We start from the raw sequence: 72,089 nt of genomic DNA on the forward strand, positions 1-72,089 counted from the left end.
AAGCAAATGAATTTCAAGTTAATATAAGAGCTTCTCACATACTCAACGAGTTATGGGTCGCCTCTCCCAGCTCTCTCGACCAAGAGATGACTCTGCAACAAAGGAGGTGGTGGGTGCCATAAATGATTGCATCGCATTTTTTCTTAGTGGACATGTGGAGGTGCTTGGTTGGCTCATAAGCCCTTTGCCTCTCTTGTCAATGGGGCTAGCAAGAGGTGTAGTAGTGGCCCCAATGGTAGCTTGAGTAGCTTGCACATTATCATGAGTACCTTGGGTGGCTAGTGTAGTATCCTTGCGAGCTTCGATGGCCTAAGTACTTCCTTCTGCACCCTCACTACATGTAGTTGCTTGCTCTTCTACAGCAATGGGCATGGCAAGTGAATCACGAGTAGGAACCTCCTCCATGAACCCTACAAGCATGATTTGACCTTTAAACCCTCATGCATGAGCATAAAAAGTAATTCTACAAAAGCAACAAGGCGATTTACATGGGTTGAAGTACTTACTCTTATACAAATCTTTCTCTTTCTTAGGGATAACTCCCACAGGGTAATCGAGCCACCAAGGACAAACATTTTCCTCCCATGCTATCAAGTTCCTCTCACATAATGTTGGAGAATACATGGTATTCTCATCATGGATATCATTTCACTCTCTTTGTAAATTTCAAAGCTGCATCCAATGTCTTCTCTTCTACACACTGTAGTATCCATCTGCAACATTCTCGATCCAAATGACTCCATAATAATCAAAGCACTCACCATAAGAGAAGAAATGATTACTCCTCATGCACAACAATCAAAATAAACCTATAAATCATGTGTTTGGATGAATGCACAAGCTCTGGCATCTTCTCTATAGTGTCTAAAGACTTCACTCCATCCATGAGACATACAAAAGCCTACAAACATTTTACAAAAACTTAATATTGACACGTACATTAAGAAAAATTTCAAAAAAGCAATATGGATGTATTGTGTTGTGTCAACCTACATGACATGATTCTTCAAGTTAAGTTTGAAGACCTCCTCAAATGAGTCCGACAATTGTGGACCTTCTACTTGTATCCTTTGGATCTGTAGCACGGCCTCCAAATGCAAATGAGCCCAATATATCTCTTTCTTCAGGTACACCCGAAAGAGCTTGTAATCACCAAAGTGAAGGTATTGGCTAATGGGCTATTAAGACCTTTATAGGTAGTCAGATGGTGTAGCCCATTCAAAAGGCCTAATAAGTCCCATGTAGCCTATTTGGAATTGCCAACCTTCTTGTGATTGGCCAAGGAGGCCATGTGTGGCTTGTGTCAACATCTAGATGAGGGGGCAGAGTGTGAATGTCATGTCATCATTTAGACAATTACACAACTTGCTTTGTTTCGAAGATCAAGCCTTAAATACTAAGGTGATTGAATGACATCCAAAAGGCTTAAAGCAACCCCCACTTTCACTCGATCTTCTCTCTCTCTCTCTCTCTCTCTCTCTCTCTCTCTCTCTCTCTCTCTCTCTCTCTCTCTCTCTCTCTCTCTCTCTCTCTCTCTCTCTCTCTCTCTCTCTCTCTCTCTCTCTCTCTCTCTCTCTCTCTCTCTCTCTCTCAGCTATCACACTCCTGCTCAAGCCCCTCCAAAGATGCATGAGCTCACATCTGAGCCAATTCGAGGGAAGATTAAACCCTTCAATGAGGGGCCATCCAAGCCAATCGATGGGTAGTTTGATCCATAAGGCTTAAAGGGAAAGAAATTGAGCCATAAGGCATAATAAGGCTTGAAGGCATTGAAATATTACCTGATGAGAGGAAGGAGCTGAGCTCACTTCTGGTCTGTGTCTGCGCTAACGATTTGGCAGCTCTTGTGATCAATTAAAGATGAACCTAGACCTACTTCTCCATGTTTTCTCACAAGAATGAAATAATCAAAAGCCCTTGCCTTTCAAAAGTTGACCAACCAAATAATAAGGCCTTAGGGCCTACCCACACTTATGAGGACATTTGTGTCACAAGGCCCATTAAGGTTTCATTACCTATAATCAACCGTGTGCCTTTCTCTTCCAATTTCATTTGATTGTCCATCATGCTAGAAAATTTCTTAATTGTCCATCGCAAAGGACACCAATGCCATTAAATTGGGCAACTCTCTAAATGCAATTTTTCAATTAGAATTCATCCAAATTTGTCTAATGGAAAATTCATCTAGTTAAAGATCTCTAGATTCACCTAAGTGTGATTCATATTGACTGATTCTAGTTAAAGATCTCTAGATTCACCTAAGTGTGATTCATATTGATTGATTCTAGTTAAAGATCTCTAGATTCAAATTTGACTGATTAATATTGTGGTCAATTCATCTAGGTCAAAATTCATTCAATCAATGACATGTCTTGAAATTCATCCAATTTGCAACCTCCAAATTCATTCGGTCATCCGATTTGACAATTCCTAAAACCAATGATTTGGTTTTTCTTACCCTTGACCATTAAATGACCAAGTAGGGATTGAAGGATTAGGAAATACACATTTGTCCCAAACTACTCAAGTTCGTGCATAGCAACAAAATGAAGGGCCTTCCAACAAAATATATTATAATCCAAACCTTCATATAACCTTTTTTATAGAAAGGTAAAACTCATAACTACCTTCAACAATTATTTTTTATAGAAATCTAATGCAACAATTATTTTCTTATATAAAGCTAATGCTACCTTGAACTTCCTTTAAACAAGAGTCTATCCTCATTGTTTTACAATGGAGTCTATCCTCCGCAGCAAAACATGTCTACTCACATGTGCACACACACACACACACACACACACACACTCTCTCTCTCTCTCTCTCTCTCTCTCTCTCTCTCTCTCTCTCTCTCTCTCTCTCTCTCTCTCTCTCTCTCTCTCTCTCTCTCTCTCTCTCTCTCTCTCTCTCTCTCTCTCTCTCTCTCTCTCTCTCTCTCTCTCTCTCTCTCTCTCTCTCTCTCTCTCTCGTATCCTGGCCTATGTGCCTGTCTCACCTAAAATGGTTATATGATCATAATGTGCAAAAAAGGGAGGTTGGCAGCCCCCCCCATCCTCCGCGTGTATGCAAATGATGGTAGGAAGCATATACAAAGGACAAGATCCTTAGTGAGTTCACCTGTACACCTCCCTTGTGATCTGCATGTGCGTGGTCGACCTGATTGCTTTGCAATCTTGAGGATGATGACTTGTGGCTCGATGACCCAATGCTTCACGATCTTGAATGAGAGAGAAATACATACACAAAGGTTGTGTGTGTGTATGTGTGAGAGAGAGAGAGAGAGGCGGGGAGAGTGTCTCTTGGCTTGAATCAGTCAAGGTTTGAGAGAGAGAGGGGGGGAGACACAAAGCTTTGTGAGAGTGAGAGTGAGAGTAAGACATTGAAAAATAGGTTTCATGTTGAAAGACGCCTTCTTTGGCAAGGCAACATTTTTAAGTAGGATTATACCGGGCCTTTGCTACCAAGGTAGCTGGCGGTGACTATGGAGATTATATTACTAGGCCTAGAGGGTCATACTAATGCATGTGTAAAATGTCCTAGCAAACAACCCAAATGTCCTTTTGTGTCATTTTGATTACATCTCTCATGCAAGTCTCTTGCTCACTCTAATGATGTTTTAGAGTTATTGAGCCATCACTACTAAACGTTCTCTATGATGTATCATAAATGGATAGTTCTTGTGTGGCTCTTAAATTTTGATGATTCTACGAATTCACTAATTAGTCTTCTCAAGTTACAATGATGGCCACCCACTACAACTTTTACGTTATTCAAACCCTCTCGAGACTTCCTCTATGACGCCCTTTTTCCTTTGCGCTTTCCTTAATTTGAGAGTTGTTGCCTTCTCTTTAACAAATTCACATTGTAAGATCAATGTAGAGTTGTCTTATTTTTCATCAATTTCCAACCCAATAGAGAGCACAACATGTCAAGTTTTGCCACTTTGTCATGGATGACTGCTGGTGATTACATAGAGCACAAGGTTTCATTAAGATATGGAGAGCTTATTTTGAGTGAGAACTACCTACAGAATCTATTGCCTCCAACACAAAAATTTCAGGGGTTGCAAGCCATTGTAGAGCATGAATGTGGAGCAAACAAGGTAAATGTGTCTCTAAGATGGGATCATGAAGGGCATGCGCACTACATGATTACTAGCACACTATCAACCACCTACTCCATCATGCACTCAAACGATTGTGTGTATGTATCTGATAATATTGAGTCAATAAAAGGTGGTACTAGTAGTAAGTCAAGTCCAGTGTATCTTGATATACCCTCAAATGATAGCAAGGATGTTGACCAAGTGATAATGTCAAAAGCTAAATACAATGAGAGAGGTGTGCACACTAAGGGACCCAACTTCAGGGGTGGACTTAGTGAATCGTATGAGGTGAACAGGAACTGGAGATATCTATGAAGTGCATGGGTGCACTTCGATCACACCCATAGGGTTGATGGATGGGCAACAATGTCTTGTTCTGTTTATGATCCTGGGTATGTGATAACATTATTATAGCTTACATTAAAGTTGAATTGCTTCTAGAAAATACTATGCTAATGTATCAATCATCAACTATCATGAGAGCATTGCAGGTGATTGCAATATGTGAATTTAAAGAGGAGGATGAAGAGTCTCAAATCTTGTTTTGGGAAAATCTAAATTTCATCATGGTTCGATGTGGTCATGATCCTCCTGACTTTTTTGGATTCATGTCCGATGAGGCAAGTGCAAATTGGTTGGCAACAAGGGATGTATACAATGGAGGATCACATAACATAATGGAAGGGAGAGAGTGCTCTTGTCTTTTTCGTTGGAAGTAAATTTTACAAAGACATACCAATAAATTAGTCACTATAGATAAACAAATGCATCACATTGAAATGTGTGAAGCATGGAGGCTAGCAATGACAAGTCAACACGCATCGCTTCATGCCTTTGCTATCTGAGATTGGTGGGCATAAAATGTAAAGAAGGATAACATTAAGGCTTTGGAAAGGAGGTTAAAATGGTGGCAGCAAAGAATTTCCCATTGGGGAGGAATTGAATCTCATGTAGGTCTCCTGTTTTCTTAGCTCATTAAAAGAATTGCTACACAATGTACTGGTAGAGACAGCTACTAACTTTGTTCTTGGATTTGACTCTATAGGATAACAAAAGTCCCTGAGAACATGCTCGAATTCCAAGCATAAACTTGTCAAAAAGCATCCATGCTAGCTAGTTAGCAGGTGAAGGTGGAAAATGAAAGATATCACTCTATGATGCATGTGTTACTGATGTTTGAAGAAGCTTGAAGCCTCGTGGCTATGGCTGTAAGGAGACCCACATCTAGGGTTTTGATCACAGCAAGCTATAGGAGATGAATTAGGACAAACCCTCTTAGGTGAGGATGGTCCACTGTAGGGGCTACAATAGCCCTAAGATAGCTGCCACGATTGTGCCCAGTTCAGGCTGTGCCACACGCAGAGATGCCACACTGCCTAGATTGTGCCTTTTCCTATGTTTTCTTCAATGCTGCGCTCCATGATGTATAATGTCATCCTCTGATGTGCCATGCCAAGTTGCCTTGTGTTGGGGAAGAAGTCCTCAGTTGAGTTCAAGAGCTGGAATGCTCTCCTTTGGCTTTCCCAGGTCCTCAAAGGTCAGGGGGTCAAGGTTTGGCTATGGAGATAAGAGGTAAAAGATGAAGATAATGGAAAATCATGTGCACTTAGTGAAGCTGAGGGTATAGGAAGCTGAAAGGATCAGAAAAGACTCTGATACCATGTTGTAAATTAGAGTTGAAGGCATGAGATTGTGTGCACAAGAGGGAGAGAGAGAGGTCACGTACAAGACAATATCTTGTTTAGTCAGTTGCTCAAAGTACAACTAGTACACTCTCCTCTACTTGAGTACATACTTTAGGCTGTTTATATAGCCACTTGAGAAGTTAGGGTTAGGGTTTTCCCTGTCCTATAGTCCATTTACACCTAGCTACCCTTATCCTCTCTAGTGTAAGGAGAGTTCATATGCTTATCTTTCAACATTCATTTGTATCAAGATTTCTCCAAAACTCCTCTTTGTATTTATTTCATTATGTATGGGCTTATGAGAAATTATTGTTTATGGGTATCCGAGCCTTTCCTTGTCTTTGTCTAGTTTGTCATCACATAGTATGTCTCATTGCTGTATTAGAATTATCCCATGATTTCTTTCTTCTTTGTCTCTCCAAATGTTTCCTTGCTTTGTTAATTTCAAATATTCTTAGTGCTTGTTTTGAAAGATGAGAAGGATCGAAGCTTGCTTGGAAGTGAGCTATGGCAGAAAGCAAGAGCAAGAAGAGAGAGAGAGAGACAATTGGGAACTCCAACAGTCACAATGTGTGACCAGGCCTTCCTTTATTCAAATTGTCACTAAAAGAAAAAGAATAAAGTGATGGTGGCGGGCGCCCGCTACCTGCATTGTGCAGTTGCGGGTACTGTCAGTGTAGTAATACATGGGCAGCTAGGCAGAGACACCTTTACCCCCAACAACCTCCCACTTAAAGGCACATCTGCCCCAGTGAAGAGTAAAAAGAAAAAGGAAAGACAGTACAATGTACACATGTACAACAAGATGAGGAAAAATGTAATCTCATCCAACGCCCATCAATCTCCTGAGGAAGGCAAAGCGCTCAGTAGTGAGGTTTTTCATGAGCAGATCTACACGATTTTCATCAGTGGAGATCTTGACAAGGGACTTGTCCTCCACGACCCCACTTATGAAGTGATACCTCACCTCAATGTGTTTTGCCTTTGCATGGAAGATCGGATTCTTGGCTAGCTGAATACACTCATAGAATCCAAGTGCAGTGTAGGTATAGTATCAATCCCAAGGTCATGAACCAAACATCCCAACCATATGGCCTCCTTGCAAGCCTGAGTGGCTGCAACATACTCAGCCTCAGTGTGGTAGAGAGAGCTGTATACTTCTGAACCCTAGACATCCAAGCAACAGCACCTCCAACATAGGTAAAGACATAATCGGAAGTGGACTTCCTACTATTTGCATGTCCTACATAATTGAAGTCTCTGTAGCCCACAACTCTTGTATCATGGCTGCCATAGAAAATACGCATATCTATTGTGCCCTTCAAGCATCTATGATACCCTTTACAGCATCCCAATGCTTTTTGCCAAGTGTGGCCATATAGCATGCCACAACACCAACTACAAAGGTAATATCCGGATGAGTGGCTATCATGGCATACATCAAACTACCCACAGCTAATGCATAAGGTATCTTGGCCATCTCGGCCCTCTGCTCATCCATCTGCGGACAATCGACCTGTGAAACCTTCACATAAGAAGGTAATGGACAGCCAATAGACTTTACGTTCTACATCCGGAAATGCTCAAGGACTTTATGAATGTACTCCCTCTATGGAGGTAGAGTAGTCCTTAATGCCTGTTACACTTAATGTGCATACCAAGAATGTGAGAGGCCTGTCCCAAATCCTTCATCTCAAAGCTCTTCTTCAGCTGAGATTTAAGAGCATCCAGCTCATCATGAGCTTTCTCTGTTATCAACATATCATCCACATAAAGTACCAAAATAAGCAAGGAGCCATCATGCGCTTTCTTTGTGTAAAGACACGGATCCATAGCACTCCTGTTGTAGCCCAGTGACTGCATAAAGGCATCAAACTTATGATACCACTCCCTAGGTGCCTGCTTCAAGCCATAAAGACTTTTCTTCAGCTTGCACACTAGGTGCTCCCTGCCATGTTCTGCAAAGCCCTTAGACTGCTCCATGTATATCTCATCATGCAAATCCCCATGCAAGAATGTAGTCTTGACATCCTTAACATCCATCTGATACATGTCCAAGTCAAGCTAAGAACTAAGGCCAAAACCAAGCGTAGGGTGGTCATCTTGACCACAGGAGAAAAGACTTCATCAAAGTCACCTCCATGCTCCTGTTTAAAACCCTTAGCGATAAGTCTTGCCTTATAAGTCTGTTTGGGGTTTCCAAGGGTACTTTTCAGCTTGTACACCCATTTACATGGCAAAGCTTTCTTGCCCTGAGACAATGTAACCAAATCCCAAGTCATATTCTTATGCAAGGAGTCTATCTCAGACTGCATAGCCCTCTCCTAAGAGTGAATGTCACCCCTACACAACCTCATCATAGGTGAGAGGCTCTCCTGCATTTGTAACCAAGACATAATGCATCGAGGGCTCAAATCTATTAGGTGGACGTCTATCTCTAGTAGACCTGTCTCACGATAGGCTCTGCATCCGGTCCAACACCCTAGCCATGTGTACCAACTGCTACTACAGGCTATCCAACTGGTTGTGCAGGAGCACATGGCTCCTCCTAGAATATAACCATGTGTATCTCTACCACCTTCTCATGCTACCTATGCATCTTGTCTTCATGAAATACTACATCATGGTTGCGGATGACTTTCCGCATTTGTGGATCCCAGAGGCGGTAACCCATCTCGCATGCATCCCCATAGCCAAGGAAAATGCATTTGACACTCTTAGGATTCAACTTAGTACGCTTGTCTTTGGGCACATGGCAAAATTCCTCACATCCAAAGACACGTAGATGCACATAAGATGGAGGTTTCCCAGTCCATAACTCCTCTACAACCTGAAAATCCAAACTACTAGAAGATGATCTATTTATGACATGCACAGTTATACTGACCGCCTCAGCCCAAAAGCTGGCTAAGCATATTGTGTACATGCTCTTGGATGGTTCTATTCATCCGCTCAGCCAAACCATTCTGGGGTGGGTATAGGGAGCGGTCAACTGACGCTTAATACCCCTCTCATCACATAATTGCTCAAAATCATGTGACACATATTCTCCCCCATTGTCAGTCCTAAGGCATTTCAGCCTATGCCCAGTCTGGTTTTCAACAAATGCAAGCCATCTCTGAAATACAGCCAAGACATCTAACTTAAGCTTAATGGGGTAAGCCTAGACTTAACGCAAAAATCGTTAATGAACGTCACAAAATACTCGGCACCACCCATAGACTGACAATGCATGGGCCCATAGACATCCGAATGTACCAGTGCTAGGGGCTCACTCATGCGTGTCCTACCAAACTTATTATGAGTATTCCTAGTTTGTCTGCCATAAAGACAATGTTCACATGAATCAAAACATGTGTAGTCAAGGGGCCGTAAGTACTGCAAACCAGAAAGCATTTTCATTTCCTTCAAGGACATATGGCCCAAATAGGTATGCCAAAGAGTTACATATGGGATGGAACCCACTGACAAAACATGGTCAATAGAGGACCCATCAAGTACAATAGGATATAGGCTACCACCTTTGGCACCTCTAGCAAGCACAAGTCTGCCACGTGTGATCTTCTAGGCAGAATCCCCAAATGAAACACGAAACCCAGCATCATCAAGCTGCCCTGCAGATGTGTAAGCGCAAGTACATGACGTACATCCTGTAACAGAAAAGTACTGCTAGTAGAGAACTGCAGTCGTACATCCTTAATGCCAACAATAGCAAGTGACCTGTCATCACCCAAGAAAATTGAACCAGAGACAGTGCGGTAGGAGTGGAACCACTCATGGCATGGTATAACATGAAATGAAGCACCAGAATCCAAAAGCCAGCACTATGCATACATAGAGTAAACATCGATCAACAACATAGCATCACAAGAACTAGCTGCAAGTATGTACTTCCTATCGGAGTCATCAGACTACATGGCATTTATCTCCTCGATTTTCACATTAGATTTTGCAGGCATAATGCTACGATTAGAGGACTTTTCCTGTACTTTTTCGTTCCCCTTTTCTTTGCCCTTCTCATTGTGCAACTCATAACACTATGGGCATATATGACCCTTCTTGCCGCAATGATGACATGTCACATTAGCATTTCTCCCATGAGACTCGTTTCACGACTTACCATGCGACTTAGACCTAGACTTCTGTGAGTCTCTACCACGGACATTCTTGCCATTACCATCTCTGCCTCTAACAGTCAAAGCATGTGACACACAAGAGGCATTCAAGTTCTTACAATTGATCTCTTCCTGTAGAAGAGCACTCTCTACATCACGCAAGTTCAAAATAGTAGCAAGAGCACATAAGGCAGTGCAGAATACATCCCATGACTCACTTAGAGTCCCAAGCAAAAGCAATGGAGTAACCTCATCATTAAAGGTAATACCCTGCAAAGTCAAGTTCTTGAGAATAGCATGGAACTGGCTCAAATGAGCAGACATTTTCATTTTCTCCTTCATGCGCAGATCCATAAGTTGCTTCAGCCCCAATACATCTGACTTAGAAGATCCCAATCTCAGAAGCCTCGAAGCTCAATAGTATAAACCACCTACTCAATGTCTATCAAACATCCAACGATGCTCCCACTGGCACAAAAGCCGTATGGATCAAGCCAAGAAGCTCAAGAAAGGCATATGAGAGTACCAGTGACAAAAGATCCAAGACCAGACATCAATAAGACATCATGAGCATATAGGCTCTCTCTAGCCTCCAAATAGAGCATCCATAGACATCAATTGTATCCCAAATACAACTCTGGCAAGCCAAGAAATATCCCAAGTAAGTTTTGGGAAGCTAGATGCAAGCCAAGACAAGGCACTAGTAGCAATCGGCTCCAAACAATGTAACTAGCATGTAGTAGTGGCATAGGCCAAGCATGTCAAGACCGGTCAGACATAGGTAACACACATGCCATATGTACATCCAAGACGGAGCATCAAATGCATTCCAAAGCTAAACTCAAGCCCAAATGAATATCTAGAATCAAAGACAAGCTCGATGTCGTACCCCAAAGGTCAATACTTCATTGCATATCCCAAAGACATAGCCCGAAACCAATAGGCATAACCAAACATGAAGTAATAGGCTTCAGCCCAATGTTGTATAGTAGTGATTTACTATTGAAAACTGAGTATTTTCAACAAGAAAATCGGTCCAAAATGATGGCATAACATGTGCTTTACATCCCCCAAACTATAGGGCATTAATAGGTACCAAACCAGTTAAATAGAAGTGTCCAAGCAAGCATAGCATTAGATGCCAATGTTACTTCTACATAATACAATTGTGGGACTGCTCTAAACAGTCCTGGGAATGTATAGATCAAACCCAAATCTGATGCCAATGATCAAGGATGCTTCAACACATGTTAGAGATCATTGCCAAGTGCATTGCCAAGCCCGAAGAAGCATGACATAGCCATCACTGAGGAGTAGGTGAGCTATTGTAGTATGCTGTCCAGATCAGCCAAAAAATGACACAATTTTTTTTATCTCTGCTTCTGCTACTGTGCATCCACGTGGCCTCAATGCTAGTGGTTAGAGGCTCCAGGGGATGCCCTGGGAGGCACACAAAAGCCTCAAGTGCCCAAATGCAAGAGGGAGCAAGATACAAGCTCCAAGGCTTTGAGCTATAGCTGCCCTGATTGACTACAACCTGAGAACTGAATAAAAGCACTGAAAGAACACTTCAATACCTCTGTAGCAATGCCTTGAGGGTGCCTCAATAGGCCAGTAAGGTGCTCAAGAAGCCGGGGAGTGATGGGAGCTCGGGAAGGTCGGCTATGGCTGTCGGGAAGGAGACCTAATGCTGTAGATATTTGAATGGAAGCTAAGAATGCCACAAACCAAGCTTGGAAAGTCAAGAAGCGTCACTCTGATACCAATTGAAAGGTGAGAAGGATCGAAACTTACTTGGAACTGAGCTATGGTGGAGAGCAAGAGCAAGAAGAGAAAGAGACACAAATGGGAACTCCAACAGTCACAATGTGTGACCGGGCCTTCCTTTATTCAAACTGTCACTAAAAGAATAAAGAATAAAGTGACGATGGTGGGCACCTGCCACTTGCAATGTGTAGTGGCAGGTACTATTAGTGTAGTAATACATGGGCGGCTAGGCAGAGGCACCTTTACGCCCAACATCTTTTCTATTAACTCTATGAATAAGTTTTCTATAGGTCCGTTGGTGTAATTCTTCTAGACTATTAGCTTTTTCTACTCTCCATTGTGTCTTATATGGTAAATATAGTAAGTATGAGCTTGATAATGTATTTTCTCCATAACTTGAGTTGACTGTACAGATAGACTACCATATTCCTTAACAGTGTACCATGTAGTGGGTAATGTAACCATTGACTTTTTAAACTTGTCCAATAATGTTTCAAAGTCTTGATAGTCATATGAATTCCATACCCGCATGTCACAAAACTTAAAGATCATATCTAAAGATTTCCAAACGTTGGCCTTGCGCGATCATCCTTCACCACTATCAACGTGGTCCATAATTGCATTATGGTTGCACTTCCACCTATTGAATTGAAATCTTTGAGTGGACTGTATTACTTGACAAGGACTATCTGAGGGTGATATAGATAAAAATATTTGTGCTTTCACATCTCCAATGGAAAGTTTCATTGGCATGTCTCTACCACCCCTTAACATTTTCTCATCCTTTTCAAACTTCACATTTTCACCATGCAAACCAATATTTAATAATGCCTTCTCAAATGTTGCAATTGCCTTGACCTGTGAAAACCTAGGTCACATTGTTTAGGCAAAACATATATACAAGAAAAGTAAATTCTTAATGATTTTGCACTAAACATGCATTGTGTAGATATGGACTCGAGACAAGGAAACATCTAAATTTGCTCTAAATTTTGGATCTTTGATATGCATGTCAAGTGTCTTTTTCTAAATTTTTCAATCTAGTTTCTTTGTAGCATGCATGCAGTAATATTCGAATTGGCTCCACTTGAGACATTGTACATGCACTTTAAGTCTTCAAATCACTTGCTAGATGCCACTCTACTTTGAATCTTCCAAACCCTTTCACATCCAAAATTCTCCCATTCCTTTGCCCACTAAGTGTTTGGGGTATATTTGTCATATGGAAAATCCAATGCAAGGTTTTGAAATTCTCAAACATAACCTAGAATACAATATATTATAAGTGTGTCACACACCCACACTATTAGTACAAGTAAACTTTCAATATAAATATATTGCTCACCTCAAAGGACCCTAGAGAGAATATATTGTTCTCTCATTGGACACTAAATCATTTTGGATTGTGCTTTGAAATTCTTGGATTAAGTTCCCTATTCATCAAGGTGATAGTGACACATTCTAGCTTTGTATCCTTCACAATATGCCACTCATCAAGCTTGAGTAAAAATTTCAAGACATCATCACATTCATCTAGAGTCACCTTAAATAATTGAATAGAGTATGACTGTAAGGCCTCCAAGTTGTAAAATATATTGTTGTATTTGTTATAAACCATTGCCTCCCTTGTTGCTCCATAGTGCATATCTTTGATATGAAATAGAGCTCTTAGGAGCTGTAGAACTTGATCATTCACTTGTTTTTGCATTCTTTTGAGTGATGTTGGGTTTGGTGATATTAGTCCATGCAGTTTAAATTCCTTCATCTTCGATTGAAGAGTTTTGTAAATAGCTATGTATCCCTTGCTAGATATACATGTCTCATCCAACAAAGCATGCATATTGCTTGAGCTAAGTTGGTTCCCTCTCAAGAAGGCCTCAATCTTATGTCGTGTAAGCATTTGATACTTTGGATCCTTCAAGTTCACTTTGATAGCTTCCTTATTAAGAAGCAATTTCATGTGTTTAATTTATGTCTCCATGCTTAAAGCCTTTTCTTCATTAGGTTGTAGAATATCTCTGTATTCAGAATCGAAATGTTCATTTATCATATGATACATTATAAATACTTTATGAGATGGAGAAAGAAGTAACAAAGAGCTTACTTACTTCAATGCATCCATCATTTTCTTGGTGTTGCCGCTTCGTAGCTTCATATCTTGAATATTTTGAAGTTTCCTATACTATTTGTGAACCCCCAATATTGTTTTTTAAAGACTCAATTGATCTCTCTGTTTTTCCAATTCCAAAAAATCATGTACGTTTTGCAGTATTTTGTGCTTACATTTCCCTAATGCTAGCCTCAAAGAGGCATTCTCCATCTCTAACAAATCTCTTGCTAACTTATGTACAATGCTAATGGCATCCAAATGTTGTGTGTATCCTGAGAGGCCATTATAACCATTTCCAACAAAGGTTCCTAAGGATGTAATATCCTTGAATAGAAGCATGGAGTTATGCAAAGGATCTTTTGGATACAATTTCCCATCAATCCATAGATCTACATTCCTCTTTCCTTGTAACCTGCACTGTTCTTTGGATGTAGAAGACATCCAGAGATAGGTTTTGTTTTTGTTACTCAATGGCTCATACTCACAATCAAGCTCGACATGGAGGTGATATGTATCTCTCTTGTATCTCTTTGATGATGATTTGAGCACTACCATCTCTATTTGCGATATTGATTCCACCTCATCAATCTCCATTTATAATGTTGATTTAGTCCTAGTCATTCTTGTTGATTTCACCCCAACTATCTTTATTTGTGATGTTGATTTGTGTCCCTATCTGTGATATTTGTGAAGTTGCTTCCAAAAAATGAGAGAGAATATATGGAATGTTTCAAAACATAATGTGGCAAGCACAACTCAATGCTTCACATTTTCTTTGGCTTATCTTTTGATAAAAAAGATTGCACCATTAATCCCAATCAATCTAGATACGAGCTCTCAAGTTCTAAGCATTGGACACTTAATTCCAAGAATTAACCTCTACACTCTTAATTAGGGTTAATTGAAAACTTAAAGGCTATGGGCTAATCTGTGTATTTTGGGAAAAATTTTTAAAATTTCTAACTTTTTTATCATTTTTAATGCTTTTTGGATTACCTCTCTCTATGTTAAGGTGGAATTTGTTACAAGGCCCAAACTTGAGTTCAAATCTCTCTAATCATTCTATGATGTATCAACACAACGAATATGCATAAGCTTTTAAATCCATGGATATGAAATTGCAAAACAATCCCTTGTATAATTTAAGAATGACTATTTTTGGAATTCAACAAACTAATAGACAGTACTCAGCTCTAGTGGGCAACTAAGGTTGCAGCTATCATGCCAGGGTAAGATAATGAGAATACTCTTAATCATTGAGACATACATGTTTATAGTCGAGATGGATGATGTGTATTGCATTTCAAACTTACATAGAGCATATAGGCCTATGCTATATGTCCTTTTTCCTATGGGTGATGATGGTTGGCATGTAAAGATGTCTTATAGTAATGGTAATATTCACTTAATATAGAAGAATTTCCTAATAATGACTATGTTACCTAGATGCAATTTTATGCCATGGCTATAGTACAGAGTAAGTGGAAACCTAATCTCTTCATAACAATGACATGTAATCGAAAGTGATCAAAGATAAGTGATGCTTTGTTACCTGGTGTAGAGGCGAGCTCAAGCTCAACCGCCAAGACCCATGGACCACTTATTGTTCAAGTGTTTCAAGCGAGCACTAATAACTACCTCTCACATAGCCAATGCGATATCCCTCTCTATGAGCGTAGTGAGCTTACCTTGATGCCCGATTGAGTTGCTTCCTCTCTCAAGCACTCTGATAGCTCCACGATTCGTGATGCAAGCTCAAGCATTCTCAAGCCTCTTTCTCCAAACTCAATCCTCCATAGCCATGCGCAAGATGAGAGAAGAGAAGAGAAGAAGAAAAGAGGAGATGGTGGAGGGCTTCACCTCCAAGATCCCTCACCCTCACAAACTCACTCACACTCCCTCCCTCAAGCACTCACAAGCAAATAAGCAAGAGAAGAGAAGAAGAGAAGAAGAAGAGTCCACTTTGCCACACACCAAAGAATGAGCTCTCATTCACTTTTTGAACTTTATATACAAAACCCTCTTTCCCTTAGGCGATCATCCCCTTTTTACATGGCCATCCATAGTCTATGCTCTTTTTTCCATTGTTCTCCTATCTTCCTAGCTTCCTTCCTACTGCCCATCTACCTTTACAATTTGCATGGGTAAGAGCCCGATGCTCTTAAAATAAATCATGATGCACCTTGCACTCGTTTACAAAAGTATTGACTTGCACTTTTTTTTGTGTGTCTTTCTCCTTGATTTAGGATTCTTCTACGCTTCTTGTGTTTCCATATTTTTCTTAGCGCGCCTTCGTCTTTTGCTTTAGATTTTCCAAATTTTCCATCTTGTTCGTTTGAGGGTTAACATTACCCCTTGCTAGATGAGTGTCAATCCCATGGCACTAATGCTGAGTGGTTGGAAGGGTGATGGATGTAGCCACATGGCTTTTTTTGAGTTTGTATATATTGAAATTAAATATTGTGTTGGATGGATCCCTGCGCGGAGAGAGATGGATGTGTGGATCCACCTTTGAAATTAAAGATAAAGTGGGACCAATCCATCGTTTGGCCCTCCGTGGGGCTGCCGTCTCTTGTGTTGTTCCAAATGAGCTTCTTCATTCACTTTTTGATTAGGGTTACCTCAATCTACCTTTGCCTTGGTTTGCCTTCATGAGAGCATTGTTGCATAAAATGGCCCCTTGTGTAGGTGGTTGATAGTCCCAAGGCATTGTGATTTTGAGCTAATGTGGATTCAATGAGAAAGGGCAGACGTGTGAGTTGATGATGATGGTGTTGCATAGGAATTGAGCTTAGAAAGAAACAAATCACCTGGTTAAGGTGGTGGGGGTCGCGGGCGTATTGCATGGATGATGGGGCCACCGAAGTCGGTGATTGATCCCTTTGTTTATATCTAGAAAGAAAAGAATGTGCACTACCTGGGGCTGTCTCTATCTTACCATGGAGTGCCAGGTGCACATGCTTGTGGAACTAGGAGGTGGGTCTAAGCCCTCGATGGTGTCCCACACTTGAGGACCCATTTTGTACGTAATGGAGGTGCATTGCAGGGAGCTTAGGGTGAAAGGTCTAACCATAGGCAAAAATTACCTTCCTAGGTATGTCCTTCCCTTAATGTGCCCTAAGCATGTGTCGTAGGGAATCAAAAAGGGCTAGGGGGTTAAACAAGGAGCTGCTCAACCAAGGCCACCAGATGCACCTAGCTTGAGAACCCCTAGGTGTAATGAATGTGACCCTTGTGCATCTTGATGTGTCTAATGTGATATCTCTTTTCATTTCCATGTTCTATGATTGCCCTTTTTTGCTTTGTACCTCCTTGTCTTTTCTTTTCTTTTTCTTCTTTTCTCTCTTTTTATTTTTCTCTTTTTTTTTTTGTCCAAGTTACATGATCATGACAAAAGTTAGTCTTCGTTATCGAAGTGGGGTGGAGAAGGGGGCCTAATAGATTTGTTAAGGAATTGGTGGCTTTGGAGGTACCCCTTGAGGTTTAGGTGAACCTGAAGGGTGGTGGTGGAGAGGAATGGATGATTGCAATGGGTGAAGTAGCTATCATTCATATCCTCTAGAAGAGCTAAGCAAAATGAAGGTAATGGAGTAGCTTACATCATTAGTCGAGCCATCACGCAACTATCTATAGCGTTAGGATCAAAATGGAGTACTGGGAGAGTAGGCTCCTGCGGGGTGGGGTCTTGCCTAAGGAGTATCATAAGCAGTCTAAGGTAATTACAAGTAGTAATAAAGGCGAGGTCAGGGCATGAAGAGAATTTGTTAGTGAATTGGATTAGGGTATCATACAAGTTCTCTTATGTGAAGACGAGGCATCTTCATATGTAGTACAATGAGGATTATAGATTATAGGGAAGTCGTAGCGGCTGTGGACACTAGAGTCAAAATCCACTCCCACCCTTCGAGGGTAGGACATAAAGGTTGGGTCATTCTACCTGAAGGGTTGAGTGTTGCAAAAGGCCATACAAGTGTCCAGGTTGGCGTTACAGACCCTTCTTCTCCATTTAGGTTGACATTTGTAGCCAGGCACAGACCTTGGCACTTCAAAAACCGTATTTTGCCAAAATTCAGCATCTTCAATGGCCCATAAGGGAGAGAGGGCACCCCAGGCACCTATCCCACCATGCGAGGATGATGCAAGACCCTACGTAAGGTGGTGGGAAACTGGAAGTTAAAGTCAAAGAGGCTCCTTAACGTTTCTTGCCTCTCCTAGATTACAAGGTCGACGTGGAAGCTCAGTGGGGCATCATCCTCGCATGGCGGAATAGGTGCCTAGGGTGCCCTCACTTCCTTGGCATTCCATTTTCTCCTTGTCTCCTTCACCATTTTTTCTCCTTTCCTTTAGTGTTGCCTTTCTTTCTGCAGAGGTGTCTACGTGTTGTTGCTCTTCAAGTCGTGGGAAGGAGGCAATGGAACAAGCTTTTCTTTTTGTGATCCCATTTCAAAGTTCATATCCACCTCCCTCTCCTGGATTGGCTCCTAGTGCTCTTCATTGATGAACCCAAGTACATCCACTTCCTCCGAGGTTAGGCCTACCAATAGGAGATAATGTTAATTGAAACCAGTCCTCAACTTACCCTCACTCTGTGCACATGTGTGCGCATGTATTCTTTTCAGTGCACACGATGCACAATTAGGCTCTTCACTCTCTTTAAGTGTGTTTCGTATACTGGAAATCAGAGTGAGTGAGAGAACAAAGGGTCTGCGCAACTCTAGCACTTGTCTATGGGTTGGCTTGATGGGATATGTGTTCGGTTTCTAGCTGCCCTCGCCAGCTTATAAGGTTTTCCAGCGTGTTATTCTATTCAGCTCATTCAAGGGGTCAAGTTGGGTTCTTACAACCAGCCCACAACACCAAACACGTCAAGCTTAAGGAAACGCGCTGCTGCACAATTCTTGACTATTTGGTCATGATTTCTAGGTCTATAACTACCTGTGAGGTGTTCAGTGGAATCTCCCGGTGCGGATTACGCTTTTCGTTGGTTCGGGTTTGTCGAATTTCTAGATTTTCTCTCTAAGATTGTGTTCGATTTAGAGTCCGATTTTAAAAATTGAATGTCCAATTTACCAATGTTTGATTCTAATAATGGAGATTCGAACAAGGTCAGGTCCGATTGTCACAATCGGACAAGGTATGTCTGATCGGACGGCTTGAGTTGGTTCGAGTGGGATATGTCCAATCCTTGAAATTGGACAGGGGTGCCTGGTTCAATTTGAATGTATGTCCAATCGGACCAATTCACTGGGTCCAATTCTGTGGTCCAATTGTTGCAATCGGACGGGGTGGTGTGTCCAATTTCTTCTCATCCAATTCTCAGAATTGGACGGAGGTGGTATGTTTGATTATGAGTTGGTCCAATTTTTCAAAATCGGATGGGTATGTCCAATCGGACTAGATGGGCTTGTCTGAATCCAATTCTGGGAATCGGATTGTCCGAGTTAGATTCTGGGAATCAAACACTATGAAAAGCATCCGATTCTGCCAGCCAAAAACGTACGCCAGTTGTGTTTTGCCCCAAATCTCCACTCTATTGTCGCCACCACCTACAAAAACTTCATGCAATCAAGAAGGGGTGTAGACCAAGGATATCCTATACCTGAATCTTGCCAAAAGCTCCGACATGCTCCAATCGATCCAAAGTAGATTCCTGATCTACAAGCTCACTCTCTCTCTCTCTCTCTCTCTCTCTCAAAGCCAGGGTTGCAAATAAGGCTTTCCCTGGTCATCTAGGATCTTAAACCCTTGTTGGGCAACACCTTAGTCTTTCCGATCACCCTGCTTGCGACTCCAACACATTCAAGCACTCTTTTTTTCAATTTTTTCCATGTTTGTGTCCTATTCATGCCTGTTTTACAGAAGCAAACCCCAAGCTTTCCACTCTGATTTCTCCCACCTATCCTACTCTAAATGCGACAAAAATCAAAAGAAAAGTAGTAAAATGATTTCTCCTCCTCAACTAATCATCAAAAACCAAAAATACTTACTTGTAGCATGGATTAAAAACCCAAAACCTCCTACCTATCTCAAGCTCCAGTTTGAGGATGAAACCCTTACTTCGATACTCGATTTGAAGCGTGCAAGCACTTAACCTTGAATTCATTGGTCCCAAAAATGGAACCAAAATGTAGAGGCGAGCAAACGCCAAGACCCACGAACCCCTTATTATTCAAGCATTTCAAGCAAGCACTAATGGCTACCTCTCACATAGTCGACGCGCTATCCCTCTCTACGAGTGTATTGAGCTTACCTTGATGCCCAATTGAGTTGCTTCCTCTCTCAAGAACTCCGATAGCTCCACGATTCATGATGCAAGATCAATCATCCTCAAGCCTCTTCCTCCAAACTCCATCCTCCATAGCCATGCGCGAGACAAGAGAAGAGAAGAGAAAAAGAAGAGAGGAGATGGTGGAGGGCTTCACCTCCAAGATCCCTCACCCTCACACTCGAACTCCCGCCCTTAAGTACTCACAAGCAAGAAAGCAAGAGAAAAGAAGAAGAAAATAAGAAGAGTCCACTTTGCCACACACCAAAGAATGAGCTCTCATTCACTTTTTGAACTTTATACAAAACCCTCTTTCCCTTTGGTGGTCATCCCCTTTTTACATGGCTAGGCTCTTTTTTCCATTGTTATTCTATCTTCCTAGCTTCCTTCCTACCGCCCTTCTATCTTTATAATTTGCACAGGTGAGAGACCCGCGCTCTTAAAATAAATCATGATGCACCTTACGCTCTTTTACAAAAGTATTGACTTGTGCTTTTTCTTGCACGCCGTTTTCCTTGATTTAGGACTCTTCTACACTTATTGTGTTTCCATATTTTTCTTGGCGCACCTTCATCTTCTACTTTAGATTTTCCAAATTTTTCACCTTCTTCATTTGAGGATTAACACCTGGATAGACTACTTATGATTTTCTTGATCTGACTAATCAAGTCATAAAAAATATGTTGATATAATGCATACATTGTTTGTTTGGAAATGTTGCAAGTTATGTTAGTATAATTGAGTTTCAAAAGTGACGGTTGCTTCATTCTCATACTTTGATAATTTTGGAGTACCCTTTTAACTCTCTAAAGCGTGCCATTATGATAGATTTGTTAGTATTGAGTTTCCTTATAAGGCAAAATTTTTAGCTTTGTTTGAAACTATCTCAAAATGTTATGTTCATGGTCCTTACAATACATTGAATCCAAAGAGTCCTAGCATGCATGATGGTCAATATACTAAAAATTTCCCTTGAAAGTTTATGAATATGACAACTGCTGATAGCTCTTGTGATCATATTTACAAAAGACGGGATGATTGAAACATGATCACAATAAAGGGTAATACTATTGATAATCGATGGGTTGTTCCATATAATCCTTACTTAAGTAAAAAATACAATGCATATATAAATGTTAAGGTATGTTCAACAATGGCAAGGTTGTTAAGTACTTGTACAAGTATATATACAAGGGACTTGACTATGCAACCATCAAATTTTCTACCGGAAACTCAAGGTTGAATGGTATGAGCATTTGTGAAGTGGACAAGATTGAGAGTTACGTAGATGCACAATATGTTTCTACTTCAAAGCATGTTAGTAAATATACGACTATGTTTTGAACAATGAGAAGCCCGGTATACAGCTATTGTTGGTGCACTTGCCTAATGAGAATTATGTGGTGTTTCAAGATATAGACAATATATCAAATGTTATGCAAAATGAAAATCTCAAAAAAACTACTCTTACAAAATGGTTGTTATGCAATTCTATCCATCCAGTGGCTCAACCTATTCACTATCAAGACTTCCCAATGTATTAGATGTGGAATGCACAATAAAAAATGTGGACCAAGAGAAAGCATGAAAATTTATGTGGTTGAATATACTTTGTGCCGCCTACATGTGGTCAGCGTTATTGTTTGCGAATGCTCTTAATAGAGTCTTGAGAATATACATATTTTAAGGATTTGCATACTATTAGCAATGTGAGGTACATTACTTTTAAGGAGGCTTGCATTGCAAAAGGCATGTTAGAGATTGATGATGAGTGTGTTATGTGCTTGAAAAAAGCTGCCTCTATACAAATGGATGCCCAATTTCATGCTTTGTTTGCTGCAATTTTGTAGCATGGACAAAGATTTTCTATCTTTGATGGATTGCCAGAACCTCATCAAACAAATTATCAATTGTGTGCTAATTCTCTTTAGAAGATGAATATACATATGATATATTAGAGCAACATAGAGTTTGTGTTTCTATGGAGGCAATGTTGAATGACGAACAAAGAGTTGCATATATTGTAGTTATAGATATTGTTGGTGCAAACTCTGGGGATTTTTCTTTAAAAGATGGTCTCAATGGGTTTGGAAAAATATTTCTTTATAAATGTTTGCTTGCTAAGCTACATAATGATCATCATATAGATTAGCAACAACGTCATTTGGCATTGCTACTTTGCTTCTACCAAGTGGTCATACAACTCACTTAAGGTTTAAAACTCCACTGGAACTAGGTAATCAATCCACTTGTAATATTCGTATTCAGAGTAATCTAACTTAATTGTTGAGATGCTCGAGCCTTATTTTGTAGAATGAGGCCCCCATGATGCAAATAATCAATCCACCTATAATATTTGTATTCAAAGTAATCTTGCTCAATTGTTCAGATGTTGAAGCTTTACTTTGTAGGATAAGGTTCCCATGATGCATAAGTATACATTTGAAGCAGTTAACAGAACGTTAAGGGATATTATGGATTGTGATAAACCATTTTGTGGAAAGGTCATTTACTTTGGAGATGATTTTAGACAGATCTTACATGTCATGATGATAAAGGGCTCCCGTGTAGGTATTGTTAATGTGGAATAATATGTTACTCTCATTTGTGAGAGTATATTAGGGTGCTAAGGTTGTTTGAGAATATGTAGATATCAATATTTGGTCATGTGATGGATAATGGGCTCATTAGTTTGATTCAAGGGATAGGGGATGGAGTGGGTATTACAGAAAATTGTAATAAGTTATATATTCCATCCAATATGGTGTGAAAAGGACACTATCAAAACCTTGGTTGATAATATGTATAATTAAGTATCCACAATGAGAGACTTTGAAGCATATTTCAATGCGCATGCTATACTTGTAGCATACAATATAGAGGTGACTTCTTTGAATCATCATGCATTGCAATTGATGCCATGAGAAGTTATACAATACTATAGTGCGGATTGAATTGTAGAGATAAATAATAGCTCAATTTTATACTTTGTAGAGTACTTAAATATACTAGATCTTGGAGGTGGATTCTTCCCATTTATTACTACTAAAGATGAATACCTATTATTCTACTTAAGAAATTAAATCTAGAAAAATGTCTATATAATGGTAGGCGACTAACATGTAAGACATTCAATAGAAGTATGGTAGATATTGAGATAATAACATGAACAAATGTAGAAAAATGAGTTTTCATTCCTAAGATCACTTTTCTTCCCAACACTTTGTAACTTCCATTTACTATGAAACGAAGGTAGTTTCCTATTTAACTAGCATTTACTATGACGATCAATAAGTCACAAGATAGACTTTGTTTGTTGATGTTTATTTAAAGATATTACTATTTACACATGGATAGTTGTATGTTACATTTTCAAGGGTAAAATCCTCACATGGTATAAAAGTCTTGGTGGATGAAGATGAAGGGGTGATAAAAGCCATGACAAACATTGTATACAAGAATGTACTTTCAAAGATGCAATGAGGTGTATTGTTTGTTTGCAAATATGTATTTATGGAAAATGTAATGATATGCATTGCTTTTTTGCAAAGATGTTTCTCTTTTTATCTCTCTCCTCTCTTTGTAACATCCATCTCTTCCTCTTCCCTCCTTTCCACGTCTCTCTCCCTCCCCTTGTTTATCCCTCCTCTATTTGCGACTCATCTCTCTTAAATCCTTCTTACATCTCTCCTCTCTTCACACACACACACACACACACACTCTCTCTCTCTCTCTCTCTCTCTCTCTCTCTCTCTCTCTCTCTCTCTCTCGTATATGCATGTATAAAAGACTAGACATGCATTTGCATCTAGGTATATAGAGACTCATATATGCATGCAATGCCTTTTATGCACTAGACTTGTAAACTTTATCCATACTTACTTTGCATAATATCTAGAAGTAGCTCTATATGATCCTTGGATATTACAATTAGAAATACATTGCACTAGATTTTGTATCCTTGAGTTTAGGAAATCACATATATTCTCTCCTTTTTTTTCTTTTTTTTTTTGCTAATCTCTTTGTTCCTACCCCTTTTCACCCCTCTCCTCTCTTTGTAACTATTCTCTTACATATTTGGTATCCATCTCTCTCTCTCTCTCTCTCTCTCTCTCTCTCTCATGCACATTTTCTCTCTCCCTTTTTATCTCACTCATGTCTTTGCAACTTCTATCCCCTTTATCGCTCATCCTTTTTGCATCTCTCCTCTCTCTTCACACACACACTCTCTCTCTCTCTCTCTCTCTCTCTCTCTCTCTCTCTCTCTCTCTCTCTCTCTCTCTCTCTCTCTCGTGTATATGCATGTATAAAAGGCTAGACATGCATTTGCATTTAGGTGTATAGAGACTCTCATATATATGTATAAAGACTTTTATATGCCAAACGTGTAAACTTGTATCCATACTTGCTTTGTGTGACATTTAGAAGTAGCTCTATATGATCATTGGATGTTACAATTAGAAATAGCATTGCTATGCTGAAATGGACCATAAATGAAAGATATAAAAAATGCACCACAAAGTCCAAGTGTATCCAAGCATTATAAATAAACTCCTTGTATTAATAAAAAATAAGCATTTTTCCAACTAAGTCAACTAAAACGAAGCTTTTTCCCTTTTTTATGATTTATTTTTATATTCAAGGATAATAATATACACATGTGAAGTAGAGCCTAAAACCATAGTTTGTTATAGAGACTGCGCCAAGAACTTTGCACCACAACGTTAGTACATGACATTCTAAAATCAATTATAAACCTCATATCTATCAACCAACCACAAAGTGTTACTCTTCGATTGTGCTTATGCAATTGTATCCAAATGTTACAAAAAGCACTCTTAACATAAACAAATAATTAAAAAATCCCCATGGGAACTAACCAAAACGGAGCTTTCTTTTCTTCAAGGAATCATTGGGAAAATTTTCATTATCTAACACAGCATGGATAAGTGAAGCAAGTCTCGTTGCTACTCTTCGTGTGAGTTTTCGTGGAGTTGATGTAAACACAATGCATTCTACGTGTTCCCTAAAAGGTTCCTTTCAACTTAACGTCTTCACCTCTTCCACCACCCGCCACTGTTGATGATGTAACTCATAGAACCTTGAATCTATGTTTAAACAAAAAAAAGTAGGTAAAAATCACATGCACAAGCATGCAAGTATCTTTCAATAGGCATTCCTTCCACATTTATTTTGTAAGTATTGCATGTAAGGGCATGCTCTTGCAATGGTTTTTAGCTATACTTCTTTATTTTACCTTTCTTTTTGAAAGGCCTCTACAAACCAACACAGCTTCAAAACTACCCACATTGAGGCAATGCTCAAACACATCAATGTGCCCCATGTTCATTTCCACTCAATTGCAATGAAAATTGGGAGTCGTCATGATCTAGAGTGGGATTCGATATGAGTGTTGCAATCACCTAAGTGACCCAGCTCTATGTATAGTGGAACAATAGAGAATGAAGCTGCTAGAATACTTTGAATGTTGGCCTCAAATGAAAGCTTTAACTAGAAAATGATTGCAAGTGCAAATTTGCAAGGATTGTCCTATTTAAATCAAATTTACTATTATGCTTTCCAGCATAGAAAGGTAGAAGTTGAAGTACCATTAACAATATACATAGACTAATGAACATGGACACTTAGGAGTTAGAAAATTCACATTTTGGAGGCGAAGTATAAAGAATTAGCAACTAGGAGCATTAAGTTCACAATTACAAATAGAAGTTTTAAGGAGTACAGCATCCAACTTATTCATCACCAGTTCAAATAGGATTAAGTTTGAGACAACAGATAAGATTATATTATCGAACATCTAATACGACCTCAGAAGTACAAATTCATATTTGGACCGTTAACTTCTGTCTAGCAAAAGTAGACCAAACACGCTCAAAAAATGGAGTCCTCCAACCTTTAGCTTACAAGCAGATCTTACACCTGCCAAAAGGATCTATCTACAGTCTTTAACGTATACAAGCAACAGTCCGCAATCTCGATCCTCAACTACGTAAGCCTTGCTTGGTGTCAGTCTATGTACAAAATACCATGATTTATCTGATATCCAGCTTGATGTTTTAAAAGAAAAGTGTGACCCAACGTTTGAAGGATTGCTAGGATGTAAACAGCTTAGAACATCCAATCCATGTGGCCTGACAGGGCATTGGATATGTCTACATCCAAGTCATAGCACAGATTGATCACCTCCATAGGAAGGCAGGTTGGGTACAACTCTTGGATGTTGATTTGATGACAGCAAATACCACAAGTAGCATGAACAGTCTAGCAATGATTCCAGGAATCCTCCTAGTCATTGAGATATTTGGCTTCAAACTGGCGGCGCAGCTCCAAAGCTTTATCATACAACTCAACATCCAGGCCATCCACATTCCGGCCTACTCGAGCTTGCAAGTACATCTGAGACATAAGTGACCAAACAGCCTTGAAGCAGACAAGCCCTTAAAAGAAAAGAATCTGATGTAAAAGAAATATGAAAGAAACAAGTGCTATAAAATCTTCCATAAGTGTGCATATTAAAATCAGGAAATCTCAAGAACAAATGTTGGTGCCAAATTGAAAAGGCAATAGACAGCTCAACAGCTGAAGGAAGCACATTTACAATCACAGAAAGAGGCCAGACCTCCCTCCTCACACTTTCCCACCCAAAAGACTGGTATCGTTTGAATGTTGAGATCCAAGTTTGAGATGCATCTTGATGACTGCATCCTAGACTATGTCAAGTGATATAAAAGCTCGTGCAAAAACTCAGTATCAAGGTAAAGCTTTCAAATGCATGCCCTTGTAAGCCTGCTGGAAAGATATACATTGGCACACTGAATTACTGTGATTACACACATAAAAGCACATAGCAGCATCAACTCACACAAAAAACAGGATAGAAGACAGGTGAAGACTGCAAGACGAACCCAAGATTTACCGTATCAGGCTATCAGATACTCACACACCAGGATGTACCACTCATACATGTAAACTTAGCACTCCCACACATATATTCACTCCCAAACACTTATATGACACTCCCATACACTTGTATCAAATTCTATGGGACTCCCAAACACACACACCCCCCCCCCCTTGCAGGATGTTACAGCAAAAAAATTTCAGGAGGGAGAATGTGTCAGGTAACAAGCTCATATGTCAGGCTCAAACAATTATATACACTGCTGCAGTAACATAATAGCAAGATGACCCAGCAAGCAGCAATGAGAAACATGACGGCTGGAAGTATGCACTCACTAAAACTAAGGAGTCCGCAGATGCACATCGATGGGCTGAGTCAAGCTAAGTGTCGTACTCCGTCACTCTTTGTCACGGTAATTCGCTTCCACATTGCGTCACTCTGACATGGTATTTGAGCATTGAAGGACTGACCTAGGGTGGACCTTTCTGAAGAGGAGTTTTCAGCACGACACAAGGCTGTGTTTTCAACGTTCAAGAGCGAGCAGGTGGGCTGCGCATCAAAACAAGGCTGAGGCGAGCGTGGGCGTGCAAGAAAAGAGAAGAGTTGCTGAAGCTGCTGCTGTTTTTCTACTGCTAGAGATGGAAGAAGGCTGTATTTTTTAACTTCAAGTGCAGATTTTACCTTTTCATCGCCTCCGGCGGCTGAAGAAGGTTCGGGACATGTAGACAAGAGCCCTAGCATGCTGTGTTTTCACAGTCAAAGAGGGTTTCTTTTGCGTTTGTGCAAGCATTGCAGGTGAAGATGCCTACAGAAACTAACGTGGAGTTCCAAGCAATCATGGACCGGATGGTGCCTACTTACCAGCTCTTCCATCAAATCAAAAGCTCGATGGCAACAATTACTGCATATGGCATGTGATGATGTTGGCCATATTGGAGTCTTATGATTTGGCAGAGCTTGTGATAGAGGAAATCAAGCGGCCCTCTGTGAGGATGAGTCCAAACTCTCTTCAAGTGCTCGTGCAGAGTTGACCAAGGCCTGCCACTCATTGGGACAAACCGAATACCAAGATATGTTATTTTCTTTTCCTGTCTTGTACAACAGCTGTGATAGCCCATATAGAGCACTTGACGGTGGCTCGAGAAATATGGCTCGAACTTGACCAAATATACAGCCGGATGACCCTTATAAAGAGGGTTTCTTCGGAGGTGCAAATGCGGACCTTGTCCATGAATAAGTCTTCTTCGCTTCGGGAACACATCAACAAGCTTCGACAGCTTCAAATGCAGGTTCAAAATGCAAGGAAGCCCATTTTCTCCAAAGACATGGCGATCACTTTATTGTCCCAATTGCCGCCACGATTCGGTACCTCTTATTCCGCTCTTATTACTTCAAGACAAGAGTCGACTCTTCACTGGGAAGAGTTGGTTCATATGATCTTAGACCAAGAGGATCAATTGAAGGAACAAAATACTTCCACATCCGAGGCATTGATTGGTCAAGCCTCTGAGAAGAAAGGGAAGGACCAAAAGACGAAGGAGAACAACAAATCCAAGAAGAACAAAGAGAAAGAATTGACAGGCCATATTTGTGGTAAGACCGGCAATTGGAAGAAGAATTGCCCCAACATGGACAAGAAAGACACCAAGAAGAAGGACATGAAGGATTCTGGAGCCATGGCTACATCCTCATCAATTGCTTTTCTACACTTAGCGATCATTGAGAACTCTACACCGAAAACTTCCAATGCTGCGATGACAGCTCCCCACGCTCGAGAGTGGATTGTGGACAGTGGTGCCTCACGGCGCATGACTCCTTCAACAATAGGTGTTGCCCATATGCGACCATCGCGTGGGCAAATTCTCATAGGAGAGCTCTTCTGTGTCTATTGCTGCACGGGGTGAGATGCAATTGATTCCAGATGGACATGATGATACCCACACTTCCGAGATGTTGCATGTACTTAGTTTAGGGCATCATTTGCTTTCGGTCCATAAGATTTGTTCTCTTAGTCTCTTGGTGGAGTTTGACAGTGATGCTATTCGAGTTCTTAATTGTGGATCAAGGAAGGTTCTCTCTTCATGGTATGAGGAGAATGGGATCTACAAATTGAAGTCTTCTTCCACTCCTATCTCTCTTATTCTTACCTCTCAGACACAGTCCGAGCTATGGCATGCTCGGTTTAGCCAACTATACTATGAGTATCTTCGAAAGGCGTCACGTGGATCACTTGTTCGAGGTTTGCTGGACATAGTGGTGAGCCACCAGCCATGTGGCTCCTGCATTCGTGGGAAGCAACATAGGGATGCAATTCCCAACAAAGCTTCGAGGCAATCTACTTCACCTATGGAGCTTATATCTGCAGATCTTTGTGGCCCGATGAGGAATAAGTCCTTGAAGGGGAGCTTGTCCAGGTGTTGACTTCCATGATACTTTTGCCTCTACAGCTCGCATGGCGACTATTTGTGTTGTTCTTACCTTGGTTGGCCATAGAAGATGGCCTATTTTTCAATTGGATGTGAAGTCGGCCTTCTTGAATGATGATTTAAAAAAGGAGATCTATATAGAGCAACCTCCTGGTTTTGGTTCCTTACATGGACAGGTTTACGGGTTAAAAAAGGCCTTGTATGGCCTAAAGCAAGCTCCATGTGCTTGAAACGAGAAGATTGACTCATTTCTCCAAGCCAAGTTGAGATATCAACATTCTAGGGCCAATCCACAGCTTTATGTGCACACTTCCGAGGGAGGTCGTGTTGTTTGTCTTATTGCAAGTGCTCATATCCAATAGATCGAAGAGACGAAGGCAACCCTACACTAGAAAGAACCTCTTTGGGGATCGGTGTCTCATTAAGGTTGTTGCCATTCACCTTCTTCCCTAGTGCTAAATAAGGTTTGTAATATTCAACAAAATTAGTCATATGGCATGCCAAATGGGAAAAACAATCCTGTGTGATGCATCTATAATCTGATCAAATCGTCCTTGCAAGCTTAAGACAGACCTCTTTGGATTGCTTAAGCCTTTACTCTTGGATCTTTTGTTGGACGCACTAAACCTCTCCAAAGGTCATACTTTTTCTTTTGCAAGACTTTGGAACATCCTCATGAACCAGCTTCAACAATCAATTCAAATCAAGTGTCATCAAATCACCAACAGAATTCTTTATAAGCACTCTGCCATGGAGTGTTTTTTTAGTGGAACTATAGCTATTCCCAGAAGCATGGCTACAATGTGCTGTCAATATGTAAAGCGATAGTGGTTGGTTAGGGCCTTTAATAGACAGCTAATTAAGAAGAGCAAGTTGCAACAGTTATGGTTTCTCAAAAAACATCTGACTTTTCAAATAAATGTCAAGCTATGAGGGATCAAAAGGATCTTACGTCACGGGTAAGCTGTTCATATTTGTCCCAATGTTTGATACACATTGGACAATCTATGTATACTGTGTAGACCACCATGGATTGTCTTGTAGGATATCATCTGTCATCTAATTATTGCTTTATTGGAAGCACCTCAATAGGAGCCTTCTCCATGACACTAAATGGCCCTTTCCTTAGTGACACCTCAATCAAGGTGCCTCCCTCTCAGAAACTCATGATGTTGTAGTAACTCACATTTGGGAGTTATAGTGGGAATTTCTCTAAAACTTCTTGTGATATGGTAAATGAGACAACATTTGCTTTGCCATCAATAACAACCTGAGGAGGGAACCCTACCTCTTGTGTAGATGATCCGTGCGCAAGCGTGAGCTCCCCAATAAACTGGTAAAGTGAGCCTGTGCGGAGGCGCAGATCCCTGAGGAACTCCGTGGAGACCTGCAAGCTCGCTCCCTTGTCTGAGATGACGGCCATGCCGGTGTCGATGTCATAGCTTTGCAACCTATTATGGAGAAAGCGGCGCACAAACACACACACATACAGGCTCAAAAGAAGAGGAAAGGCGAGGAAATGAGGGGGAGAGCTCGGAGGCAAGCATCGCGGTACCTTCCCATGACTCGAACAGAGGAGGGAGGCCCGACGAGAGGGGAGGGGGGCTGAAGCTCGTGCAGATGAACGATTGTCCCTGCCTTGACCGCGACGGCAGAAGAGGAGGACGAGGATGCCATAGCTGATACCTGCTGTGTATGGAGAATTCCGGCGCAAAAAGGGAACTCAACATTGAGCAGCTGTTCCCGCTACGGTGTTTGGGCGGCGGGGATGGGTTTCATGCAGTTTTTTCAAAAATGGGAAATCTCTCGTGATGTTGCGTATGTGAGGATTCACCATCACTCATTATAGGGAATCACATGTAGTGTAAAAATCAAGTAGAGCTCAAAGTCACTATTACATTTTATATAAGTATTTTTGGTTTCAATGCCATAGTATAGCTACAAAGTCCATACCTTTACACTCACCCTCGTTTAATGAATTATTATCCGTAGTAATTTTGTTTTTCTTAGCGACTCTCACCAGCTAAAACCACCAATTCCGATGGATTTTCTTAAAGGGATGCCATATCTTACGGTTGGGCATCACTCCAAGGTAGTGTCCTTAACAATCTAAGGGTGATTCACTTGACTCATTCCAAGATCTTAACACAACTCATGCTATCAAGTTTGTCAATGTCTATCGATCTCTAGGACTTGACTCATTAGCGGGGTCTTAACACAACCTTTTCTATCAAGTTGATCAGTGTCTACCACACTACAACTTGGGGAACTTAACACAGCTTATTTTATCAAGTTGGCAAATAACACTATATTAGGGAATTTGGAAATTTCCGTGCACTTTGGAAACCCCAAATACCTTTATTATTTGACCACATGGTCAAATATTGTTGTCTTACTTAAAGGTCGAGTCTACCCTAAATACTATATAGCTTTCCAAATCCCACTTTCAATCATGGATCAAGATTTAACCATGTGATCAAATATTTATCACTTATTTAAAATTGGGACCTGAAAATTTTTCAAATTCTCTAATATGATGTTCAGGGTCTACCTATCTAAACTTAGTTCTTTTTATTATTTTGTGTTCCAGTCCACTCTCGACTCAAGTACATTTGAGGAGTGGAGGCTTCATAGTCCTAACTTTATACGGCTTGCCGCTTATAGTTTTGCATACCAAGCTTTGTAGGCACAATCCCAAGTTGTCGCACTATTGGGATTAAGGTGTGGTGGCATGATTGTAGCCATGTTGTGCCACGCCTTATGGTAGACAGTACATTGAGTTGCTTCGTACACTGTTCCTTCCTTTCTTCATGCCATCGCCTTGGGCCTTGGGGACTTGGTGTTATAAGATCTGAGATACACTCTCAAACTTCTTATATACTTAAAAGATATATGATGAATATTATGCTGGCGCAGAGAGAGAATAGATGAGAGAAAAGAAATATGTAGAGAGAAAGAGAGAGAGAGAGATTGAGAGATTGACAACACACTAGGGACTGGAAGATAGACCAGTCCCCCCCCTTTGTGGAGTTATATTATTGACAAGGAGCAAGCTCCTCCATTACACATAAACCAGTTCTTAACTTGTAGATCTTGGGAATAAGATTACGATTCCTTGCAAGATATACAACTGGTTAACACTTGCATAACTTGAAAGTTGACACCTTTTGATCTTTTTTGAGTCTCTCCTTCTCTCCTACAGAATATGTGTAGGGATCTCCTCTAGGAGCTTGATTTCAACAAAGCTTCCATAGCACTTACGCAACTCGAGGGTTAGCGAGCTTGAACTTACACAGATCCTTGCATGATATACAACTGGCGAGCACTTGCACAACTCGAAAGTTGGCTCCTTTGATCTTCTTGATTTCTCTTATTCTCTCCTACACAATATGTGTAGGGCTCTCTTCTTGGTGCTTGATCTTAGTAGAGCTTCCGCAGCACTTTGTGAGACTCGAACTGCCTTCTCTCCTCCTCTTACATGAATGCAAAGTGATGCTTCCTTCACCCCCCCCCCCCCCCCACACCCAAGGAAAGCCTCCATTTCATAGGCTTCAAGAGCTTCTCTTCTTGGAGAGAGACTTGAGTGCCAAGATTAGAAAGGTTGATCTTCATGCAAGATATGGTTGTTCCAGGACCTACTCTGCAACACAAATTTTGGAATATCTCTCTATGTGTTGCTCGAATGGAAAAAGATCCAACACAAAAGTTGTAGATCTTGTTGTTTCTGATAACCCTCTCAAGGGCCATTTTTAGAGATCGGGTTTTTATCACGAGATATTTAAAAAATGGATTTACCGTGTCTATTTTAAGAAAGATAGCTTTTTAAACTCTATTCTTAACTTATGGTACATGCAACCACCTTGAGCCGTAGATAAGGAGAGTCCATTAGATTGCCTTGGGCCTCAACCTTAAGATTGACTTCCACACAAAAGCATGTATCATCTTAGACCTTAGAAAGAGAAAATCACTTCTCTCCTCGCTTTCAAAGGATCACATCTCTTGTCTTTCTTAGTGAGAGAATTACCTCTCTCGTTTTTCTTAGTGAAAGAATTATTTCTCTCCTTAATTCATTAAGAGAGTAAAGACCTTAAATCTTGACTTGTAAGGGAGAGGATGACCCCAAATGAATGCAATGCTCATTACACACAAGTAAATGTTCCCATGCAGATGCACACATAAATACATATACATAATACTAATGCGCTTCCTCTTCTTAGAACTCAATTCATCTTTATTTATGTGTAACTCCTTGGTTCTTGTGTATACTCTTGCACTTGGTAAACACTTCCTTCTCTCTTCATAACTTGTACTGCCTGTACCAGATATCCTCGTCACAGTGCTCTGATCACCCTATTAAGTGATACACTAGGAATACTTGTCTCTAAATGGTCCCATGGCCATGCTAGATCATTATCAACACTTAAAGAAAAGTGAGTCATTAATTTATTGACATAAATTTTTAAAATAGAGAATGTGTAATAAGCAATCAATTTAGTGACATCCCTCTGGCTTCTAAACAGTTGACCTCAACTGTAGAGGGGATACATAGTCCTTAAGAAGATCTAGAAAGTCTTGTAGTTCTCTCTCATTCATAAACTAAGCGTCCAATGGGGGATAATTCTTAAGCTTAACAGATACTTCCATAATACCTTATTTGACCTTAGATTGTCTTGATGGTGTAAAATTATTTCAAGCACAAGGAACTCTTATGTTTCTTCTATGCCAAGTAAATCTTCCTTGATTGGTTCCATTGGAGGTTCTCCAATATAGGGACGTAGCAAACTTATATGGAAAGCATTATGAATATTCCAATGACTTGGTAGATCCAAACAAAAAGTCACATTGTTTATATTTTTCATGATCTTAAAAGGTCTATAATAGCAATTAAAAATCTTAACCACTTTACCCTTTTGACATTTTTGCTTCTTCAAGCGAGCCTTCTCAAACTTAAGAAGAACATATTATCCCAACTTGAGATCTAACTTACGACGATGCTTATCAGCTTCATGTTTATGTTTTTCTTGTGTCCTTTGGATAGCATCTTTTACTTGAGTGAAAGATGTATCAATGTCTCTAGCAAACTCATCTACTACAAAGATCTTATCCTTCATAAGAAGAATGGGTGGTAAATGAGGCTTACCATAGATGATCTCAAAGGGTGCCTTACTAGTACTAGAGTGCATCGTGTTATTGTATGCAAACTTTACTAAAGGCAAATACTTTTTCCATTCTCTTTGATTATCAGAGACATAGGATTTCAAAAGGTCCAGAACAATAGAATTAGCACTTTCACTCTGCCCATCCATTTGAGGATGATAAGAGGATGAAAACTTTAATTAAGTCTTGAGGTTCTCGAAGAGAGCTTGCCAAAAGAGGTTAGTCATACGAGGATCTCAATCACTTATAATGGACTTAGATATGCCATGATGCTTGAAAATATAAGCAATGAATAGCTTAGCCATATGATCGGCTTTGATTGTCTTTCGCATAGGTATAAAGTGTGCTTGCTTAATGAATCTATCAATGATAGTCCAGATTGCATTATTGCATGCTTGTGTATGAGGAAACTCCATGATAAAGTCCATGGCTATACTTTCCCAAGGCTCATTGATAAATAGGTAATGGCTTCAGTAGACCAAGTGGTTTATGTATGTCATTCTTTACTTTTTGGCATATCTTGCACTCGCGAACATATCTTTTAATGTCAACTCTAAGAGTGGGCCAAAAGAAATATATTTCCAATGCTTGAGTAGTAGGTAGAATATCCATGTGTCCAAAGATACATGTGCTTTATCCATTACCTTGTGTTGCAATGGTAATGCTACACAAATTGCTTGATGATGATACAAATAACCATCTCGAATTGAGTAAGGTGTAATTGACTGATTGATCCCATATGGTTGAGAAGTCGGAATCAGTTGCATACATTTTGGGTAATCCATGAACTCGTTATAATAAATAGTTGTGATTACATTCATTTGAGGTCACCATGATAAATCATCTACTACAACATTCTTAGTTCCAAATGTGTGAAGAATTTGAAAGTGCAACATAGATAAGAAATTTTCCCAATGCATCTGTTTCTTTGAGAGCTTCTTTTGAGTGAGGAAGTATCTTCAACTTTGGTGATTTGTTTTAATAACAAAATCTGCACCAAGTAAATAGTGTTTCCATACTTGAAGAGCACGTACAATCTCCATAAGCTCTTTCTCATATACTGGAGCATGTAGCTCATGATCCTTGAGGCGTCAGCTCTCAAATGCTACTGCATAATGCTCTTGGTTAAACACATCCCCAATGCAATCCCCAGAAGCATTGCAGTGAGCTTCAAAAGATTTTTGAAGATCCAAAACTATGAGAACTGGTTCTTGAGTCACAAGAAACTTAATTCTTTCAAAGGCTTGCCTTGATCCCCAACGAAAATATATTTACTTCTTAGTAAGGTCACGTAGAGACGTAACATGTGCAAAACCTCATATGAACCTTCTATAGTATGAACATAGGCCTAAGAAACTTCTAACTTCATGTACAAAAGTAGGTGTAGGTCATTCAACAATGGATCAAATCTTCTCAAGATCCATTCTCACCAGATTGTGAGAAACAATATGGCCCAAGTAATGAATTTTTGAAAGGAAAAATTCACTCGTCTTAGCATTGACCTATAGTGTATGCTTGCAAAACTCTTGAAAAACAATAGATAGATGTTTTCTATGCTCTTCTTCAGACCATGAAAATATTAGAATGTCATCAAAGAGGACATGTGAACTTTGAGTGAGGTCTGAAAATTCTCTCCATCATTCAATTGAATGTGGTGGATGCATTAGTCAAACCAAATGGCATGACTAAGAACTCGTATAGTCCAAATGTTGTACGAAAAGCTGTCTTATGAACATCTTCAAGTGCTATCTGTATCTGGTGATAGCCGCTCTTGAGATCAATATGACTAAAGTTATTAGCCCCTTGAAACTTATCCAAAATATGATCTATCCTTGGGATAGGAAAATGATTCTTAATTGTGATATTGTTCAAAGATCTGTAGTCTATGCACATATGGAAAGAACCATCTTTCTTTTAAACAAATAAGACTGGAGATCAGTATGGAGAAGAGCTAGGTTGAACTAGCCCTTTTTCCAACAGTTCATTTACTTGTTTTAGGATCTTCTCTTGCTAACTTGCACTTACTCATTAAGATGGTTGGTTAGGTGGTGAACTGCCTAGGATAAGATCAATTGTGTGATCTTTCGGGCGCTTAGGAGGTAACTCTTCTGAGAGTGAATCACCCATCTTCATATTGCTTAACAAAATCATGTCTGGCTTGACCAATTAAAGAGAGGACTAACCATTGGCACATGCCAATCTCCACCATCAGCAATGCATACTATGTTCTGACCCTTGATTTGAAATGCAAGGGTCTTTTTAACAAAATCAGGAAGAGGTCTAATCTTGTAATGCCAAGGCATACATAAGATAACATCACACTTACCAATGGGTGCAAGTAGAAAAGATTATTGGTTGCGGTAATCCCCAATTCAAAGATTTAAATTCCCCTGGATAGGAGTAGATTGGTTGTAAGTCCTTCGAATGAACCTAATCCAATTGGTGTTCCCAATCGATCCGGTACAATTTGTAGCCTTTCAGTAGTATCTACTGACACAAAAAATTATTTGTGGACCTTGGATCAAAGAGTATAAAAACTCGTTGATTGTTGAGTGTCCCCCAACCCTTTAAGAGTTGTCTCTTCTTCTCATTTGAATGAGTGTTAGCTTGCACATTTGGAATAGAATTTGAGGATGGCAAAGGAGGATCTTTAATTACATTTGCTTCCTTCCTTTTGTGAGGACAATCAGGCTTCATATGCCCTAACTCACCACAAAGAAAGCACCTTCCTTCCTCTTTGTACTTTTGTATCTCAAGGGGTGAGAGATACTTGCACCTCATCTTATTACCCTCTGACTTTGAATATTGGTCATGGGTAGTGGTAGGTCTTTTTCTATTAGTCATGTCTCTTGGTTGATCATAGAGTTCGTCTTGTCTAGCTCTATAAGAACTCATCTCCAACTTTCGAGATGTAGCAGGTGTATGCAAACTTTCAGCTATGATGGCAGACTCCATCATGCAAGATAAGGTTTCATGTGGATACACCTTCATGGTTCTGTGTAAATGAGGGAGTAGACCAGCTTCAAACTTCCTTTTCTTCTCTTCATCGTTGATCTCCATGAAAGGAGTAACCTTGAGAAGAGTAGACTAAAACTTGTCCACATAAGTAGCGAACTTCTCATGCTCTTTCTAGCCTAGCCAATCCCACTCCTTCTTGACATCATTCTCAAAACCAGGAGGCAAGAACTAAGCATAAAACTTCTCCTTTAAATTTTCCTAAGTTGTAGGTTTCCTTCCCTCCAAAATGATAGTCAACCACCAATTGCTAGCAATGTCTTTCAAGTGCATGCCTACATGCCTAAGCTTGGACTTTTTTGAGAAATTACCATCAGAAAAAGCAACTTCAAATTTCTTGACAGAGGCTAATGCCTTAGCAGGATCTCTCTTATCGGAGTAAGAGTCAAACTTGATGTCCTTATCCACAGACTTGAAAGTCTTAGTCTTCTTAGGCTTGCTCCTCTTATTGTCCCTCTTTGTTTGTTTGCGGATTGCATGAGACTTAGAACCAAGAGAGTAGGAACTAGAAGATGATGAGGAGGAGGAGAAACTTGAGTAATCAGGGGAGTAGCTGGTTGCTGAGGGAGATGACTTCCTCCTAATCCACCTCACTCGAGGTGAGGTCTTTTTACTCTTCTTGACTCGAGAGTCCTTCTTCCTTCTAGGAAACTTCTCAGCAATTGGATGCTTTACACCTTCACCATCAATTGGTGCAATGGTGTTTCCTCTAGTATCACCATCTTTTGGAGGATCGGGTCCTTCATATGTAGCTTCTTCCCTTGCCCTTAAGCTATCAATCAATTGACATACTTTGGGAATCTCCAATAAGCTAAATACTCTATCAATTGAGCCTGTAATTGCTCACTTGGAGGCACTTCATCAATTGTCATCTTTACTTTCTTCTTGCAACAAGGGTCGCCTTTACTTTGAGAAAAGCAAAGGGACTGGCTCTGATACCATTGTTATAAGATCCGAGATACAACTTTCTTATATACTTAAAATATATATGGTGAATATTATGCTGGTGTAGAGAGAGAATAGATGAGAGAAAAGAAAGATATAGAGAGAAAGAGAGAGAGATAGAGAGATTGACAACACATTAGGGATTGGAAGTTGGGGCAGTCTCCCCCCTTGTGGAATTATATTATTGACAAGGAGAAAGCTCCTCCATTACACATAAACCAATTCTTAACTTGTAGATATTGGGAACAAGATCATGATTCCTTGCATGATATACAATCGGCTAACACTTGCATAACTTGGAAGTTAGCACCTTTTGATATTTCTTGAGTCTCTCCTTCTCTCCTACACAATATGTGTAGGGATCTCCTCTTGGAGCTTGCTTTCAACAGAGCTTCCGTAGCATTTGCACAACTTGAGGATTGGCGAGCTTGAACTTACACAGATCCTTGCATGATATATAATCGGTGAGCACTTGCACAACTCGAAAGTTGGCTCCTTTGATCTTCTTGATTTCTCTTCTTCTCTCCTACACAATATGTGTAGGGCTCTCTTCTTGGTGCTTGATTTCAGCAAAGCTTCCACATCACTTTGTGAGATGCAAACCGCCTTCTCTCCTCCTCTTGCATGAATGCAAAGTGATGCTTCCTTCACCCCCTCCACACCCAAGGAGATCCTCCATTTTATAGGCTTCAAGAGTTTCTCTTCTTAGTGAGAGTCTTGAGTAACAAGATTAGAAAGGTTGATCTTCATGCGAGATATGGTTGTTCTAGGACCTACTCTACAGCACCAATTTTGGAATATCTCTATGTGCGTTACTTGAATGGAAAAATGTCCAACACAAAAATGTAGATCTCACCGTTTCTGATAACTTGCTCGGACCGTTTGTAGAGATCAGCTTTCTATTGCGAGATATTTAAAAAATGGATTTACCATGTCTAATTTAAGAAAATCAACTTTTTAAACTCTATTCTTAACTTATGGTCCATGCAACCACCTTGAGCCATAGATAAGGAGAGTTCATTAGATTGCCTTGGGCCTCAACCTTAAGATTGACTTCCGCACAAAAGCTTGTCTCCTCACTTTCAGAGGATCATGTCTCTCGTCTTTCTTAGTGAGAGAATTACCTCTCTCATTTTTCTTAGTGAAATAATTACTTCTCTCCTTAATTCATTAAGAGAGAAAATACCTCAAACCTTGACTTGTAAGGGAGAGGATGACCCCAAATGAATGCAATGCTTCTTACACACAAGTAAACGTTCCCAGGCATCCCTAGATGGACACATAAATACATATACACAATGCTAATATACTTCCTCTTCTTAGAACTCAATCCATCTTTATTTATGTACAACTCCTTGGTTCTTGTGTACACTCTTACACTTGGCAGACACTTCCTTTCCCCTTCATAACTTGTACCTGCACGGATATCCTCGTCATAGTGCTCTAATCACCCCAATAAGTCATATCCACGAGAACTGCAACTAAATCATCAAACCATTCTCCCTGGGGGTGTCATATGATTAGAGGCCCCCAAATCTATGTATCATTTCTCATCTCTGTCTTGCTTAGGCACATTCTTTGATACATGTTGCATAGCAAACAACCTGTCTCCTTGATCATTCTGAGCACCACTGGAAGATGCATAATTTCCATGTTGTCTGCCTTTTTCTTTCATATCTGCTTGCTTCTTATGAAAATATTTGGCAATATGTCTATATCTGCCACAATAATGATAGTCTTTGTCTCTATTAGATTGCTCATTTGACTGCCAGGATCCACCACCTTTGCCTCTAGGTGATCTCCCCCTGCCTCTAAAGTCGCCAGCAGATCCTCGTTGGCCCTACATATTTGAGCTATTCCATGCATTCTTCCCTAAATAGAGAATGCATAATAAGCAATCAATTTAGTGACACTTGGGTTTCTTTGTTTGTTTGCCAAGATACTTTGCCATCATCACCAAGTCAAAAACTTGGGCTATTTTCCTTGGCCTCTTTGCCGGATCTTTACTGCTTGACTTGAACTTAGGCGATTGAACTTAGGCAAACACATTGGTTCAGCTTCCATTTTCGCACCAAAGGTGCAGTCTTGGTGCATGGCACCTCTTTGGCTCTTCTTAGCCTCATTTGAAGTTGAAGTTCTCGGGGGAGGATGGGCTAAGTCTTCACAGTTAGCTCAGGATTTGGGTCATGGAAGTAGAGGTATCACACTGAAGTTTGTCGACTGATAACTATGTTTAGAGTGGTTGGTGTGCCATGGATCCACAAGATTGGGATGACAACTCCATGTAGCATGAATGTTGAGATCTCAATCTTTACCAGCATTGAGTATGGTCCCAATGGGTTCCATAGTCTAAAGATATTCACCTTAAGAGTGAGTTGGAGGGCTCTTCAAGACTAAATTACCAAGGTTCCCTTCCATGGCACTAAGGTATCTTGATCAAACCATATTGTGAGCATTCCCTTGTGCTCTCCCTTATTTGAGGCTTTATTTTCTGACTCATTTTGTCCAAGCTCATAAGGGTTTGAGTCTTTAGGCTCAAAGGTGTAGCCAATGATTCCATTGTTGAAGTGCAGTTGGTTTTGACTTTGATCCAAGTTGGCTGGGATGGGATGTAGCCTTGGATTGAAAGTTTGGCTTGCTTCATCCTTAGCCACAAGTTTAGCTTGTGGGGTTTTAGAGGCATCTTCATTCTCATCTCTTACCTTGGCTCTAATATCCTGCCTCCATTTCTTGGCGTTCGGTTTTGTTTTCTTCTTCATCTCATTCTCATTCTCCTCATTCTCTATCTTTCCTTCTTCTTTTCGGCCTACTTCGCCTAGGTCTATCTTTTTCTCCTCTTCTTACTTCTTATCTTTGATCTCTTTTTCTTTGGCCTTCCTAACTTGATCTATCTTTTCTTGCTCTCCTTGTTCTAGCCTATCTTCTTTCTTTGGCTTCCTAACTCTCCATACTCGCTCTTCTAGCTTGGCTCCTCCATCTCTTTCTAATTGCTCAATCTTTTTCCTAGCTTTCTTCTTCTTGTTTTCTTCTACTTCATTCCACACATCTTGCTCTAGCTTCTCTTTATTTTTGAGCTTCTTCCTAGCTAACTCTAATTGTTCTTCTATCTCTTTTCTTCTCTTTTATTGTTTCATCTTTTCCTTGATCTTCTCTATGGCTCTATCTAATTAGTCTTTTTCTTCATCTTTCCTATCATCTTCTTCTATCTCATCCCATATTTATATGATTCTCTCTTTCAACTCTCTTCCGAACCTATCATCATGGAACCTTATGGGTGTCATCGGTTGTTGGGATTGGGATTGTCAGGATCAAGGTGTTCCAAGATCTAAGTTGAGCTCATCCTCGCCCTTTGCTTCTTCTTTGGATTGTTGGGATAGAGGTGTTTCAAGATCTGGGCTAAGCTCATCCTCTCCCTTTTCCTCTTCTTTCTCCTCTAACTCTCCATTTCTTTCTTCTCCTTTACATATATCATCATCTAAGGTAGAAACATTGTCTCTATGTAGTAGATGCCCTACCCAAGGTGCTTTTGCCCTTCCATTCTCAACTTCTAAGTGTATCTCTTCATCTAATTCTTCCTTATCCGCTTCATCAAAGGCATCCCATGCCTCACAAGAAGGCGCCAACTTGGCCTCACCCTCAATCACAATGGGTGGAGGCATTCAAAGTTCAGGATTGAGCTCATCCTCCCCTTCTCTTCTTCTAACACTAGTTCTTCTTTCAGCTAGGTTGCAACTTGTGGTGAGTGCAAGGGTTCATCCTTTTGACATGTCCACCTATCTTCATCTTCTTGCTTATATCCTAATTCCCTCATAATATTATCCACCTTTGAGCAGGCATCCATTCTCCATCTTCTCCCTTCACATAATACTCTATCATTTATTCTTCTTCTTGAACTCCTTCAGTTTGGCATTCTTTGGGACAATAGAGGTAGTCAGTGTAGGGGTATTCTCCTTCTTAGTGGCAGCAGTCAATGGGAAAATCTTTGGGGTAATAGTATCCATCTTTGAGAGGGTATTCCTTGTAGAGGTATTGGTCTTGAGGGTACCCTTCTTGGTAGTAGTTTTCAGGATAGTAGTCGAGGTAGTAGCCATCGGCTCCTTCTTGTTGGGAACGAGATGTTCTAAGATTTGGGTTGAGCTCCCTCTCCCTTGTCTTCTTCATCATCATCATCATCCAACCAACAAAATTCTTCTTCTTTCACTTGTTTCTTCTCTTCTTGGCTCCTTGATTCTTCTTTGGTTGGCTTCACTCCATTCTTCAGCTCTTGGAATCTTTCAGCTCTCATATGCTTCAAGTATGGTTCGGCCCACTCTTTGGCTTCTTTAGATCTAGAGGCAGTCTCCTAGTTCCACCTTAGTATGATTTCTTCTTGCAACTTCATGTCAAGGTCTTGGGCCATCTTTACTTGCCACAGTAGCCTGGCTCTCTCTCGCACCATAATTAACTAGTAGTCAACCTCCTCCAAGTTGTCATCCAGCTCTTCAGTCTTCTCTTTGAGGTTGCGCAACACATTTGCTCCTTTGTGGGCCTTCTTTAGTGCTTTTATGGTCTTCTTTGTCTGCTCAATTAGTTTGAGCCGCAACTCTTTCTTCTTTTATGTGATTTTGAGCTAGTGATATAGCTTGTCTTCCTCTTCTTCAAAGAAAGTGTCCTTCCACAGCTTCAACTCTCTCCAAGACATCTTTGAATGGTATGCCACACGTCCCTATCACACCATAGCTCCCTCTTAACTTTGTTGGCACATTAGGTTCTCTTCCAATTTTCAACAATAACATGGCCCCGTAGAGGGGGGAGGGGAGTCGTGACATGGGGCGTTGTGCCATGTCGTGTTGCATTGCATTGCATCATGTTGCGTGACGTATTATGATAGGATCTCCTCCATGTTCGTGAGCTTGCTCTCCTCTCGAGCTAGTATGCTCTGTGATAGAGTTTCTCTAATACCAAGTGTTACGGACCTTCATGGGACCTCAAGTCATAACCTATCATAAGGCACAAAATGGCATAGCAAAAAGGCACACAAGATATATTAATAAGGAATCATTTCTATTCATGATATCAAAAGATACAACACCGAGGCACATCTCAATACTACAGCCTCATGTGATGATGCACATGTGAGGGTTCACCACTGCGTATAGGGATTTATATGTAGAATGGAAACCAAGCAGAGCTCAGAGTCACTACTACTCCCTATATAGGTGTTTCTAGCTCCAATGTCATGGTATAACTATAAAGGCCATAACAGGGGGGGTTTTCAAGTACCCTTAAAAATTCTAGAATCATGGGAAAATCAGGTACAAGTTGTTTTCCCACCACCAAAATCGTTTCCAAAAATAGAAACCCTCCATGTGACTGCTCTTTTCCAATTCCATTTTGGATGAGTTTTCATGGTCATTGCACCGGTTGCCTGGTGTGTAGAGTGCCATTGAGTGGCATTGTCGCTCCTTGCCCACCTTTATAGGTGAGGAGTGGAAGTTTGTCACCTCCTCCTTCTCCATCATTTCAGCCCTACTGGAGTGTAGTTGTCGTCCACCTCTAAAGGCACACATCTACATCATCATCTTGGAGAGTTGAGTTTGCCTACACGCTACATCCAACATTTTTTTATGACCTCCTTAGGGTCTCCTCCTTCAACAAGATGTGCATCACAGAGGACAAAAAGATACTCAGTACTACTGCATGTGCATTCCATCCTAGTAAGCATTATTGTCATTCCATCACTTGCAGACCATATTTCAATTTTCACCCATCAGCATTGGAGTTGTAGAACATTCCTCCTTTGCACCTCTCCTTCTAATAGTCACCTATCAAATGCTTCTCATGAATAGTGATTTCACACTATCTTCACCTCTCAGAACAGCATTAATGCAGCCTCCTGAATCATCAATTGCCAATGATTCCAAATCCTTTCAAAATGCTTATTGAATTCGGCAATGAAATGCATGCGCTGCACAAATTTTGTAAATTGATTTCTAACTTTAAGATCGGTATGCAACATGACATGTGCTATCATCATATTGTTCTTGTTTTACTAATTCTTTGAAAGAGTTCTTATATGCGCATGCATAGAAGAGTACTTCTTGGGAAAAAAATTTCTCCCAAGGGATAGCACAACAAAGACTTCAAAATTTGGTGTGTGCATGCAATTTGTTTAGGCTGTGTGTAGTTTCCAATGGCAAAGATGTTTGCTAAAATATGTGTGTGCTTTCATTTTTGTGGTCCTTGGTGGTGTTTGTTGTAACTAGGGTGTTAAAAGCTCTTCTATAGGCATTGAAACATAAATGGTTGCATTTAAGGACACGATAATTCATGTTGTTAATTTGGGCATCATAACATTCATGCCATGGTTCATATTGGTCTTGAAACATTATACGAAGGTGTGAGTTTATTCATATTTTCCTCTATGTTGTCAAGTGGAGTTTGTACCACATTGCTTTCACAATTTGCACAACAATAATTTCCACAGGAATCATGTCATAATTTATTGGAATAACATGTAATTTCAAATTTGTTTGTCTTACATCTAAACTAGTCCCCTTATGCACTTGTTTTCCATGTTGTTGATTATGATTCTAAATATGTACATGTATGTCAAATTGCACGTTGTTAAAATAAATGCATCGCTATTCACTACCTAGGTAACATACGTATAGGATTATGATGTGTGCAGCAAGCAATTTCAGACATTGCATATGCTCGCAATAACATGCAACACGAAACTAACCATATTTGTACCATTTTTTACACTGATTGAAAAGTATATGTGTGATGTCTTAATTTGTTTTTTATTCTTCTCTTTCGTAATTCATAATGATGGCAATATGTTTTCTCAAGACTGGTCTCAAAATGATGAGGTACGGTGGTTTGCAAACTCGTTTTTTGCCATCATCCTAGCTCAAAGATCACACTATTGCTTCTCCCTTTGTCTCTGTATCAAGCCTTTATAGCACTCTAGGAATGCCTCTTGCCCATCATACCAACTTGCCTTTCTTTGTCACGTGTCCATTTGGTTTTGGTTTTAATGCTCTACCCTTCCAAATTACACCTCCCCCTGCAACTCCACCAAGGCCATGGGGAGGTCCAAGGAGCACTTTCTTGCTCACCAAGTCAAGCATTCTACTCAATAATTTCTCTCGCAACATTCCTCAAATGGATCATTCTAGTATTGCTTCCTATCAATGTATCATTCTCTTCACCTTACCATCAAGGACCTCTGCTCCCCAATCACCATGGAGGCCAACAGTACTAGCTCTAGCAAGCTACGGCATCAAATCCTGGAATGGGGGCATGTACTGTGCATGGATTCTCCCCTATCCATAGGCCCATTGTTAGGTGCTTGGGTATGAGCTACAATGTGCCTATCCAATCCCCTCCACCAAGTTGTCCAAGATAGAAACCATGGCAATGCATCAAAAGCACATATCAAGAACAAAAAATACACATTTGCACTCTCAGAGCAAGTCAAGCCTACTAAGGTTCCACCATCTAGAAAGAGAGGAAGTGATAGCTAGCCTAGCCCTTGTAGAGCTCTTGCAGGTGGCCAACATCAAGCCTTGGGATGCGAGAGAGACCTTAGTCTTGATTCTCAGCAAAGTTGGACTTGGATGACATGTTGCAAAATGGGCAATTGTTGACCCATATATGAGCAACCAAGCGCAGATGGGAGTTCATAGTTGATAAATGGCCAAGGTCTAATGTCCACAGAAGCAACAAGCAATGTAAGACAATATGCAATAGAGTGCACAAGGAATGGAAAGCAATAATACAATTATGAGAAGCAGATTCCATCAGGTCATCCATCCCACTAGACGTGACTTCTCAAGACAAGAAGTCACAAAAGTTATTGATCTCATTTGATTGGTGTATGTATGATACAATCAAGAGCCAAGCGAGTGGGGCACATATTGTCAATTCAATTAATGATCTCATTGACACTTCATCAAATCAATGCTTGCAACAAGTTCTTGTATTCCATTTGCAAAGTAAATGTTTCATAATGTAAGCATAGACAAATAACTATATATTTGTCTACATTTAAGGGCCAGACAATCTAAAGTGGACCAAAAAAATACATTGGTGCTTTTTTTTGTTAACTTGAATTATACATGATGCATGTCTGCACATGGAGATGTAGGCAATGACAATGAGAATGGGGCATCCATGCAAGGAGATGGAATGGAAGAAGTGGATGAGTAGCAAGTTGCATCTGACACTTCAACTACAGGGGGCCACAAGTGCCGCAAGACAAATAGGACCACATTGGGAAGAGACTTGGAGGAAACAACAAACCAAGTGATGGATCACTTTTCTAAGATTAAGGCTAGATAAACTGCATGGGAGTGACAGGCCTTGTAGTCTAGTTTAGCCAACCAAAGAGAGTCATAAGATGTAAATCTATCTTTGTAAAGAGAGTGTCTAAACCATCAAATTGAGAAAGATCAAGCTCATAGGCAAAATGAAAGAGAAGCCAATGACATGATGCGACAATTGGCAGCATCTATTTGTTTCTTGTACGAGGCAGCAACATTGTCTTCCTAAAGGCGTAGCCCATAGATTTTGATGCTTCAAATTGAAAACCTTTGTTGGCATTTGAAACAATCAACAAGATTATTTGAATATCATAGTTTCAAACATTGCCTTGTATGTAGATTCAATAATTTTGGTCCAATTTGTGATGTCCCATGCTTATGCAAGGAAATATATTCGTGAATGAAAAATGATGTAACTAAAGAAAATTCTTTGGAATCGTAAAGGGTGGTATTCTAGTAAAACAAAAAAACATTACATTGAGTTGATTGTTGCATTTGTGAAAACAAAGAAGTGCACGTTTTCTCATCATAAGTATTGCTAAAAGAAGATATTGAGGCATACATTAAGTCTATGCTTATCTGCATAATACATAGCGAGTAAGACAATGAATTGAAAGGTGAGAAGGATCGAAGCTTGCTTGAAAGAGTTATGGCGGGAGAGCAAGAGCAAGAAAGAGAGAGAGACCAAATGGGAACTCCAAGAGTCACAATGTGTGACCGGGCCTTCCTTTATTCAAACTGTCACTAAAAGAATAAAGAATAAAGTGACGGTGACGGGCGTTCGCCACCTGTAGTGTGCAGTGGTGGGCATTGTTAGTGTAGTAATACACGGGCAACTAGGCAAAGGCACCTTTACCCCCAACAACCTCCCACTTAAAGGCGAATCTGCCCCAATGAGGAGTGAAAAAGAAAAAGAAAAGATAGTACATCTCCTGACGAAGGCAAAGCGCTCTGTAGTGAGGCTTTTCGTAAGTAGATCGGCAAGATTTTTATCAGTGGAGATCTTGACAAGGTCAACAGACTTGTCCTCCATGACCCCATGTATGAAGTGATAACTCAGCTCAATGTGTTTCATCTTCACATGGAAGACCGGAATCTTGGCTAGTTGAATAGCACTCATAGAATCTGAATGCAACATACGTATAGAATCAATCCCAAGGTCATGAACCAAACGGCCCAACCATATGGCCTCCTTGCAAGCCTTAGTGGCTGCAACATACTCGGCCTCAATGGTAGAGAGAGATGTACACTTTTGAACCCTGGACATCTAAGAGATAGCACCTCCAACATAGGTGAATACATAGCCAGAAGTGGACTTTCTACTATATGCATGTCCTGAAAATCGGAGTTTGTGTACCCCACAACTTCTGTATCTTGGCTGCCATAGAAAATACATATATCTGCTATGCCTTTCAGGTATCTCATGATACCCTTCACCACATCCCAATGTTTTTTTCCAGGTGTAGCCATATAGCATGCCACAACACCAACTACAAAGGCAATATTTGATCGAGTGGCTATCATGGCATACATCAAATTGCCCACAACTGATGCATAAGGGATCTTGCCCATCTTGACCCTCTACTTATCTGTCTGTGGACAATCGGCCAGTGAAACCTTCACATAAGAAGGTAATGGACAGCCAATAGGCTTCACGTCATGCATGCAAAAATGTTCAAGGACTTTATGAATGTACTCCCTCTGTGAGAGGTAGAGTAGTCCCTAATGCCTATCACGCTTAATGAGCATACCAAGAATGTGAGAGGCTTGTCCCAAATCCTTCATCTCAAAGCTCTTCTTCAGCTGAGACTTAAGAGCATCTAACTCATCGTGAGCTTTCCTTGCTATTAGCATATCATCCACATAAAGTATCAAACTAAGCAATGAGCCATCACGGGCTGTCTTAGTGTAAAGACATGGATCCATAGCACTCCTACTGTAGCCTTGTGATTGCATAAAGGCATCAAACTTATGATACCACTCCCTAGGTGCTTGCTTAAAGCCATAAAGGCTTTTCTTCAACTTGCACACTAGGTTTTCTCTGCTAGGTTCTGCAAAGACCTTAGGCTGCTCCATGTATATCTCATCATGCAAATCCCCATGCAAGAATACAGTCTTGACATCCATCTGATACATGTCCAAGTCAAGCTATGCGACGAAGGTCAAAACCAAGCGTAGGGTGGTCATCTTGACCATAGGAGAAAAGACTTTATCAAAGTCAACTCCATGCTCATGTTTAAAACCCTTAGCAATAAGTCTTGCCTTATAAGCCAGCTTAGGGTTTCCAGGGGTACTTTTCACCTTGTACACCCATTTTCACGGCAAAGCCTTCTTGCCCTTAGGCAATGCAACCAAATCCCAAGTCATATTCTTATGCAGGGAGTCCATCTCAAACTGCATAGCCCTCTCTCCTAGGAGTGGCTATCACCCCTACACATAGCCTCATCATAGGTGAGAGGCTCTCCTGCATTAGTAACCGAGACATAATGCATCGAGGGCTCAAATCTATCAAGTGGACGTCTATCCCTAGTAGACCATCTTACGGAAGGCTCTGCTACTTGTCCAACATCCTGGCCATGTGTACCAACTGCTGTTGCAGGCTAACCATTTGAGTGTGCAGGTTGTATTGGAGCATGTGGCTCCTCCTGGAATAAAACCCTACGTATCTCGACCACCTGAGGCTGCCTATGCATCTTTTCTTCATGGAAGACTACATCAAGGATGTGGATGTCTTTCTGCACCTGCAAATCCTAGAGGCGGTAACCCATTTCACCTGCATCTCCATAGCCAAGGAAAATGCATTTGACACTCTTAGGATCTAGCTTACTATGCTTGTCCTTGGGCACATGGTAGAATGCCTCACATCCAAAGACACATAGATGCTCATAAGACAGAGGTTTCCCAATCCATATCTCCTCTGCAACCTAGAAATCCAAATCACCGAAGGTGATCTATGTATGATATGCATAGCTGTACTAACTGCCTTAGCCCAAAAGCTTTGTGGTAGGCCTGTATGGCTAAGCATATTGCAAACACGCTCCTGTATGGTTCTATTCATCTGCTAAGCCAAACCATTTTGGGATGGGGTATATGGGGCAGTCAATTAATGCTTAATACCCCTCTTGTCTCATAGTTGCTCAAAGGAATGTGACATATATTCTCCACCATTGTCAGTCTTAAGGCATTTCAGCCTATCCCCAGTCTGGTTCTCAACCAATGCAAGTCATCTCTGAAACACAACCAAGACATTTGACTTAAGCTTAATGGGATAAGCCCAGACTTTACGCAAAAAATCATTAATAAATATCACAAAATACTTTGCACCACCCGTAGACTGACAAGGCATGGGACCACAGACATCCAAATGTACTAATGCCAAGGCTCACCCATTCATGTCTGACTAGACTTCTTACGTGTATTCCTAGTGTGTCTGCCATAAATACAATGCTCACATGAATCAAAACATGAATAGTCAAGGGGCGGTAAGTACTGCAAACCAGAAAACATTTTCATTTTCTTCAAGGACATATGTCCCAAATGGGCATGCCAAAGAGATACATGTGGGATGGAACTCACTGAAAAAACATGGTCAATAGAGGACCCATCAACTACAAGAGGATAGGGGTTGCCAGCCTTGGCACCTCTAGCAAGCACAAGTCTACCGCATGTGATCTTCCAGGTAGAATCCCCAAATGAAATATAAAACCCAACATCATCAAGTTGCCATACAGACATAAGACTGTGTGTAAATGCAGGTACATGATGTACATCTTGTGACAAAAAAGTATTGTCAGTAGAGAACTGCAGCCGTACATCCCCAATGCCAACAATAGCAAGTGACCTGCTGTCATCACCCAAGATAATTAAACTTGAGATAGTGTGGTAGGAATGGAACCACCCACAGCATAGTGTAACATGAAATGAAGCACCAGAATCCAAAAGCTAGCACTGCACATACATAGAGTGAACCTTGATCAATGGTGTAGCATCACAAGAACTAGCTGCAAGTATATACTCTCCATTGGAGTCATCAGTTTGCATGGCATTTATCTCCTCGATTTTCGCACTGGATTTCACAAGCATAATGCTGCAATCAGAGAACTTTTCTTGTACTTTGTCTTTCCCCTTCTCTTTGCACTTCTCATTGTGCAACTCATGACATTGTGGACATATATGACCCTTCTTGTCGCAATGATGACATGTCACATTAGCATTTCTCCCAAGAGACTTGTTGCGTGACTTACCACACGACTTAGACCTAGAATTGTGCGAGTCTCTGCCACGTCCATACCCACAGTCATTCTTTCCATTACCATCTCTGCCTCTAATAGTCAAAGCATGCGACACACAAGAGGCTTCCAAGTTCTTATGGTTGATCTCTTCCTATAGAAGAGCACTCTCTACGTCAGGCAAGTTCAAAATAGTAACAGGAGCACATAAGGCAGTGCAGAATATATCCCGTGACTCACTCAAAGTCCCAAGAAAAAACAATGGAGTAATTTCATCATTGAAGGTAATGCCCTACGAAGTACAGTTCTTGAGAATAGCATGAAACTGGCTCAAATGAGTAGACGTTGTCATATTCTCCTTCATGCGCAGAAAATGTGGGAGCATTCGCTCAACCGCCAAGACCCACGGACCGCTTATCGTTTCAAGCGTTCCAAGTCGAGCACTAATAGCTACCTCTCACATAGCTGATGTGCCATCCATATCTACGGGTGTAGTGAGCATACCTCCATGCCGATCGAGTTACCTTCTCTCCCATGCACTCCGGTAGCTCCACGATCCAAGTGCAAGCTTCAAGCAAGCTCCATCCTCAAGCTCCACGCTCCAAGCTCCATCGCCGCGAGCAAGACAAGAGAAGAGAATAGAAGAGAAGAAGAGAGGAGAAGATGGAGAGCTTCTCCTCCCCGGTCCCTCACCCTCACATACTCACTCCCTCACACTCTCACACTCCCTCTCTCAAGCACAAGCTCAAGCAAGCAAGCAAGCAAGAAGAAGAAGAAGAAGAAGAAGAAGAAGAAGAAGAAGAAGAAGAAGAAGAAGAAGAAGAAGAAGAGGAGGAGGAGGAGGAGAGCCACTTTTGGCCACACACAAGAATGAGCTTCTCATTCACTTTTCAACTTTATATACAGAACCCTAAATCTCTTTTGGGCGGTCATCCCCTTATTCCCTTTTTTACATGGCCGGCCGTGGCCTAGGCCCTTTTTACCATTGTCCTTCTATGTTCCTAGCTTCCTTTCCACTGCCCATCTACATTTACAAATTGCACGCCCGGCGCTCCTTGAATTAAATCATGATGCGCTTGTGCTCTTTTACAAAAGTATTGACTTGCGGTTTTCCTTGTACGCCTTTCTCCCTTATTTAGGACTTTTCTCCTTGTGCATCTTTGTCTTCTGTTTCACTTTGTTTTGGCCTTTGTCTTCTGCTTTAGCTTTTCTAGATTTTCCACCTTGTTTGTCTTCTGGTTAACAGTAGGTCCATAAGCTGCTTTAACCAATACATCTGACTTGCTGGGCTTTTCTTGTCATAGAGATTCTTAATTTTATCCCAAAGCTGCCAAGCACTCTGTGCTTCCTCAACCACATCGTAATGCACCTATTCAGTGAGAGACAAGATGAGGGTGGACTTGCATAACTCATCAAGCTCATCCCATTCATCATCAGTCATAGTTTCAGGCTGCTCGGCATGCATCCTTAGTGGCAATATGTGTGATTTCTGCACCAATACTTGCCAAACTTGGCTCTTCCAATAGGCATAATTCGTACCATAAAGCTTAATGATATTGAAGATAGCATTGTTAGTGGAAGAAGATGCCATAATGCAGTCCAAAATGGTATAGACAGTTCATAATTGCTTGTTATTTTCTGTTGTAAATAGCCAAAATACCACCAAAACCAAGGCAAAATGACCATGAACTAATAGCTAATGATGCTGCCCATCAAGTACCATCAAAAGTACATAAAATCAAGATGATTTATCATGAAAATTCCACGTCAATCCATGCAAAACTGCTTGTTGTAATAAATAACAAGGTACAATGAGAGAAAACTGTAGCCAAAATGAATGCACCAAGTCAACCATTGACTGCCAAAGCATAACCAGCATCAAGTGGGCATAAATTAGCATGTGATAGTCATACGGACATCGAGCAAACACCCAAGCATGTCAAATGAATCCTCAGTAAGCCGGCACACCCCCTGTGTAATAAGACAAAGTGTACACAACACTAGCAAGACCTGACACAAAGATGTGTATGCTTAGGGAGTGCAAAGCCCAAATCAGCCCAAGTAGATCTGTGAGGACCACTGATATCAACCATGCAACATTCAAGCAAAGATTCATGTCTCAAGTATCCGAATGCTCAAGTAGCATAAACCACATGCTCAATGTTTTTCAAGTGTATCAAGACACTTTCACTGGCACAAAAGCCATAAATATCAAGTAAAGAAGCTCAACAAGGGCATATGATAGCACCAGTGTCAGAAGATCCAAGATCAAGCATCAATAAGACCTCATGATTATATAGGCCGTGTAGCATCCATACATAGCATCCATAGACATCAAGTACATCCAAACTGTAACTCTGGCAAGCCAAGAAATAGCCAAAGTAATCTCTAGAAAATCAAATGTCAATCCAAAGCAAGGCTCAGTAGCATCCAACTCTAAACAATGTAACTGGTATGTAATAGTGGCATAGGCCAAGCATGTCAAGACCGGTCAAACATAAGCAAAGTAGATGCCATAAGTACATTAGAGATAAAGATACAAATGCTATGTGAAGTGATCTCTAGATCAACCGATGATTTGAGAGCAAATCTAAGCTCTATGTCAATCCCCGAGAGTCACTACATCAATGTATACATCCAAGACATAGCCCAAATGCAATAGGCATATCCAAACATAAGCAAAAGAGCTTCAGCCCTGAATATTCCAGCAGTAAATAAAGATCCAAAATTGAGCAAACAGTGGCTCAATCCAAGCTCAAATCCATAGACAAACCATAGGCATACTTTCCTATATGTATAGGCACCAACCAGGCATAATCGGGCATCCAATGACTATGTAGCATGAGCATAAAATGTAATGATAGGGGGCTGCCCTATTTTGGGCTGCCTATGTACTATATAAAATAGTCAATGACTGAGCAAATTCAGTCCCAAAAGCATATCATATCATAGGCATACATTCCCCTAGCATTTGGGGAGCATTCATGACCAATCGAGCAACCACAATGTCAATGCCAACCAAGCATAAACATAAAGTGCTGATGTAACACTATTTGTGGCTGCCTGTGGACTATGGAAAATAGTCTTGGAATGAGTTAAATCAGTCCACAAATCAATGCCAATGATAACCACCAATGTCGAGCATCAAGGGGGTGTTCCCAAGTGCCAAATGAAGTGTTTTCAAGCTGCCAATGAGTGCTAAGGGAGGGATGAAGTAAAAAACGATTTTTTTGCAGGTCTTCAAGCTAGCCCAAACTAATTTGGGGCCTATTGAAGGATTGGGCAAGGTCAATGCAAGGTTGGGGGAGTAGTCAAGGACCCCCAAGAGCTCCCTCTTGTTGAAGGACAAAGTCACTGGTAGAGAGTAGGCATCACAAGAAGCAAGAGGACATGACTGCCTTCCTTCACAAAACCTGTGGATTGAAGTAAAATAACAAAAGAGAGCTCCAATACCTTTGAAGGAATGCCGTGAGGGTGCCCAAATGGGCCAAAAGCCGAGGAGTGATCGAAGCTCGAAGGAGTCAGATATTGCTGCCAGGAAGGAGACCCAATGAGTGTAGGTAATTGATAGGAAGCTGAAGGAGTCACGAACCAAGTCGGAATGCTCCAGCAGCCATGCTTTGATACCAATTTAAAGGTGAGAAGGATTGAAGCTTGCTTGGAAGAGCTATGGCGAAAGAGCAAGAGCAAGAAAGAGAGAGAGACCAAATGGGAACTCCAATAGTCACAATGTGTGACCGACGGGCCTTCCTTATTCAAATTGTCACTAAAAGAAAAAATAATAAAGTGACCGTGACGACAGGCACCTGCCACTTGCAGTGTGCAATGGCGCGTACTTTTCAGTGTAGTAATACACTGGTGGCTAGGTAGAGGTGCCTTTACCCCCAATATGAACTAGGAACCTTGGATTTACAATACATACATATGCATGCTCTATTGTCCCATCCCCATCAATGCAAATATTGTGGAGTGCACAACATACGACAATGCACTTCATCAAAAAAATTTAGGGATGACCTTGATATTTTCCCATTCAAATATCTCCAACACTATTTGAGGTGATCAAAAGCTCACTCCACCACACTTCAGGTGGATAAAATGATATATTTGTATTCTTTTTCCAAATCTATTTGTGGCACTCAATACAGAGTCATCAACCAATTGGGAAAGCAAAACCTCCATCCCCAATTATGTATTCTCTTATGTTGAAATCTCCATCATAGAAGTCTACCTAGTGAGATACTGGCCACTTACAACACGAGCATAAAATCTTGAGTTGCAAAAAATATGACTATCATGTGTTGCCATTGGCCATCCAGCACATACGTATAGAAAGTGATAGTCCATATTGACTAGGCATCGAATAGACATCAAGTAGTTTTTGTATCTATCAAACCAATTGGCTGCACTAACACATCTAGGCTTGCCATGTTCACATGTGTCATGTCCACTACACCACAACAATGGTGCAAGTTCGTGTAAAGCAAATATCTATAATTTATTTTCTTCATGCCTTTTGCATCCTATGGCCAACATACAAAACATGATGTATGTAGCAATAGAACATCAATGAACATGTGTACAATTTTAGAGATGGCAGACTTTCTAACCCCAAAATGCTCTCCAATCTCGATATAGCACATATGACTAGCCAAATGTAGCACAACAATAGCGACAATCTTTTCTACTCAGATAAGTCCCACAAATATCTCTAAGCTAGTAGGGGATTTCTCCTTGCTTAAGTTCATCATACATTAATTTTTCTAAAAGCATGAATAACAGAATACCTCTCTTACATGAGCATTGCTCCCTCTAGTGGCATGTACATAAAAATTCCACCAGTCTAGCGAAACCATAGCTTCACATAAAAATCGTAGAGTGGAAATTTTGGATATCTTTCCATAACTACACTTTGCATTTCCCTCACCAGCAAGAAGACAAATGCATATACAGGGGTGCAATCCATATATTAGATCAACGATGATTGCATAGTTGAACTAGCATCACACTCCATTTCATCATACTCTTTGTCTTGATCATAATATCATATAGAGAGTATCCCTCAAAACTAAGTCTGTAGGATTATGGTTGTCCATACCAACTTGGATTATGGCTTGTGAGTAGAGGTGTGCTATGAGGACATAAATCAAGACCAGGTTGGTTTGAATATCAAAGATCTTCAAATATTCTAGTATCCATAATCTTTTTGTTGTCAATAACAAGTGGCATTACATAGGACTGTATCTATGAAGTAATAGCATTTCATTGGTGTTTGTATGCATAATCACTTGCAAAACAATGCAATGTGCAAAAGTGAACCCTTGTTAGTGGTGTAGGGCACCACTTAGGATCCAATGGAACTAGCATTCCATTTCTCATGACTTATAGATCACGTGTTGGAGCACCTTGTTGTCCTGCCTTGGCAAGCCATTCTTTCTTTCCATATTTCCCTTTCTTCCTAGTTTGCATGTAGTATATGCACGAGAATTTTGCATTTACTACATTTGATAAACCAAACACACACTTCAATGTTTTTAAATCATCTACAAGTTTCCATTCAACTTGATAGTCCCCAAACCCCTCGATGTGTAAAATTGCTCCATTATTTTGATGTTGAATAACACTAGGTATATTAGTGAGGTTAATTTTTTTTAAAAGTACCTCATGGTCCTCCTTTGGTACTTCAAATGTTGTAAGACACCATATTTCATTCTCTAATTGTACACCAAAGTATAAGGGATGGTTTTCATCGATGTTGGGATCCACTGCTCGATTCATAAGTGTTATATTCACACGTTCAAGTTTTTGCCCCTTAATAATCTCATTCTCATCAAGTTTGGCTCTACATTCTTCCATAGACATATTGTAGAACTTGACCATAGCAATTTGAACCCTACATATATCCAATACAATGTTTTTGGATACATTCAATACAAATGCAACTTCTTTGGAACCATAATTCAATATGTGTGTATTTTCCAGATGTATTGGCTCACCAATTAGTTCTAAAAATTTCTCATTTAGTTGTTTTTGAGCCTTCTTCACATGAAATGGTTTTGACATAGGCATTACTCGTTTAGTTTTGAAGAGTTGCTTAAAACCTATATCCAATTAATGATAGAGCATATTGTATGACTCAAAACTCATTCCCACCTTGTCACATAATCCATGAGCATTTGTAGCAGTAAACAAGTTGCTCACATCCCTAGGATATTCACTTGTGACACCATCTACAATGTCCTTGAATTTATGATTTTCCAATGCATTTTTGACCATATCCTTGCTTAGGACTTTGGCAATAGTATCATTCTCTGCATGAGGGAACATATTTCTCATTGTAGCAGATTGAGCATATATATGTCTATGATATTGTCCACTTCCTTTAGTTAATTGGTGAATTGTTTAACTGATCGGATGCGCATTGACTTGCTTCTTTGGTTTTTAAAGTGGGCATTCAATTTTGATTCACTACATATATGTTCTTTTTTACCTAGTTGATCTTGTCGCTTTCTCTTAATTTCAATCATGATAGACCCTAATCAACCCCTAATCTGCATGCAATCTTAGCTTTTAATCTACCTCTAATTAGCATCAAATCTTATCTTCTGCTCTATCCAAAATGTATTCTCTCTCTCTCTCTCTCTCTGTGTACTTGCATGGATGACTGTCAACATTTTCTTCTCATGTGTACTCCACCTTGTTTCAACATCAGTAAATGTTTTGGACTCATAAGCAATGGGGTGACCTTCTTGCACTAGTACACCTCCTATGCTGTATTCGGATGCATCTGTAGAAATTTCAAAGGGTTTGGTGAAATTCGACACCCTTAGGAGGGGAGTTTGGCTCATGTACTTCTTCATCTGCTCAAAGGTTTCCTATTGCGTGTTCCCCCATGCAAAAGAGCGATCTTCTTTGGTGAGGTGGGAGAGGGGGGCTGTGATGAGGCTGTAATCTTTGATGAATCTCAGGCAAAATACTGTGAAGCTGAGGAACTCCCATAGTTCTCTTACAGTTTCTAGTACATGCCATCTTTGGACAGCTTCCACTTTCTTAGGATCCACTTTGATTCCATCTGCTCCTACAATAAAGCCTAAGAACTCCAACTCTTTCACTGCGAACTCACATTTTTCAGGCTTTGCATATAACTGATGTTGCCGCAGTTTCTCAAAAACTCGGTGTAAGTGTTGCTTGTGCTCTTCTAAGGTTTTGCTATAGACAAGGAGGTCATCTATATAAATAATGACAAAGATATCTATCTCCGGTCTAAAGACTCCATCCATGAGGCCACAAAATGTGCCTAGCCCATTGCTTAGGCTGAATCGTAATACTTGATGACGCTGTATCTTCTATCGGGAATCTATTTTGGTAGTGTGGGCCCCCACATCTAAAGCATCTGATCCCGACGGACGGGCCTAGGGGTCTCCACCATGATGTATTTGATCCCGCGGGTCCATACGATGTGCTAGGGGTTGGCCTGTAGTGACTGTTTCCTCATCTTCCTGCTACTCCTCTTGGTACTAATGCGATTTGTGACACGGCCGTGGTGGTGGTGGTGTTTTGGCTCCTTGTATCTGTGAATGCCCCTCTAGGGGCATTGGGCCTTTGGTTCCATGAGTTGTTGTTGTTGAACTTGCTTTGGTTCCCCTATGCTGTTCTTCTACCTTCTAGGTCCACTAGTCTTTCGGCCATTCTCATGGCTTCTGCTAAGCTTTTTGGCTCCTGTCTCTCCACATCTCTTCTAGCTCATTCTTGCATCCTAAACAAAAATCTATGTAATTTAGTGTCTGTATCCATGTTTGATAGTTGCAACATAATCTGCCTATATTTACTGACGTATTCTTTCATCTTTCCTTGTGTTTGCTTGAGGTTCCTCCATTCATCTCTCACTTTGAATTTTTCCATCTTTGGAATGAAGTAGTCATTCAGTTCTTCCTGGAGTTCTTCCCATGAAAAGATGGTGTGGCCCTGCTCTTGCTCCAGCAGGTACCAACTGGCTGCGTACTCCTCCATATAAAATGGCTACCACCTCTGCCTTCCTGTCTTTAGTTATTCGTGAATACTTCAAGTACCTGTCCACCTCTGCGATCCATTTCTTCAGGACCAGCCCATCTCTCTCTCCTTTGTACTTGGCTGGTTGGGGCATCTTGAATTTTCCATAGTCGTCTTCTGAACTATCACTATCTTCCTCCTCTTTATGGTGGTGCTTCTTCTCCTTCTTCTTGTCTTTCTTCTTGCTTCCTGCTTCTACTACCTTCTCCTTCTCTTTCCTTGTATCTTGCACCCTCCTAGATGTCTCCTCTCTACCCATTCTATCCATATCCTCTTGCATTTAGTGTCTTTTCTCCTCCTCTTGCTATTGTATCACCCATTCTCTATAGCCCTGCTCACTTCTAGTTTCTTCTTCCTTTCCTCCTCCTCTTCCTTCATTTGCATGTTCCTCCATATTGATTCCAGCATGCCTGACATGACATCTAATTGCCTTTCCAGTCCGGCCGCCTTCTCCTCTTAGGCCACTCTCCATTCTTGCGCTCTACTCTTCTTCCTCTCCTCCATTGTTGGGAGGGTGACATTCTCCCTTTCGTCCTCCATGTGGTTGGTGGTGATGACGGTGCGGGGAAGCCGCAATGAGGTCGGCGTGGGGAAGCTGTGTCTTGCCTGTGGTGGGGTGGGCCGTGCCGCGGGGAAGCTGCATCACGTCTTCAGACCGTGGGGTGTCGGGGTTGGGGCATCGCGCTGTGGGTTTTTACGACTTCGTTCTCTTCGGGGCACTGGATTTTCTCTCTTGCTTCCGTGAGCACTCCTTCACTCCGAGCAAGAGTCGCTCTGATACCAAGTGTGATAAACCTACACTCGTTACACACTCAACACGGCATAGAAAGGTAACATGATATATGAGATCAAGGTATACTCTTGTATTATTCAATCCAAAAAGTGGGACAACATAGACACATCCCAGGACTACACCCTCATGACACCGCACATAAGAGGGTTCACCACTGGGTATAGGGAATCACACGTAGTGTGGAAAAAAGGCACGGCTTTGAGTCACTACTACTCCCTATATAGGTACATTCAGTAGCAACGGCATGGTATAGCTACAAAACCCTTACAAAGGGGGGGGAGCAGGGGTATTGTGTGTCTCCATGGTTTGTTTGGTGGGGTTACATGGCCTCACATTGGTGGGGTTGGAGAGAGAGAGAGAGAGAGAGAGAGAGAGAGAGAGAGAGAGAGAGAGAGAGAGAGAGAGAGAGAGAGAGAGAGAGAGAGAGAGAGAGTGTGTGTGTGTGTCTCTCAGTAGAGGTGGGGGAGAGGTATGGAGAGAGAGAGAGAGAGAGAGAGAGAGAGAGAGAGTGTGTGTGTGTGTGTCTCTCAGTAGAGGTGGGGGAGAGGTATGGAGAGAGAGAGAGAGAGAGAGAGAGAGAGAGAGAGAGAGAGAGAGAGAGAGAGAGAGAGAGAGAGAGAGAGAGTGTGTGTGTGTGTGTGTGTGCGTGTGTCTCACTAGAGGTGGGGGAGAGGTATGGTGAGAGAGAGAGAGAGAGAGAGAGAGAGAGAGAGAGAGAGAGAGAGAGAGAGAGAGAGAGAGAGAGAGAGAGAGTGTGTGTGTGTGTGTGTGTGTGTGTGTGTGTTGATGGAGGTGGGGGAGAGGTATGGTGGCCCGTGGGGGAGTATCCTTGCATAGAGAGAGTGTGTGTTAGAGTTTGACCTTCATTGTAGCCGCCCCCAAAAGGAGGATTGCCGTGAAACATCTCAAGTATATACATGTGCCTTCTCACGCAGGTCAACACATAGTTTGAGGAGGAGGGGCAAGGAGATAGATCAATCATCATGGCACACTAATCTGTTTGACTAATGGCACATCAACTCTTGAGGGGTACAATTCGAGGAGCGAGGTCACAGTTCATGGAGGAGGGGCGAGTAGGCGGCACACAGTTCAACTTGTTTGTCCTTGTTAGATGCCATGTGATGTACAAGGAGCGAGGCGCATGACATGGTCGAGGTGGAAAATGCCACGTGGCATTCATACATGATATCTTTGGGGGGGCTCTTGTAGATGACATGTGGCCCCCAGGATGCTTTTGTTAATAATACTGAAAAGGTTCATTCGATACTAATATAGATATCGTCTCTCTCTCTCTCTCTCTCTCTCTCTCTCTTTGTGCTCTTGCACACGCTCTGGGCATTCAGGGAGCTCACCAAAGCCATGCTAGTTCTCAGCAATAAGTACTCACACAGACACCCACCCACATACACCAAGGTAATATAAATATTAATCAAGATGGGATTAACTCTTAGCTACTTTGTCAATATTTCAACATGCACTCACTTGACTCTAATACATTGATTCATACCGATTCCAATAGGAAAAGTAAAGTAGTATGCAACCTTGGAAATTTCCAGGAGAAACAATAGGACTAATCCCCCATGCTTGTTGTGTTTTTAGTGTTAGGGGCTTCTTCATGTACTAATTCGCAATACCTAAACTTTTGATGCATGCAGGCACCATACTATCCACTGGCCCCTCATTAATTCTTCATTAGTGTAAATTTTCGGAGACAATCCCTAAACATGCTTTGCCTATACATGTTAGCATAGCTATATGCTGCTTATGTTGTTTCTTCCAATTGTATTTTCTGAAAGCTCTTGTTTAGGGTGGTTATGCACCGCTAATGCCCACCCAATTTGCGTGAGTTGGTGGGCATAGGTAAAGTCAACTTGGGCGGTCATCGCCAACTGCTTACAAATTGAGTGGTGGACACTTTTCCTAACTAGTAAGTGTCAATTCATCATCCGTTCGCAAGCATTTACACATTGGCCATTGCCTATACATTGGATACTCCTCGAATTATCCCCTAATCACATGTGAATGAATAAACACAATGGATGTACATTAGTCAATCTTGTGTTAGTGACATAATTATCAATGTTGATCATTATTGACATAATAATTAATAATTGAATACTTGATTAACATAATCATTGATGCTAGATAACACAAGTTCATATTATTGACACAAATAGGGATACAATTCATAAAACTAACACATATTACTAACATAATAATCCATGTTAATTGTTATTAGCATAATAATTAATATTAGAATTAAGATTAACACAATCATTGACTACAAGTATCACAAATAGATGTTACACAACTTTAAAAAAAACAAGTGACTAATAAAACTAACACAAATTAGTGACATGATAATCCACATTGATCATTGTAGGCATATTAATTAGTATTGAAATAGAGAGTAGGGGAGTTGAACCCCTTCACCATGCTATTTAGGCATGGCTCTACCCAGCTCTCTATGGGAAGATGGAAATAGGAAAAATTTATTGGCATGCTACCCCTCTTTCCACCTTTCCGCCTGCAAACGCAGATGCTATAGAAGTTTACTCACCGTTGTCTAGGTCATTGATCTCTTCCTCAAAATCAGAATCACCAAAGACTATTCTCAGATTTGCATTCCCCCTCTCTTGAAACATGGTTTGAGCATTGTCTCTTCGAGCTACTCGTCCAGGTTGATTGGACCCGAGTGTTGGCTCCGCTAATTGAGCTCTTTGAATTGGTTGCATGGTACGTGTGTTTGTTAACGTAGCAACTCTGCTAATCCATTCCTCAAACCATTTTTTTAGTCCATGTCTTGACGAGGTGCATTACTTTCTCTCTCAAGTTCTATAGTCGCTTCATGTATACATGCATAATCAAAACTATCTCCATGCACAATGCATATATTGTGTAGAACAAGGCATGCTGCCACCATCTAAATTGGGACATTTTTGTAAAAGCATGTCACATTTCTTCAATATAAGAAATCAATCTTTAAGGATTCCAAATACTCTTTCAATTGGCATACAACTACTTGATTGTATGTAATTCCAATAATAACATTCTAGAGATAGTCCATCCTTGTGTGTATATGATGAGAGGAAGCATCCTTCTTCCTCTCATCATATACACACAAATACACAATAGCTCTTCTTCACATTGGGAGCAAGATGGGCTTGGGATCCCATGCTAATTGCACACATGCCCATAGATGGAAGAGGATGGGGGAGCTCCCCCACCCTCTTCTTGTGGATGGCCAAAATAGGCTTCGCAGGGGAGAGGCGACATTCAATATCCCCCCCTTTGGACTTGTTGGGTGTTCATTGTGTGTAAGGGGGGAGTAGCCCTTTTTTTTGGGTTTCCCTAATCGTATTGGCCTGAGCCAATGAAGTTGAGCAACCAACCATTGGTGTGTAATGGGCCTTATAATTAGTTTCAATCCATATCCTTTGATGGGACCCCAACTATTTAAGCCCCAACTTGATAGACTAAATCCAGTGCTCACATAAATCTTTTCTGCCATAATGACCAATGAAATTAAATAGAAATTCTCTAGAGAAGTTGGTCATTTGGTTTAATAACTAAATCTAAGCTAGTGCTTCATGATGGTAAACAACCATCTGTTACCGAGATAAAATAAGAACACACTGTCATGTGCAAGAGCATTGCCTTTTGTGTGTGTGTGTGTGAGAGAGAGAGAGAGAGAGAGAGAGAGAGAGAGAGAGAGAGAGAGAGAGAGAGAGAGAGAGAGAGAGAGAGAGAGAGAGAGAGAGAGAGAGAGAGAGAGAGAGAGAGAGAGAGAGAGAGAGAGAGAGAGAGAGAGAGAGAGAGAGAGAGAGAGAGAGAGAGAGAGAGAGAGAGAGAACCTTTTTTCTTTAATTTTCTAAAATAAACTTATCTTTCTTGAAAAATAAAATATCCACACATTTCAAAGGTAAGTGGACCACTTAACTAAAGTTAACAGTGGATAATTTTTTTGGGACTTGCAGCATCTTGTCACCACACCATTTGTATAAGCATATGCCCTAAAGGACAATGCTAACAAGAATGCATTAATCTGATTGAGCATTCCAAGATCTAGTCCCTTTTAGTCTGACTAAAAAGAACCACATATTCAAAAATTTGGGAATTTTCATAAAGTTTGGAAATTCCTAATGTGATTAATATTTGGACACATGGTCAAATCTTATCCGCTTACTTGAAGGTGACATTTTTCCTAGATATTATATAAGCAATCCCTCCAAGTTCCACTCTCAAATATGGGGTTGAGATTTAATCACTTTCAAATCTTTACTCCTTATTTGAAAGCAGAACTTGGGATATGTCCAAATTCTCTAATATAGTATTGAATGTACTTTATAGAAACATTTATGGCATATTTATAGTACCATAAACTAATTTTGCTTGTAATATTGCATGACACTATAGAGAAAATCCCATGTAATACATGAATACACTAGCAATTTGGAAAATTAAATACAATATAGGCATAGTATTAGAGGGAGAGTAGTAGAACCTTCATATTATTCCCTTGAAGCTTTTCTTTGGTAAAATCCCAAATCTTCTACATATCAGTGTCACAAGTGTCATTATGCTTAGCATGATTGATGAAAAGTTATCACATGATGAAAGCCTTGAGACAATTTTAGAGACATCTTTAGGGTCGAGCTGTGCTTTGCATTAGATCTTTCTTCACATGTAGTATGTTAATTATTTTCTAGATACGTGATGTATAATGAGTGAATGTGATTGAGATCTTTCCACGTATACTATATGTTTATCATTTCTCGAATACTCAATGCCTAAGGAGTAAATATGATATTGAGTAGTTATTTGTGAAAGCTCAAGGGTATTATAGCCTTACACATTGTTTTTTTTTTTTTTTCTTGTTTGTAAGGTGGGTTGTTGGGTGCCCTCATAGTATTTTTAGGCAAGCACAATAAGGTGTATAAAATTGTAGTGTCCCAAACAACTTAGTTGTCTTACATATAGATGCCACAAATTTAGCACATCTTGCACAATTAATTGAAAATATCCAATTTGATATCTAGGGTCGCTATCTCTTCTAGAATATTGATGGAATTGATTAAAATCCTACTAGTAAATAGTAATTTAATGAAATGTGCTACTAGTGAGCATGGCCAAACACTTTTACTACAATTACATAAATCATAACTATTTTCTTTTGATGCATACACAAAAGAATAATGACTATGCTCCAAATACAAGCTTGCATACCAAGTTTTAAGAGAGGTGTTTTTTTGGGTAATGTGGATAATTATATTATCAAAGTGTTTTATAAAGATTCATAGCATCATGTGAAGCAACTAGACCTTAAGCTTATGAGTTGAACTTTTGCCAACAAGGCTTATCTATGCTATGCTTAAGCCTTAATGGCTTTAGAATTACAAGGACATCATATAAGTAGGAGATGTAGACATTCATTCATTTGGGGGTTTTCTTGAAGGCTACATTTCTTTTCAACCACAAAAACCTTAGGGCAACTCAAGTGATTAGTGTTAAGACTTCAAGCTCTGTCTATCTGTCTATGCGTGTGACCGCGATAGTCTAACTGTATGTCTAGTTGTACACAGCAAGTGTGGGACATTTAATAAGTTGGTGGCCTCTAACTTAACAACAATTAGTACATTGGGTAGATGACCTAGTTGTAACTATTCTGCTCTAATAATTACTTGAGGGAATCATGAAAGAAATGGGATAAGCTGACTGCTCATTCTCTATTGCTCCAAACCTACTCTGTCAATCAACATGGTATTAGAGCCATGAATCATGGAATTTCTGCTGAGAGCTCGTAGCTTGACATTGGCATTGTAAAAGCTGGAACCTAAAGGAAAAGTTTGAAGCTATAGGGAAAATAAGCCATAGCCAACATTGGAGAAGTATACATCATGTTTGGATCTCCTACACTTATTAGAGCTTGTTGATGTATGCATGAGGGATCATTGGCAAGTGATAGAGCCTATCATTGAGCTCATTTGTGGTTAGTATGAGCAGCAATATGCAAACGTGATGCAGCAAATTTGTGCCTAAAAAATGTGGATAGATCTAGCGACTACTAATCATCCACTTGAGAAATCATATGGGACATTTGAGGCATACATTATAGCATCCAGTGAAGAAGCATTAGCTTGCAAGTGACCTCGGGTAAGTTATTAATGAATATATGTGTGCATCACATGGGTTCAAAATAAGGTATTTTAAAAGTACCATTTTTATACATTTTTTACACACAGAAGGGTGTAATATATAGGGGTTATTACAGATTGAATAGAAAAGGGTTATGTTTTATTTATAAAAAATTCACAGATAAGGATATTTATAAATAGGCCTAGAACGCACGTGATGTAGACAATATACATATAGTAACTTCCCCAAGCAAGTGACCAACAACTCATTGACCAGTAGCAGGGTAGAAAACGTGGCCTGTAGAAGTTGCGCCTATTGTTCCTACGGCTATACTTGGATAGATATGAAGGCAACCTTGATGTATAATGTATATGCATCCAATGTGACATATTACTTGATAAATGGTTGAGTATTAGCAAGAGCTCATGGAGCATTATGTATGCTATAGCAAATTGATGTAAAGTAGTTTGAATGTGACCAACAGACCTATGTAATGCATGCTTAATACACTTGTTGTGTATGGTAACTCATAGGCAACATTGAAGTCTCAATAGACAATGATCATTAAAGAGCTTATACTTGGTGGATGCTTGACAAAGCATATGTGTCATCTCTTATGTTTTTGTTCTTGTATTGGGAGTGTAAAATGCTCAGTGTTTGAAGATAATGGCATCCTGAAATATGTCCAGAAGTTTATCAACACTAATACATGGCACCATTTGATCCACCAATGGTTTGGAATGATGGATATGACTATCACGAATGCTTGATAAATGTCTGTGCAATACCCATGTACACCTGGGCATGATTAAAAGGGATTAAAAATTTAGTTTTGGAATGCATTTACAGATCTAGAAATTATAGGTTGAAATTTGTAATTTGAATGTGTGAGAATTATCACTTGAAGGTTGAAACATATTGACATCCAATTGGTACCTGTAAGGCTTGAGTCATGCCATTGGATTTGTAGGTGTTTTTGTGGGATATTTTGAGTATTAAATGCCCAAATTTGGACTGATTTGCTGCTGATTATAGTAGGGTATTAACTATTTTTTATTAGTTGGAAGAATATTTACTTCCATATATGATGTACATGCACTGCAATGTGTCCACATGGACATGTATGGATACTTGCATGTAGTGGCAATTTTTTGACATGCTATGGGCTATGTTGAGGCATAAATACCCTTGCTTTGGTTGAGAAAAGGCTATCGGTTATGCACTGATTGTTGTTCACAGGCTTTTTGTCTATTCACTGCCAATTAGTGTGTTTACATACAGAGTATGCAATAAATGCAGTCCATACAAATAGGTTGTTATACCTACTTGTATTGCCACTTGACTTGGGATATGGTTGAAATGTTTCTGGATTGAAATACTCTGATTTGAACAGAGGGTTGTTGCTGAAAATAGTCATTGAATTGGAAGGCTGAAACTGATCAATTAAGAATCCTTGGTTTGCAGGAAGTTAGGTAGTGTTTACAACATGGCAAATGCAAACATAACAGATAACATAGCTGAGATAGTGGGTGAGAAACTTGACAGCAACAACTATGCCATCTTGAAGTTCTGCATGGAGAACTTCTTGATAGGAAAAGGATATTGAAATTTGGTAATAGGAATAGAGGCTGAACCCACATTGCCTACTGAAAAGAATCCCACTCTAGATTAGCTGAGAGCTCATAGAGCTTGGACAGAAAAAGCACACAAGGTTCTACATTGGTTGTCATTATGTATTTTGGATGCGATGGTAATGCAGATTATGAAATACAACTCTCCAAAGGATGCATGGATACCTTGCAAGTGCCAAGAAGATACAACTGAAGTAGAAATTCAACAATATGGAGAGAAAGGGTAGGTCTATTCAGGACTATGTCACTGAAATCAAGACCATTGTGGACTAGTTAGCGTCCATTGGCACACAGGTGGAGGATGAAGACATGGTTGCACTTGCATTAAATGGCTTAGGGCATGAATATAAATATTTTGATACTTCCATATCTGTGTGGGCTGAAATGCCAGATTTTAATGAGCTTGTGGCATTTCTCATTCATGAGGAAGTCAAAGTGGGATTGGCTACTAGTTTTAGTAGCTCTAAGAGCAAGGATGCTGTCTTTTACTCAAATCAATGCGGTTGTGGTGACTGTGGTAGGGGATTTTCTTGTGGCAAAGGAGCACCACAGAATATGTCTCATGGCAGTAATACCCAACACGGTTCAAATACACAAGGAGGTGGCAATTTTAGAGCCAGGGGAGATCTAGCCCTAGGGTCAGAGGCTTCTAGTAGCCACAGCGTGTCTCTGACAATCTGAACAAGGATAAGAATTGTCATTACTATGGCAAGTACAAACACATTGCCAAGGATTGTTGGAAGAAGCAAGGAAATCACAAGGGCAAGTAGCATGGACATCATGCATCATCCAGCCATACAGAGGATGATTCTGTAGATCGGTTGTTTGCCATGACTTACGTGCAGAACATGCCTGCTAAGAAGTCGAATGTAGATGATGTTTGGTATATTGATTCGAGAGCATTGAATCATATGACACCTCATGGTGACTAGTTCACAGATATGGTGCCTAACAAGAATGGCTATGTATGCACAAGCAATGATATGCAGCATAGCATTAAGAACAAAGGCATAGTACCTTTGGTGATTCATGATGGCAAGAAGAAGAACCTGCATGATGTGTTGCATGTCCCATCCATTACGAAGAATTTGCTGTCTGTGGGTTAGATGACTGAGTAGAATTTGTAGGTCTGTTTTAATAAGCATGGTTGCCTCATTGAAGAGTTAGGTAATAGCTGCAAATTGATTGCTCGTGGTCATAGACATGATATGAATTTCACATTAGATGCCATTTTACCACAACTCAAATCAACAATGTTTGGTCATGGTTCAGGCATAGTCAAGGACCTATAAATATGGCATAAGAGAGTGGTGCATGTAAATATTCAGCAGCTGTAATTGATGTAGAAGAGATAGCTTGCTACTAGCTTACCAAAGTTTACCTACACTGATCTTGGTCCATTCTGATGTGTGGGTGCCATCCCATAATGCATCTATGGGAGGTTCTAAATACTATGTGACCTTCATAGATGACTTTAGAGTCTATACTTGGGCTTATATATTGAAAGAAAATGATGAGGTGTTTGCTATTTTTGAGCAGTGCAAGAAGCTAGTTGAGAAAGAATTTGATTGCTACATCTCTTGTCTGAGATTCGACAGCAGTGGGGAGTATGTATCACATGAGTTTGGCAGGTTTTTGGCTGGAAATGGTATTCGTAGGCAGCTTACATGTAGTTATACTCCACATCAGAATGGATTAACTATTGAATGGAAGAATAGGGTATTGATGGAAGGTGCTCGTGCTATGTTGAATGAGAAGAATATGCCGCTTTACTATTGGGCTGAGGCTATTATGACAGCCATGTACATTTTGAACAGGACTCCCACTTTGTAGGCATTCATGATGTGACACCTTTTCAAAAGTTGTATGGCTACAAACCTAATGTCACTCACATGAAAGTATTTGGTTGTATTGCTTATGTGCATATTCTTGATGAAAGAGAAGGAAGTTGGATTTGAAAGCACATAAGTGTGTCTTTATTGGTTATGCACAAGAAAAGAAGGCATATACATGTTTTGATCCCTCTACACAGGAGACACTTGTGAGCAGGGATGTTATATTTGATGAGATGGCTACTTGGTATGCAACACCTACAGTAGTATCGTCTGACATGACTTCTACACATGCTTCTACAGTTGGTTTGCAGTAGAGTACTGCATTGATAGATCCTAGTGTTACAAATATATCATCAGGATATGGATGATGATGTTTGGATGGAATTTGATGAGCTATGCAAGTCTACCATTATTTTCACTCTCAGAAGAGGTCCATCATAATGTTGTTGAAGATGAAAATCAGAGTGCATGGGATTTATGGGAGAAGATTCAGGAGCTCTATGCGTAGCAGAGTCCCGCGTCACAGATATATTGGCTGAAGTAATTAATGGACCTTCGCATGAAGGAGGGGACCTCCCTTTCATCTCATTTCAATTAGTTTCATGCTATCATGAAGAGTCTGTTGTCACAGGGTACTGAGTTCAAAGACAACTTGCACCCATTGTTTCTGCTTGGCACCTTGCCTGAATCATGGGATGTATTCCGTACTGCCATATGCACGAACAAGCTTGATGGGTTGAAAATCAAAGATGTTGAGAGTGCTTTATTGATTGAGGAAATCAACATGAGAAACAATGATGCTTCCCGCTCTTCACGGCAGAAATGGCAGGCAAGATAATGATCATAAGGGCAGGGACTCTTAGAAGTCCAAGTCCAAGTCATGTGGTCGCAATAAGTCCCATGGACGAAAGTCTAATCTTACCTGTCATTATTGTGGGAAAGTAGGACATATTAGGCCGCAGTGCCATAAAATGCACGATGATAAGCGCAAGGAAAAGGAAAAGGAAAAAGTACAGGAAAAATCTTCTGAGTGCAATATTATACCTGCAAAGTCCAGTGTGAATATAGAAGAGGTTAATGTCATGCGGGCTACTGATTTAGATGATGATTACATACTTGCAGCTTCTTCATGTGATGCCTTACAGACTTTTGAGATACATTCTATGTATGCGCAATACTGGCTCGTGGATTCGGGTGCATCCTTTCATGTGGCACCCTGTAGAGATTGGTTTCATACCTATCATACCATGCCTAGTTCTGTGCGTCTTGGTGATGACAGGTCTCTTGACATTGTGGGCATTGGAGATGTTAGGCTACAATTTTCTTTTAGCTATTCTTTTGTTTTGCATGATGTACGCCATGTACCTGCATTGACTCGCAGCCTTATGTCTGTTGGGCAGCTTGATGATGCAAGGTATTTTGTGTCTTTTGGAAACTCTGCATAGAAGATTACTCGTGGCAAGCTTGTACTTGCAAGAGGTGCCAAGTCTGGTAGCCTTTATCCCTTACTTGTATAATCGACAAAATTTTCCATCAACTCAGCCCTTGCTTCACTGACCCATTGCTATACAAGGAACCAGGCCGACAGTCTTCTAACTAAGTAATATCTAAGTATACACAAGCACTCACATAATATCTGCACCAAAGTATATACACAGTTTGGGTCCTCAAGTGCAGGACAATACTCTCAGCTTGCTTAGAGTTCGACCTGTCTCCCAAACTAATTGCACTATCCCTTGTGCACAATAGAGAAGACTAGCACTACCCTTAGGGAGAGACCACATGAGAGGTTTTCAATTGCAGGTGTTGAAGACTCCAACGAAAGTGTCGTTCACTCTTCATCAACACCCAACTCTGAATGCTTATCCCTTACCATCCGACAAGCCCGCAAAGAATCGTCATGTGCAGAATCCCCAACAAACCAACACTTGTGCTGGTCATCAATGCAATCCCCAACACAGAATAGCCCTACCACCAACTTCAACAACCTTCCACCAGCCACCTTGGTCACAAATAGGCCCCCAAGACCGTCTGCCACACCACCGCCAACACTCCTCCACGGAAACCACAAGCATCCTTGTCACCCAGGTCTTCGGTGCATGCTACAGCCTACTACCTACGATGGTGAGTGCCATAGGATTGGCACTCATCTAGGAGGGGGGTAATGTTAACCCTCAAACGAACGAAGGTGGAAAATCCGGAAAAGCTAAAGCAGAAGACAAAGACAAAGGCCAAGGCAAAGGGAAACGGAAGACAAAGACGCACAAGGAGAAGAGTCCTAAATAAGGGAGAAAGGCGCACAAGGAAAAGCACAAGTCAAAGCTTTTGTAAAAGAGCGCAAGCGCATCATGGTTTAATTCAAGGAGCGCCGGGCTCTCACCTGTGCAATTTGTAAATGTAGACGGGCGGTGGAAATGAAGCTAGGAAGATAGAAGGACAATGGGAAAAAGGGCCTAGGTTATGGCCGGCCATGTAAAAAAGGGGAAAAGGGGATGACCGCCCAAAAGGGATTTAGGGTTTTGTATATAAAGTTGAAAAGTGAATGAGAAGCTCATTCTTGTGTGTGGCCAAAAGTAGCTCTCCTCTTCTTCTTCTT

The 72,089-nt window shown here is 40.5% G+C and overlaps 1 protein-coding gene across 3 annotated transcripts; it reads right to left on the minus strand.

Annotated features, from left to right (window-relative positions):
• Positions 1-24,850: 24,850 nt before the first annotated feature.
• On the minus strand, positions 24,851-31,197 carry MDO1 (telomere-capping, CST complex subunit). 3 transcript variants are annotated; one of them, XM_087697306.1, is made up of 3 exons: positions 30,951-31,197; positions 30,684-30,846; positions 24,851-25,155 (listed from the first exon to the last, which is right to left on the minus strand). In XM_087697306.1, exons 1-3 carry the CDS (start codon positions 31,070-31,072, stop codon positions 25,102-25,104), a joined length of 339 nt encoding a protein of 112 aa, XP_087553432.1. In that variant the 5' UTR covers positions 31,073-31,197; the 3' UTR covers positions 24,851-25,101. The 3 variants fall into 3 exon arrangements, with proteins under 3 accessions (XP_087553432.1, XP_087553431.1, XP_087553433.1); XM_087697305.1 differs by lacking the exon at positions 24,851-25,155 and adding an exon at positions 25,831-26,464; XM_087697307.1 differs by lacking the exon at positions 24,851-25,155 and adding an exon at positions 26,473-26,854.
• Positions 31,198-72,089: the final 40,892 nt, after the last annotated feature.

Source organism: Lygodium microphyllum, chromosome 17 (assembly GCF_053477565.2).
Source record: "Lygodium microphyllum isolate KBCC chromosome 17, Lygodium_microphyllum_v1.1.10, whole genome shotgun sequence".
Classification (NCBI taxonomy): Eukaryota; Viridiplantae; Streptophyta; class Polypodiopsida; order Schizaeales; family Lygodiaceae; genus Lygodium; species Lygodium microphyllum.

Bases quoted from the DNA above. Each gene is read 5' to 3' on its own strand.
- MDO1 (XM_087697305.1), bottom strand. From the start codon at position 31,072: ATGGCATCCTCGTCCTCCTCTTCTGCCGTCGCGGTCAAGGCAGGGACA. The intron at 30,847-30,950 runs GTACCGCGATGC...TCTCCATAATAG, and splicing joins TCTGTTCGAGTCATGGGAAG to GTTGCAAAGCTATGACATCG. The intron at 26,465-30,683 runs GTAGGGTTCCCT...CTTATGTCTCAG, and splicing joins ACGGATCATCTACACAAGAG to ATGTACTTGCAAGCTCGAGT.